The sequence below is a fragment of the Anarrhichthys ocellatus genome, unplaced genomic scaffold (genome assembly GCF_004355925.1).
Source record: "Anarrhichthys ocellatus isolate YVR2014 unplaced genomic scaffold, GSC_Weel_1.0 scaffold137, whole genome shotgun sequence".
In the NCBI taxonomy this organism is placed as follows: Eukaryota; Metazoa; Chordata; class Actinopteri; order Perciformes; family Anarhichadidae; genus Anarrhichthys; species Anarrhichthys ocellatus.
The window spans coordinates 391,855-463,943 of NW_022280167.1; the positions used below are offsets into that span (position 1 = coordinate 391,855).

At 40.1% G+C, this 72,089-nt stretch overlaps 2 protein-coding genes across 3 annotated transcripts in view; one reads left to right on the plus strand and one right to left on the minus strand.

Moving 5' to 3' along the window:
- The window catches only part of rab2a (RAB2A, member RAS oncogene family), a 22,737-nt gene extending 15,519 nt beyond the window's left edge, over positions 1-7,218 (minus strand). The window contains exon 1 of the mRNA XM_031877457.1: positions 6,984-7,218. Coding sequence (XP_031733317.1) covers positions 6,984-7,029 — 46 coding nt within the window. The 5' untranslated portion in view covers positions 7,030-7,218. The remainder of the gene's footprint in view (positions 1-6,983) is intronic.
- A 13,927-nt stretch (positions 7,219-21,145) lies between these two features.
- On the plus strand, positions 21,146-44,513 carry ca8 (carbonic anhydrase VIII). 2 transcript variants are annotated; one of them, XM_031877452.1, is made up of 9 exons: positions 21,146-21,460; positions 27,886-28,077; positions 28,598-28,722; positions 31,563-31,658; positions 34,082-34,144; positions 34,263-34,311; positions 35,212-35,324; positions 38,898-39,087; positions 42,842-44,513. In XM_031877452.1, the coding sequence occupies exons 1-8, from the start codon at positions 21,388-21,390 to the stop codon at positions 39,030-39,032; spliced, it is 846 nt and encodes a 281-aa protein (XP_031733312.1). In that variant the 5' UTR covers positions 21,146-21,387; the 3' UTR covers positions 39,033-39,087; positions 42,842-44,513. The 2 variants fall into 2 exon arrangements, with proteins under 2 accessions (XP_031733312.1, XP_031733313.1); XM_031877453.1 differs by having other exon boundaries at positions 27,892-28,077.
- The last annotated feature ends 27,576 nt before the right edge of the window (positions 44,514-72,089 follow it).

Genomic DNA, 72,089 nt, shown 5'->3' on the forward strand with positions numbered 1-72,089 from the left:
CATTGTGTACAACCAATCCTTGTTTGAATTGACAGAGGAGCTAGTTAACGTTAGCAGCACCGCTAACGGTCAACGAGCGAAGGCTCTGTTCAGTGAACATGAGTATTGGAAGAAGATCAATTATAACGTTATCAGGATGCATTCACATGTAATCTCGTAAAATGTAGCTTTTGGTGAAAAACTTGTTGTTTGAGGGAGATGTTTTCACAACAACATCAATAGATATTATAGATGAATTATGAGCTGTTTACATCAGCTCTAATAATACATCATTAAAACAAGATTTGTTTTAATCCACAAAATTACAATCTTTTATTTCCTTATCATTTGAATTGTAAGTTTTTATAAAGAAAGAGCAGCTGCTATAATCAAACAACAAAGGGATATGGATCTGACAATATGGATCATCAATTAGTATCGTGATCAGGGATCTCTAAAAGTTAGATTGTCCCTTTTTTCTTTTCTGCTGATCCAATCCGATCTGCGAGTGTTATGATCCGTTGCACTGTTAGCACCGTTTCTAGCTAAGCGGTAACAACATGACACCTGCAGCACGGAGCAGGAGAAAACCATCTGAGGCAGCAATCACAACCTGCTGCGCCTTCAAACGGGGAGAGTGGCTACAGTCACAATGAGTGGAGAACTATTATGTCACAGCTTCTCAAATGAGGGAATAAACACCTCGCCGTGCTAGAAGCTCTTATCACGCGTGGGTAATTGTGACTGTGGGAAGGCCCTCCAGGTGAGTGAGCGGCTAGTTAGAGAGAACAGGTTACTGGATATTTGACTGGATGAATGGGAGGTGGATTCATTTCTCCGGGTGAGCAAACACAGGTCTGATTCAGCACAAGAGGGCAGATGAGATAAGCACATTCTGCTTCTTTCCACTACACTGTAAGTGGAAGGCCTACAGTAGATAACAAAACATGTATGCCAACCATGAGAAAGCTTTGACAAGCACACGAGTTTAAGAGCAAACACAACCCAGAGCAATATTCTGCATGAACAGGACGAACGTAAAGAGGAGATGGACGTGGCAACGCTGGACTGAACAGAAACAACAGCTCTGTTCTTCATACGAGGAAACCTGGACAGACAGTCGATATTTTAACTGCAGCCCGTCAGTCCTAGAGAGCTGGCTTTAGCTGTTGTCACGGCAACAAGTGTTTCAGTTTGACCAGGTAGAAGGCATCCATTCAACATTTCTGTTGTACTTGCTGTATTCAGGGGACAACGTGTTGGCTGATGAAAGATTAATATTATTTTTATGTTTGAAAGATGGTGAAGTTAAATTATTAGTAGCTATACTTGGTAACAAGACTGCAAGCTTTTCTACACAGGTGGTGTTTCAGATATGATTTACACGCGTGACCACGACCACAGTGTGTTTTTATGTCTCTTTGTGAGTAACTACATTACCTGTGGGCCTAAACTCGGTGCTTTGCCTGAACTCATTTATTCAGGCACAGTAGAGCTTTGAGCTAACACCAGCATGCTAACAGTCACAATATTACAATGCTGATGTTCAGCAGGTCCCCAGCTTAGGTTAGCGCGTTAGCATGCATATTAGCGAGTAACACGAGTACTGATGGACACGACGCCTTGGGGACCTCTACCAAATTTCACGGCAATCCATCCAACATGTATTGAGATACTTCACTCTGGCTAAAAATAAATAAAAATGAATATAACAACTAATACAATCAACAGTAGAATCAAAGCAGATTTGGGTTGAGCTTCTCTATGGGGTGTCTTAGTGGTGATTTCAGAGGCAGAACAATAGATTTTTCCACGTACTGTACTTTTAAGACGAGGCTGTCAGCCAGGAAAGTCAATGGAGCCTTTCCTATTAATAGAATGAGGCATCAATAAGAGGCTCATTTTGGCCGGGTGCTCCAGGTGGTTTTGCCTCATTTGCTTCATTCATCAGTGGCTCGTGCTGAAGACTGATGGAGTTTTGAGATACTGCTCTGCTCACTTATAGCAGTAACCTGAGGCTGAGCAAGGTCAGCCGATTGCACTGAATCCCGGCTGAGGAATGTGATAGGTCTGTCCTCCTACAGGAGCTCCTACTGAGGTGGCTTCATAAGGGATGTCACGAGAACAGACACTTCTGTACCAAGTACTGAGAGTACTCGTTTTTAAACAGTATCGCACATACCTTACAGACGCCTTAACATCCAAAAGGATCCAGTAAAGCACTATAACACAGCCTGTTTGTTCCTCTGATAATGGTACATTGTGAACAACAAATCCATGTTGAGATCTCTAGGACAGCCAGTTAACGTTAGCTGTTAGCAGCCGGTGGGCAGCACAGTCCTGTGAGAGTCCATTGAGTTAGATTATGAAGAGTATTGGGCGAAGGTATATTATAACGTCATCGTTATATGTTCAAATGTAATCTTGTAAAATGTAGTTTTTGGTGAGAAAGTTGAATAAACAGTTGTTTGACAGAGATGTTTTAACAGCGATATAAAATGGATATTATAAGAGGCACTAGCTCTAACTGCTTATTGTTTGTTTTTTACTGTGGTATCAAATTGGGTTTTGACAATCATGGAATTTCACTGGTACTGGTATCGACTACTACATGTCTGGTATTTTGACATGGTTTATACTGTACTACTATACTGGATCTGCCTGATGAGTCGTCCCTGTGGTAGCTGAACCTCCAGTCTTAAAATGATTAAAATGGTCCAAGGGTCTACGACGTTGGCCACGTAATCACAATGTTCCCGGTCCAAGTCCGTCAGGGGACTCTTGTTGCATTTCTTCCCCTCTCTCTCACTGACCACACCATTCAAAACGCACAGTAACACAATCTTCAATCTCAGAATACCACCTTGTCTGTGATACTGTGAGCAGAGTTAGGTCATATGACAGCCATTGAACCACACAAGACTCTCCGTTAGGATTCCTGATGCTGTTTACTAGTGCAGTGCGCTCAGCTAGCTATAGCTAGACCCTCAATGTGCCAAGGACAGAAGCCAAGAGGGGCTTCCAAGACACTCTCGTTTGGTAGATGTACATAAAATGAATTATCAAAATAAACCAGGCTTTCAAACAAATCTACTTTAAATGTACTTTTCAAGTTACTGTAACAGTTTGGGTTTTCATTTTAAGGACAAGGTCTAGTTTTAATTGTAGTTTTATTTGAATTGACATACACATTACTACGGTGACACTACAAAGGCACTCAAAATATATGTTGCAAGTACAGAATACGTGAGCATGTGTACATAGTCAAGTAGATATTAGGCAGAGATTTTAAACAGATTTTAGCAACAGTGTGATTTTCATCACACCACCACTGGATTGTAGATTCCTGAGGGTCCCGACTGTAAATGTTACGTCATGGCCGACACAGACACAGTCCACTGACCCAGGATCATCTTCATAAAGGCTCCAGTTCGCTCATGTTTTGTGGCGCAGTAGCTTTAGGGTTGAGTATTCAAATGAAGGAAGTTTTTGTTTTGTAATTGCATTGACATTTACATGTTAAAATGAATGCTCAATGATCTAGTTCCCTCAGAGTAATGTCTGTCCTTCTGCTAGTTTCCAGTAATCCTGAATGCACCTCAAAACTCTGAAAACGGGGTCAGACCTCTTTAAGAAAGTAGTGTCTGGAAATTTGCAGATCTACAACGGGCAGTGTTCCAGAGTCTAATTTTGGAGGTTTTAATATGTACAGAGACTAGAATTTTCTTTCAGTCAGTCCGTCTTTCTGCCAACCAGATCTGTGGACAGGCTGGCTGGAGGCCACTGGCCAAGAGAAAGAAAACCCGACCTAAAACAAACACAATTCACATCTTCACTTTCTATTGACCAGGACAGCTCAATCAATGATGACTTACTTCTTATAGCTGCAGGCCACTGCCTCATCCTGTCATCAAAGAGGAAAGTCTTGCTCTTATGGCTGCAAAGCACCACTAATGAACGGGTTGGATTTTCTTTAAGTATTATTTGGGGAATTTCTGCCTGTTTTATTAGACAGCCTACAGTAGAGAGCTGCCAGGAGAAGGGGAGGGGAGAGAGACTGTGTCACACTCACAGACTCTTTAAAGTCAAAGGACTTCCTAAAATACCCGAGGTATCCCTCAAAATGTAAAGAGCTACAAGAACTAGATAAGGATCGGCAACTAGGAACAAAACTGTGTGCAACTAATGACTTAGAAAAAGAAAGTCTGAATACACGTCAGACATTTAGGGTGCAAAGCTACACTGAAAACAAAGAAAGTGCTGTCTTAGGGTGTTAGCCAACAAGTTGTTTTTTTCTTCCGCCCCAAAATGTTGTCCGTGCAAACCTTTAAAAGGTTCATCTACTTTAACTGACTGATGTCTTCCTCATTCTCGGAGGGCAGTGGTAAAGCTTATCACAGATCTACCACCTGGATCAGTCAAATGGTGGAATTTTCCTCTTCATTTCCAACTCTCTGCTGCCCTGCACACACTGATTTCGGGTAGGATCCACGACTAGCCTCGGATACTGACGGTCAGATAACACCTGGCTGTACTGAGCAACAACCAGTAAATCTCCATCAACCTGCAGGAAGACGCGATGAGGACCTGACAGGTATTATTAAAATGTAGAGCCGCATTATGGGTAATTACGATAAAAATAAAAACTGATATGGATTTAAAATAATTGATAATCCTCCTAACATTTCTGCAGTCACACCTCTAAAAAGGTAAGAGGCTATTAGGTTAACAAAAGAATCACTTCCGTCTATCAATGACAATCATGCTGAAACAATTGCTTCTAAGTGAATCATTGGTAAACTATGAGTACTACTATCGTGAATAAAATGACCTATTCTAATGTTTTTAATCTTTTTAGTCAATTATAAAGTAAATTGTTGGTTACAGCTTCAAAGATGCTAAGCAAAAATAACCTAAAAAGAGATTATTACATAAAAAAAACAATTACTCTAGCATATATTTTCCAACTGATCTTTTTTTGGGGTTGGTGTCAACTTAGCTTTAACCTTCGTAAAAACAACCTCCAAATCTCCATCTCCATCTTACTGACTACAATGTGTGGCTTGTGTCAGGTTGTATTTGGAATAATCAACTCACTTAACTCTGATTAAATGAAACAATCAGGTCAATGTTTAACAGAACCGGACTGACTTAATATGCTGAGACGCGGACTGTTCATTGCTCGTGAAAAATAAATGTTATTTCAGAAATGTGATTGGAAAGATTGTTACTGCTTTGAAAAAAAGTGTTTCTCTTCGCTGTTATGAGGAGACTGAATCTTTTTTCCAGGACATTTAGCTTTGCTGTTCCGCAACTCATTTATGTCAAATATGTTTGTGAAAGCAAACAGCTGAAGGTCCACGAAATATTCTGTCTTCCCTTCCAATCAAAAGAGACAACAGGACCTATGATGTTAGAGCTAAACGTGGACGTACACAATGTCTGCACTGTTTAAAGAACTTGTGTTGTTTTGTGGAAGGGCTTCAGTACAGGAGAGAAGTATTTGGGATTTTCTGGCAACCCACAATGACATTTAGGAGCAGGTGTAATGTTTCAGTGTGTATCTATTGGAGGTGCACAAAATAACACGCACACCTGTACAATCAAATGCAATTGAAGACATCAGCTCTGCAGTAAAAACTATCTCAAAGCGTAAACACACACACACCTACACCAGATACTTACACGTTAGGGTGGCTCTGAACTACCAAAACAGACATTTCATATTATTTTCCCCCAGGTTACAATATCAAACGATGTTTAAAGCGAATACCTGTGAAACGGAAACCTGTTGTCACAATGATCATTTGTACCCTCTCATGTTGGATTTTGAAATCCCTTAAAAGAGCCTGGACCACACTCGACCAAATTAGAAAAACACACACTGCTTTAGATGCGTGCACTGCACACGGGACTGCAGAGTATTTCTGGTGTAGACGTGCATGTAATCAAGCTAAGCTGCTCACTATGAGATAAACAACAACAGCAGGCAAAAACAGGTTTCACAACATCACTGTAGTAAACTTCCAGCCCACCACAGTGATCTAAAATAAGTTAACAGGTGTGCGCATTATGAATCTTTCCCAACTGTGTTTAAATAACTTCCACTAGAATAACTGTCTTGGTATGAACGTCTATACTAACAATGTAAGTAAGTGCATGAATAACAATACACCATAAAAACTTAATTACCTTGAGTGGAAAAACCTGTTTGGATCTTGACTGTATATTCAGCTCATGTCTTCGGTTCGGTTTCCTGTATTGAATAATCCTCATACATGTCTCCCTCTACCTGAGAGCTGCAGTTAACCCTGACTGTTGTGTTTAAACACAGGGCAGCATCATTATAATGCAGCAGTATCACCAATGCACCTGCTGCCATTCTGCGTGCTAACTGTGCAGGCCGTTCATCAGGACAGACAGCTAACGATAACATTTGGTCAGAAATAACGAAAGTGCTCTACGCCATTTTAAGGAATATTATAGGCTTTAGCTTGACGTATTGGCCTTCTGTGACAAGAAGCTAAGCTAATGTGAAATGTGTCATTTAATGATGCGTCCACGATAAAAAGAAACGATCATCATTATTATCTTGTCCATGAAACAAGATGAATGACCCGTTAAATGCCACTGGGACAGCTGTTTGCTAAATATTTAGTGAAACCGCTAATGCTAGCTAGGCAGTGAGCTAGGCTAGCTGTGTGGCTAACACCCCCACCCTCGACGCAAACGGACAATAGGCCCAACTCTGTCAACAACTGCTACGCGAAAGTAGTTTAGGAAAATATTGTGTTAGAGTGTCTGTGTCTTATTTCCTGTCACTGTCAGGGTGTTTATTACATTATATACGTATGTCAACGTTGAAGAATTGGAGCTGTCATCCCACCCTTTGCCTCTCTGCTTTTACCACGTCATTGGACTATCCAACACTGCGGAAATACACCAATAGCTAAGAGCTAGCTGGATGCTAACTGGCAGTCTAGCTGGCATTTGCTGCGGCTTACCCGTGTCTCCGATGATGATGTATTTGAAGAGGTACGCATACGCCATGGTCCCTGGTTTGTGCAGTCAGCTGTCTCGCGCGTTACACCTTCGTTAAACCAAGTGTGAACCGTGTGAAGAAGGTGGCTGACAGCTTGTTAGCCTGTTTTTCTCTGTCGGTGTTGAGGAAGGAACAATAAACAGCCAGAGCCTCAGCTCTACGTCACACAGTCCGCCCTCGCCACGCTACAGTATGATGTCTTCAGGGTGTGCTCGGAAAACTCACGATGTGTTTTTGATGGTGTGGTTACTCCGTTTTTGAGTTAAATAATTGAATGGAATTCAGTTGGCGCGACACTTTTCGCACGTAAGCCAATGGCTAATTCAACATTTGTAAGTATTTTATTGTAAGAGACAGAACTCTTCTCACAAATTGTAATAAAACTGTTAAAAACAAGACAAGTCTAGCCCCTAGTGGCTACATTGCTCACACAAATGCAGCCATCAACTTGAATTTGATGGACAGAGCTGACATTTACAAAAGTCATCACTCTTTTCATGATTTAAAAAAACAACAACAACTCTTTATGTGTTGTGTCACAGGCTACTATTTGGCCCCCCCCCCCCCCCCATAACATTATAGCTCATGCAAATAGTTTAATTAAATACAAAAAACTCTTCTGTCTACATAGATAACAAAAAGCCTGAGAAAAACGAGTATGAGGAAAAAATATACAAAATATGCATTTCTCCCTTTTGGGTACAGATTTATTTTTCAAACATATGTAATTTAGTGAGCAGCTGTTTCCTGAAGCAGGGACTCCAGCAATGCTAAATGAAGAACAATTCTTGACACCTAATTACATTAATTAGCTAGCAGAGCTGTGTGTGATGTCTGCAGAGATACATGCACATACACACCTTCCTGTCATTTCATGTATTGAGCCTGTATCTAAACTGCCTAAATAATGAAGACAACTCTTTCTTGTATTAGGCCTACATAGAATTTAAACCACTTACGTCCTTTGTAGCATAAATGTGAGAGTTGTACACAGTCAATGTTTATTGCAAAATAAGAAATGTACGTATTCTCTCCAATCTGACTAAAAACCAATAAATACCACAGGATCATACGTCATACGGTTCAGTAGGATGTGTTGTAGGTGGTCGAGGTAGAGACAGTTTCATGTGGAGATTATTTTCTTGATTAATTGATTGATTGTTTTGGTTTTTATAAAAATAAAGATAATATTGAAAAATTCTGCCACAATTACCCAGGATCCCAAGGGACACCTTCACAGTGCTTGTCTGACTAAACGAAAACAATCAAAATAACTAAAAGGAGAAGCAGCAAATCCTCACATTTGAGAAGCTGGAACCATGAAATCTTTGGCAATTTGCAAGAAAAATTACTTGAATAATTATCATAACAGCTAACGATTCATTTGTCTGTAAGATTAATTGACTAATCGTTTCAGCTTTACTTGTATGCGTGGTCTAATACTTAACAAAGGCTCTTTATGCAAACGATTAGTCAAACGATTAGTTTGTATGCAAAAATCTTTGTAAAGTAACTTTGTATACTAAGCTGTCAAATCAATGTAGTATTCAGTGCAATGCAGTTCTTGAGTAAATGTACTTAGTTACTTTCTACTACTATGTATATCCCAGTAAGTGATGATAAGTCACAATAGTAACCTACAATACGCACCTGTAACTACATTAATTATCGTTAAAAACGAATGATGAACAGTAATTTCAATAAAACGTGGATTAAAGATAAATCATGCAAATTAATCTTTATCTTGTGAATGTGTTAAGGCAGTGATTTTCAAATATAATTAATAAATTAATAAATATTATTTAGTTGTTGCAAATACTTTGCCATTGTTGAGCGTCTGAGCTGCAATATAGTGGCTGGCTAAGTAATAAATACTCTTCCATGCCAGTGGGTGGTAGTAGGTAGCCCAGTAATGACCTGTTAATTTAGGACAGTAGAATGAAATGACGCGGGCCAACGTACAACGGCCCGCCAGAAAATATATGTTTATCATAACCGGCCCGCCACACCACAGAGCTCCGGGACGAAAAGTGACGATGTGAGCTGGCTTTTTGTGCAACATAACGAAGCATCTCACTGCGCTAAAGCTGCAGCTTCAGGGACGGGGACGTATGATCACAGACATGTGTGAGGCAGTAAAAGTCTCCACTGCTGTGTTCCCGACTGCGCATTTTGATCATAAACTGCGTGCACTTGGCACGGAGATCATTGGGCAATTTGCCGACTTTGCAGCTCAGAAATTTAAATTTGAACTGCTCAGCAATCCGTTTGCAGTTGACGTGGAAAGACCACCTGTGGAGCTGATAGACCAGTGTAATTAATGACAATCAAGGCAAAGTATGACTCTGAGGGCGCTGCACAGTTTCAAAGCTTCACCCCCGAAACGATGCCTTAACTCCGCCTCCATGCTGCTCAAATGCTCTGCATGTTTGGAAGCACATACATGTGTGAGCAGCTGTTCTCTGTGATGAAGATGAACAAAAACCCACACAGGAGTCTCACTGATGCACCTTCACTCCATCGTGAGGGTTTCCACAGAACCTAACCCCAGACATTAATGAAGTGGCAGCCAAGAAAAGATGCCAGACATCTGGCTCTGGTACATATGCATAAAAGAATGTAGCCTAAACATGTATTCTTTTTGCTCTTTGTCCAATATCCCTTCTATCCTGTTTATTAAATGGCGACTCTATTTGGCCCTCAACGTATAGTCCCAATTTTTCATTTTGTCCCTCCCTGGGATTGAGTTTGACACCCCTATATGCTGTATTATGCTAAAAGGTGTCATTTTGTAACGTTTTTGGTTGTTGGTGTGCCGCGGGATCTTTTTAATGTAAAAAATGTTCCGCGGCTCAGAAAAGGTTGAAAAACACTGTGTTAAGGAAACAATAAGGATAAAAGGTATACAAATGACTGCAAAAATACAAAGAAAATAACTGTATGTTACTGTTCCTGTAATGTTCATGTTTAAAAGAAGAAACAACTGCTGTTGACTGTTGAAGCCAGTGTGAAGATGATCCATATTACTGTTGTAACCTATAAAACAGCCAATTAATGGCAGCAAGTATACAGTGTTAAGTTATTGCAACTTAGGTAGTTCACAGTTAAAAAAACAACAAACAAACAACAACAACAAACTACACAACCACAGTGAAATGAGTCAATTATGGCAACTGACAACAGTTTGAACCGTCTAAAAGCAGCTGAGCTGTAGTGGCTCAATATGTCCTGCAGGAGGAAGCAAAGTGCTGTATCTTAAAGGTAACGTTTTTGTCCGTGTGTTCTTCTTCGTGTGTGTTTATTCTTTTTATTGAGTGGTTCATCTTACAAAGAATGTTACCGCCATCCTAAGAAAAAAAAACAACAACATTATAATGACAAAAGTTATTGAAATCAACTATAAGCATTAAGAGCAATAGTAAAAAAAATAATGTTATTATTGTTAGTAGATATTGTCATACAGGACACCATTACACAAATAAAACATGCAACACAAAAGCATATAATAAAGAACATGCAAAACAATGAATCAGGAAATATCAATATCTGTTAATAGAAATATGCACTAAAATATAAAATACTTTTCTGGTTCATTTTTATTAACGTCTGATCTATGTTTTTTTTTCTCTCCTATGACTTAAGAAAAGGTGAAAAAAAGGTTTTATAGGAGAATCTTTCTAGACTCCTTAAAATAAAACTTGACTACAGGCCAGTTGTTGCCATTCATTGTATCCACACAGGACGTATAATCATTCGCAATGATAAAAAACTGAAAATAAAATAGAACTAAACAGTGAGGTCCGACTGCATGCTGCCATCTTACTTGCTGAGTTTATGAAATAACTGATTTAAAGAATAGGGGAAATATGGATCACAACAATAGAAAGAAATGACAGTAAAGTGAGGCCCAATGGGTGAACAGCACAAACTATCCTCTACGTTTTACGTTTATCAGCCAAAAAACATTTGCATTTCCTGCATTACATTATCTGTTTGCTAGCTTGCTAAATTATTAGCCTCTGCGTCTTCTAGATACCGACAATAGCTTCTATGTTGCTGTTGCCTAGCAGCGGTGTTCATGTGACCTAACCACGTTGAATGCCAATCAAATCATGTCCACAGATGAACGTGTTGTAACCACGAGCTCACGCGTTCCATTTGAGTGCAGCCTTCTGGGAGTAAGGTGAATTCTATGATTACAGTTCAGGTGGATTTGTTGGCGATCGGGATCACGAAAGGCCAGCAGACCATTAACCCACACAGAATATCAACCGAATCATCCAAGGTAAGGTCCTTATAAGAGCATTCAAGAAGTTAAGTATGGAAAGCAGAGACAAAGCCCCTGGAGGTCCGTCTATCAGAGATGAGTTTGTAAAATGGATGTTGTTTTATTGGCTGATTCCACGGGACCCCATAAGCCCAAACGAGTGGCCCAAATTAGATAAGGTTTTACATTGCTTAAGATAACTTTGAATTTATTATGATACCAATCTAAATTGAATAACTCAGCCTCATTTTAACTTCAGCTGAACTTGAAAACGCTTTTTGACACAGAATGAGGACTGTGGATTTATTCCTTTTATCTCTTGCATTGGAATATCGTTAGTAAGGGATCTCCTCATGACCAGGAAGGACAGGAGGAACAACTAAAGCAACCAGTGACTCTTTCAAATGTACAGATGGGCATGTGAACTGATTAGGGAATTACTTTAAAGGGTGCCTTTGATATAGAAAAAACACTGGGGTCCTCTTTGAGTGGAGAAAACATGATGAAGTACCTCCTAGGTGGATGTTTGACCTCAGCTGTCGACCAGAATCTGCTGGCAGAGGTTGAAGGTGGAGATTTGACCTCAGCTGTCGACCAGAGTCTGCAGGCGGAGGCGGCATATGCAGGTTGCTGGCAGAGGATGTAGGTGGAAGTGGGTTAGTGTTTTCGGAGGCAGCAGGTTAAGAAGGTTTGTTTTTCCGGATGATGGTGGAGGTAGGTTGAGGGTGGAGGAAGGTGCTTTAGCTGGTTTTCAGAGGCTGTTTGTGTTCTGGAAGATTATTTCAGGAACTTTTGAGGCTGAAGCTGAATAAAAACATTGTTGACAAAGGCTGCATTCACCGACTCAAACAAAAAGAGGATTCTTCAGCTTTGAAGAAGATTACTTAAACTTAACTTAACATTACTTAACTTAACTTAAACTATTACATTTAAACATTTACTACAATAATATTTACAGTTATGATCTTATTTGATCATTATTTGGTCTTAGTTCTTTGGTTCTTCCGAAGTGTCCACAAAATAATGTGGAGGATGAACACCGACCCCGTATGAGATGTCCACGTGCACCCGTCCATCTTTGTCTACTGTCTCTTTCAACGTGGGACGGTCCAGTCTCTCCCAGAGCTTCTGCTTGATGAGACGTCCCAGATTTAAGGTGTGCGGATGCAGACGGCCGTTCTTGAACCTGTGAGGAGAGGAAGACATGAGATTAAAAAGTTTATACATGGAATAAATTGAGTGAAAAACTAAAGTGATTAGAAAATGTGATAATCATCAGATAGATTTTTGACACAACACACCGCAGCATATTGTCCACAACTTGGTGGTGGAGTTGCTGGTACTCTTCGTCAGAGCGGTTGTGGATCAGAAGGCCGTCGTGGTGCAGTGGAGTCGAGGGGGGCCGGGGGCCATGCTGGAGGCAACCGGCAGGTGTACAAGCAGGATGGTGGCCTGAGGCTTTGTAAGAAAAGACAAAGAGACAGGAGAGTCTGTGGTGCAGGGAGAGAGGACCCGGTTCAACACCTCTGCAGTCTCAGCAGGTTTAGGACGGGCCACGGAGCTCCTCCTCCTCTTCTGGGGACGGTCTGCAGTAGCAGCAGAGTGCCGGCGCTTGCGGGTCAAAATCTGCACCTGGTGAGCAACACATGAGAGGATGTCAAACTAAAAGCTGTCTAATACTCTCTGGAGGGTTTACACTGTGACTTCTTTAATAATAATAATAATAACAATACATTTTATTTATTGAGCACTTTTCATGATTCTCAAAGACACTTTACATTAAAATCATCATATAAAAGAAAGCTATACACTAAAATTTTAAAACACATAGTATCGGTCACACAATATTGAATATGAGGATCTAAATGTGTCACCTGGTCGTCCCTGCAGCATGGACAGTGTCTGTGAGCGGAGACTCTCCTTCCTCTGGTTGTCCTGCAGGTGGACGGGAACATCACACTGCAACGACACACACTCATGTTAGAATGAGGCTTCACTAGTACAGTCAAAGAAACATCTGGCAATAGATAAAGTGAATAATAACATTTATTGTCACAAACATAATGAGCCTATCAGTCCACTGAAAGAGTTCATGGAGGCCAGATTAAGTTAGCAGGAGGCCCCAGGGCTACAATGAGCTACTCCCCCTATTGACCCCTGATCCTCACACTCTGACACAGTGTGGATTTCTGTGCTTTATTAGAGCTGGTTTCAGATTTGCTGGTAGCCTGATTAAAAACATGATTACAGGAATATTTAGTTAAAACCTCGTCAAGACAGAACCTCGAGGTCTGATAACAAAGCAGGACCCTCCTTATATATATATAGTATTTCCATACTGTAGGAAAATATAATTATAATATATAAAAAATATAAAAGTTCAAGCACTTTATAGTTGAGAGCCTACTTTTAATAGGCTATATTTAAACATCCAATATCAATGTGTTAGCTTGGAGCTGGTTGATATGAATTTGTGATAAGAATTATTTGATAAAAGGGTTAGGGTTATACCGTCTGTAGAAGCAAAATTTTGCAACAAATCTTAGAGAGAAAGTTAATTCAAGATAATTAATTGTTGTATATTTACATATTATGTATGCATATTTGTGTTTTTATTAGTCTTTTATTATTGCTTTCGTCTTGGTCATATCGAGAACTTCTTCATGCAAAGAGCCAAACTGATGACTTTTACATACATAAAAAATTGAACTCCGAATCAGTTTATGAAGTTTTGATAATTATTAATAACTTCATCATCACTGTCATACATTTTAAATATTTGGGAACACAATATGGTTAAAAATAAAAGGCATATTTGCAGGTTTCTGTGTAAATGACTTCACCAACAGATTATTTTCATCAGAACAATAATTCAAATCACAACCTTTCAATAAAAGCCTTACGATTTGTAAAGACAAGTACAAACGTTACTTTACCAAACCTCATTAAATAATATGTAGACAAGTTAAATAAAAAAATCAAGTCAGCTTTAATGTAAGTCTAAAATGAGTTTTAGGTGGATTTCTTTTCTTTACTAAAGACAAATACAGAATTTAGTTTATTAGAATAATAATAACAGCAGGTGTAGCCTACATCTATTAAATACGTTCTCACCAAAAAGCTACATTTAAATTAGAAAGTTTCTCCACTAAATTAAAACGATGTTGTGATAAGTCAAAAGTCAGTGTTCATTATGTGAGTTCATATCAGAGTCTGAGTGAAAATCAGCAGAATGTCACATGGAAGTTACAACAAGCTCCTTAAAATCTGCCTCTTCTTTTATCTCTTTTCTTATAAGTTGTTAAACCAATTTCAGCCTGTATTTAATAATTATTATATTCATTTGACATCAGAGACTTTCATTTCTTTTCTTCATATTGTGGCAAACAGACCAAAGCTTTGCCTTGAATACACACAGAGCTGCTCCCCATAAACTGAACACATTGTATGAAGACAATACTGTATTTCACAGACAGTGTGAAGGCTATTTGGTCCTGTTTGTTTGTTTGTTTGTCTGTTGTTTACCAGGATATCTCAAAAACAACATAACACACTTCAATGACATTTAGTGCAAAGTTGGGCCATGAACAAGAGAACAAATGGTTTTTGATGGGAGAGCGCCACCATGAGGACTTTTATAAAACACTTCCTGTTTTGGCTGAGAACTCCTGAAACATGAGGTCTCAAATCACACCTAGTTTCTCATGGATTCCTTCATTAATAATGAATCTGACCAAAACAGAGTTTTTGCAATATGAAATGGTTAATATTCCATCAGCTGTGTCTTTACTTCACCAGAGAGATGAATGTTGAATCAATTTATACACAGCTTATTCATATTTACAACTATTGGAAAATAAAGACTTGACATGTCTCTGATCATCATTGTGAATTTGTATTTGGTCTCACACTTCACTCACAGCCATCAAATACTGTTCATAAGTCCTTATAAGAGTGTTATAGTAGCTTTCATACAATAGCTAATAACTTACAGTGCTGTCACGTCACTTAAAACTCATAAAGTTATGCTATGCAGCAGCATAAGTTTGATGAGATTGAGTTGTTTCTTTGTTTGAAATTCATAAGGCTTCATAAAACTCTTCTTAAGGGTTATAAAGAATAAAACATTGTGGAAATAGTGTTTATAAGTTCAGCGTTCATGATGCTTTATACCTCCATGTCAAAGTGACAACGGCGTTTGTGTGTGTGCGTGTGTGTGTGTGTGTTTCTTTCCTTCTGCTTATCTTTCTCTCTGCCTTGTTGTCAACAAATTATGAATATAATGGTTTATGGGCAGATGGGAGTTTGTCAGTGTTGGGGAAGTTGTGGATGATTGTTTACAAGTTTTTGATAATGACGATAATCACAATAATACTGTTAATATTCGTAGTAATAATGAGAACACATCATAAAGATGAATATGAGTCCTGTGTTACACAGCACATTATAACTACCATAACTTTATTCAGTTATTCAGACACAGAGAGAACTGCTCCAACGTGTCACAGATTATAATTTCTACGTTTCTGAAATGAAATAATGTGTTACAAACATCAATAACACGCTGGAACTCTTCTCTGGCTGAAGGAGGACAGCACACACAGACCTGTTCACTTCATCAATCTCTATTTATTTACGTTTCCACATGTGTCTTCTTCAGGGGGAGCAAGAACACTTCTTCTTCTTCGTCTTTGGGGTTTTACGGCATCAATTACGTGGCATTGCTGCTACCTCCTGGATCTAGATCAATACTGTGCTATCTGCATACTACAACCTTTTTTATTAAATCAGTATTATCTTCACACTAATGTGTATGTTCACGCAGTTTGTTTGTATTTAGTATTCTTTCCTTTTAGTTTATTAAATACTTGTAGTCATCACACAGCAGCAGGACCGATGTGTCTCCACGTTGAAAGAGGCGTTCTGCGCATTTTACGCATGTGGCACAGCCACAAACTTCATTAATTAGGCCTTCATTAATTATTAAATCTCTCATCAGTGATGATCTAACGGTAGTGACCTGACCGTAAAAACATCTGGAAGACAGCAGCCGTCCTCAGGATGAGTCCAATATCTAGCAGAGGAAAATAACTGTCATGGCATGTTTGCATTGAATAGCGTCAAGTTCACCGACCAATCAAAGTTCCAAAAATAAAAGTTCAGTAAGGAGCAAAATTCTACTGTTTATCTTTGAAACAATGATAATGCTTTCAAAGCTTTCCTATTTCTGACTCTGACCCTCCAAGGAAGAACAACAACAAACAAACACATTTTTTACATAACAAGGGAAATGGATTCAAAGCTTGTTTTCTCCATATTGTAAACGGAGGCCAAGAGAAGTCTAAATGCAGACTGCAGGTATAGATGTGAATATGAGACAGAGAACAAGGCTGTAAGATTCATGGACGGGGAAAAAAACAGTAAAAAAAATAGAAGTGAAAGAAACATTTTGAACACAAATGATCAGCTGAATGGTACTGACTGTGCACAGGCCGGAGCTCCGTTGATCTCAATGAGCCACACTTTGAAGCTCTCGTCCACCATGAAATCAAATCCGAAGAGTTGGAAGCTCTGGTAGGACGGGTGCTTGGTGCCGATTGTGGCTCAATACATGTCAGACAGCTCTTGTGAAACCAGACCGCAAAATCATTTCCAACACCTCAACAACGCCCCGCCGCGTGCAAACACTCGAGACGATTCATCAGGAACGCTTCTTTACAGACCTCGACTGCCGTTTGGCAGTAAAATGCTAACTGCCAAGGTCTCACAGCACATATTACAGCTCTGTGACTAGCTTTGTGGTCTCGATAATAAAGTCGGATGTCAGACGTAAATAGCTTTATTCTCACTCATATTGCAGGTATCAAGACAAAGGGTCAGACCTGGGCATTGTACGGCCCGCGAGCTTTTGCCGTTCGGCCCGCGGGAGGTCATTGGGAATTAGGAATAAAACGTAAATAAGTGTACATCATGCACAGAATAGAGCAGCATTGCTTTTATTTTGAAGGCGATTTTTGTTGTTTTTTTTTCTTCTCAATTTAAGTACGTTAGCGAACGTGTGTGAGCAGCAGCGTCACTGCAATGTGTTGGCGAACTGAGTTTATGGGAGATGTGAGTTAGCGGTTAGCCCTCAAAAATGCCAGCCTGTGTTAAAAAAGAAAGATTGACACAGAGTGTAGAGTTTTTAACAAAACATTGACTTTAAAGTATTTCTTTACTGAAGTCAAAGGTAAAGCCGTGTGCTTAGTTTGGTGAGAACAAGTCGCAGTGTTGAAGGATTACAATTTGAATCGTCATTACGAGAGGAAACACATGGAGAAATACGAAAAATTGATGGATGCAGAGCGGGAACGGACGTCTGAGGCGTTGTTAGCTGAACTGCAAAAGCAACAAGGCCTTTTTACCAAGCTTCACACATCCAGGGATGCAGCCGCCAAGACCAGCATTGTGATATCCGACAAAATTGACTCCAGGCGCACCGTCACGAGGAGGATCGAGGACATCGCGGGAAATCTGGAGCTTCCGCTGCAAAAAAAAGCAGACCAGTTACTCATCTTTGTACGTGGGATAACGAAAGACTTCGAGATTACAGAGGAGCTGGCAGCAATGCAGTCAATGAAAGGGACGACGACGGGGAGTGATTTGTTCACGGAGGTAAATACATGCTTCCACAAGCTGGGACTGAAATGGGACAAACTGGCATGTGTTCAACCGATGGTTGTCCAAATCTGACGGGGAGAAATGTTGGACTTTTAAAGCAAGATTTGCAAGATAAAGTGACTGAAGTAAACCCAGAACTGAAATGTGTATTTTTGTATTGCATTATACATCAGAATGTGCTCAAACCTAACCATGTTATTGATGTTGTAACTAAAATAGTTAACGTCATCAGGGCAAGAGCATTGAATCACAGACAGTTTGTTGCACTCTTGGAGGAGCATGAGACTGAACACAGCTGTCAGTGGCTCAGCCTGGGCAAAGTGCTTAGAAGAGTTCGGGACCTGAGAGCAGAGATTCAAGAGCTTTGTGAGAAGAAATGCAAGGACATCCCAGAGCTCTCTGATGTAAACTGGATGACAGATTTTGCATTTGCTGTTGATGTGACTGCACTAATGAATGATCTGAATACCAAACTGCAAGGCAAGGGCCTCTCTGCACATCACATGTACAGCCTGGTGAAGGCTTTCATGACAAAGTTGCAGTTTCTTTCAAGCCAGATGCAGGTATCACTCTCACCCAGCTGCACACCCTGAAAGAAGCCACACCATCAGTTGAACACCTCCACAGGTATCATCCATGTTAGGGGCACTGCATGGTGAGTTTTCAAGGCCATTTCAAGACTTTAAAACAGTTGAGAGTGAAATGCACATGATTTCTTCTCCCTTCACGTGCAGTGTGGATAATGCTCCCAAAATTTTGCAAAAACATGATCCCCGTCAGTGTTATATATGGATATTACAAATGTATATGTTGTTTGGATTATTCCTGCTGCAGATGTTTAAAGTGGAGCTCATTTGAAGTCATTTTATACCCTGTTCAGTTTGGGTAGTTGGGAAAGGTTTGAAAAATTATAATGTGCAAAGTAACTAGTAACTAAAGCTGGCAGACAAATGTAGTGGAGTAAAAAGTACAATATTTCTCTCTGAGATGTAGTGGAGTGGAAGTACAAAGTTGAATAAAATAGAAATACTCAAGTAAAGTACCTTGAATTTGTATATAAGTACAGTACTTAAGCAAATATACTAGTTACATTCCACCACTGATCATCCAATTTACTCTTACCACTCACAGCTCATCAAAACCATTTACTTGCTTTTTATAAAGAGGTAGAATAATATAGAGCAGGATTGAGTTCAGTCTATTGGTCCGGCCCTCCACAACAGTCCTTGTTTCTTATGTGGCCCCTTGGGAAAAAGAATTGCCCACCCCTGCTAGGGTGTACTTCCAATAGAGAAAACATGATGAAGTGCCTCCTAGGGTGTACTTCCAATAGAGAAAACTTGATAAAGTGCCTTCTTGGATAATTGTACGGTAGATAAAACATGAGGAAGCGCCATCTAGGGTGCCCTTCTGATGGAAAAAACACTGGGGTCCCCTTCCAGTGGATAAAACATGAAATGCATTTTTAGATGTCCCTACGGTAGATAAAACATGGAAAAGTATCCTCTTGGGGGACCTTCCAGTGGAGGAAACATGATAAAAGGCCCCCTATGATGGTCTTCCATTGGAGAAAACACGATGAGGGATGTCCCTACAGATAAAACATGATAAAGGGCCCTCTGGGGTGCCCTTCCAGTGGAGGAAACAAGATGTAGTGCCATATAGGCTGAACATTTTCTGCACAGCTGGTGCCTTTTTTATTTGTTTTGTTGGCCCTGCCACACCGACAGCCTGAGTCTACCTCTTCTGACCGGCCCCTAAATTTCTTCCAAGTGCAGATCCTTGAGCAAAATATAAGTAGAGCTCTGGTTCATAATGTAAACATGGGAAGTGTGTGGACATTTTGCATTTACACACGAACACATCTACACCTCAGTCTATTTTTTGAATTGTTTGACTTGATGAGACCTGTTATTGGTCGCTGGTGCCCTCTGAGCTTTCGCCTGCACTTTATTTTTAAATTTTATAAATTCATGCATCTTTGGGTGGCACAAATTAGGCAACACGGGCCCACCCATCAACTGTGGGCGACTGTGGCTCAGTGGTAGAGCGGGTCGTTCAATCAGAAGATCAGCTGAGGCGCCTCTAGTCATGTCGATGTGTCCTTGGGCAAAACACTTAACCCCAAAATGCTCCCGTAGGCTGTGCCTGTGGTGTATGAATGGGTCAGAATGATTAGATAAGTGTTTGTAAGACCATTTACCATTTACTCGTGAAGTGCAGTCGAGGTTCTGCTTTGAGTTCCACAGAATGGAAACAGGGGAGCTCGGCTACATTTAGATGGTGCTGAGGACAATTTCCTGATAAGGAATGTAGGGCAATTAACAGCAGCAGCCTGGAGGACATGGATTAAGAAAAAAAGAAATGAAGCAGGGAAGAACAAAAAAGGGAACATGAACTATTTATCCCTCTTGACTTTTCGCACACGCTTTTGTACAAAGAACCCAAATAACAGATTACATCTTGTCCAGCCATGTTTTTTTAATTCAACCTGGTGTGAATTCAAGAACTTTAAAGTGTAACAGTGTCCACATACAGCCCCCCTTTGAAAAGCTTCAGGCTCTGACCACCGAGGTTCACGAGAACACGTGACAAAAAGTGAGCGTTGGTGTGTTTCATGGTTTCAGTATCCAGTGTGGAAGAGTTTCTCAGTCCATCTTGAAGTCATCAAGGTTGGAGAACAGTTTGGCCTTTCACTCCCCCCCTCCACTGTTTTCTGCCTGTTTTCTGAACCACTGCTGTTTCCTACACCCAAGGGTGGGTCTGTGCATGGCCTCCAACCGAAACACCAGCATGACCTTCCTGACAGCATGCCAACACACACACACACACACACACATACACACACACACCACCAGGCTACCCAAAACAGCAGAAAGGTCAACAGACAATATCATACAAGTCAAGCTATAACTGAGAAACATTCATAATATGATAGAAAGGAGAATAACGAAAGTGAATACACTAAGAGCAAAGAGGCACGGTGGTGATTATTTCGGCAAGCACACCTGCAGTCTGCAGAGCAAGAGAGAGAGAGAAAGGAAGTAAGACAGAGAGAGGGGGAGAGATAACAGCAGAGCAAAGTGGAGAGAGAGAGAGAGAGAGAGAGAAAGAGGAGGAGCAACAGAATAAAGAAACACAGAGGCAGAGAGCTCCACACACATCAGTGAGTAGCTGTGAGAGAGAGAGGACATACAGGGATAAGAAGACGCAAAGAATAGAAGAAAGAAAATAATCTAAAGAACAGAAAAAGACTTAAAGAAGAAAGTGAAAGGCCGAGGGAGTCGTTGCTCAGTTGGGAACCCATCCAGCAGGCTGCAGTTCAGTCAGTTCAGAGACTTCAGTTTGTGTCCAAGTGAACGGACCAAACCAGTGTGACTGCGCGTCTACTGGGAGGACGGACTGGTTTCTACCCGCAGTGAGCAGACTGCCAAACACCATGGCTGACAGTGTGAACGAGGAGTCGGATTATAACCCGGGGAAAGATGAGCTGGACTGGGGCTACGAGGAAGGTAGGCCGGTGCTGGTCTTCATCAGCATGTGGAGGGATGCTGGGAAATATGGGGTGTTGTTAAAAAAGTTCAGGGTCCAGATGGGTTTAAAAGGGGTCTTAACCAAAAGCATTATTTTCTTAATGTGTCGGCCTGTTCATTCTATAGGTGGAGTTTTGTCTGTTTTGCTGGCCTTTCTTAAAGTTTACTCTAATACATGTAACCTTTTGCTGTTTTAAACAGTTGTGTGGGTGTTCCTCTGCTGTACAGATTTACATGAAAGCAGCTGGAATAGTTTGTTTGGAATAAATATAAAAAGGTCGAAGAAATACAAAATTGATACCATATTTTTAATAATTTCCATAGTTCCTCAGAATTATTGTTTTTGTTCTGTAAGTTTGCCATGGGGACGGCTTTATGTACTCCAGTTCCCACAAGCCTTGTTGATCGTTGCTGATTTGCGCATTTCGTCATTGCAGTGAACAAAACGCTGCGCCATAGTTACGGAATTCATCCAAAATTGAATCCATAAGAGACAAATGTATGCTTCCTTATATGCTTCCTTATGCAGGGTCTTGTCTAGATGGTAAATCTGAAAAGTCCTGCAAGACTTGCTGTCGAGGACCTGTCCTAACCTTAACCATTGGAAGGTCAATGCCAGACCTCAACCATCTCGCGAGAGTTTAGCAAATGGAGGTTTACCATCTCTGACATGACCAATAGCTTCCCTCCGCCATCAGTGGCAAACATAACAGAAAAAGCCAGTCACTGAAGTTGGACTGAAGCAGCATTCTGGAGCTTTCTGGGTATAATTGACTGCATCTCAGCACAATCAGGGAGAGCACAGAGTCTCAGGGTAAGCCTGCTTCTGCTTACTCTCCAGCCGTTTAGCCTGGTTTACAGTCAAGGAAGTGTGCCAGACAGACCTCATCCTGCAGCACTGGACACGCATAAAGCCTGTTGAGATACAGGCCAGTTCAGGGTCTCCAACACCAAATAAATTCAGGCGACGCAGAGCAAAAAGCTTCCTGAAGTCAGCATGCGGTCCTCTTGACTGACCCAACATAAGTGAATGTGGACGGTAACCCCCAGCACTCCGATGGTATCACAGACTGCCAGTAGATTCTGGTTGAGGATAGTGTCAAAGTTTAAGCTCCGTGATTGGGAGTTTCTTGCCGGAGTGCATACTGGGAGTGGTAGTTACCTTCTCACTTTACATTTAGCCAGGCTTGTACCCTTTTCCGTCCAAGAGCCAGATATTTTTTAACACATCTCTTGTGCTGATTATTCAGCCAGGAGAGCTTCATCCCCATCCAAGCCGTGGCAATGCTCCCCATCAGTCACGTAACATTGTGGGACCAAGGCTTTCTGAAACAGCTCCTCTCACTTTGTGACTCTGTAAGGGCCTCGCTGTCATGTCGTTCAAACGCCACGCTCTTTCTTAGATAAAACAATGCTCCTCCAGAACCACAGAAGACATTTTTCAACTGTTTTCACAGGCTGAGTAATACTCCACATGACACGTAAGCTTATCTTTACGAGATACAAGATCGGAGTGAAAGGAGACACGTCCAGCCTTACCTGGAGCTGATTTATGTTAGTCCAATTCAACTTTTCCACATAGGGAAAGATAATCTGGGTTCCAAGATGTTCACTGACACATAAGTACATGTGAAAGTTCAAAGTGATGAGTAAATATAAATTGTGTTGGTTTGTTCTGTCATCTTTCTGCTGCTGCATTTACTGAGCATCGAGGGATGCACTGTGATATTGAGCTGTGAAATTCTCACTGTGAGTATACTTTGTAGGCATAAGATAGACATTAATGTATGGCTTGCAAATATCACATCCGTGTCCTGAGGAAACCTTTTGTACTAAAAGTAATCTACATTCTAACTACAGGGAAAAGTAATGGGATGTTCCATTGACACAGATAATATGTTTAAAGCTTTGAAATGATTTGAATTGGTTACTTCTTACATGCTATCGTGTAGAGAGCCATATTGTGCATGGGAGGTTAAAAGCTTTCTGCAGGACACTTGATATTACAAGGTCTTCATTAGAATGTTGGAAGAACTGACTTACAAACAATGAGTTGCCATTGAAGATAAAAGCAAATAATGACAGAATACAACAAATAATTTATGATTTTTTGAAAAGACCATACATACTATTTATGGAAATACATTTGGAATACATTTTAAAGTTGTGCTTTTAAATTCCTAATAAAAAACAATTCCTGTGGCAATAGTTAAGTTATCGTAAAAAAACTCCACACAATGATATGATATGAATTATCAACTAAAGTTCAGTGAGAGGACACAGCTCCACCAAGACTAGACAATGTTTCTTTTTCTTTTTATAAAAAAGTATTTGGAAGCTTTTGCAGTAATCTGCATGTGAATCTGGATCTGTAACAAAATACTGTTAGTGATGGAAAAGTCATGTTGATTTTTTGGAGAATGTCTAAATCCTGTAAGTATCCGAGTTTCACGGTGAAACTTCAAGCGAATCTGACCAGTGACTGACTGGAAACAGAATTTTGCTTCTGCCCCCTGGCCCCTAAATTATTGATTTGTGATAATGGAATATATAAATAGAATTGACTCGTGCCCGTCAAGTGCTGTCCTCTTGAGGTATACTGCTAACCAACAGACAAACGAACATGACAAAGGTAACTCAGTCAGCTGCGTTGGTTTGTTGTGGCCACAGAGCATGAGTCAGTGTTATCCAAAGTTAGTCTGGCATTTCACTGGTTTAAGTCCCCACTTTACTCATTGCATTGGTACCATTTCGAAAACGTATTTTTTATTTTTTTTAAAGATGTATGGATGAATAATATGGCTATTAACTGAATGAAATAGCCGTGACTGCAACTCAGTTCATTGTTTTGGTTCTCTGGACCAACCAACAAAGCTGGAACAAAGCCACTTCTACAAAACTGTGTGGACCAGAACTAGCACAAGCTAACCGAAAACCTCCAACATGTCTGTAATAACAGCAGGGCAGAGGAGTACATTTAGTTCAGTGTTTTGCATATTGGACACTATGCAATCCTGTCTCCTACAAAATGACTTTATGTTCCCATACAACTATACTACATTCTCAGTTTTGAGAAACATATTTTCTTCCGGATTACAGCCGCAGTTTTAAACACATAATTAATGTGTAGATTAAAACGAAACAAAGCAAAAAAGTTACTTGGCTAGGTTTCGACACCAAAAGTACTTGGTTAGGTTTAGTAAAATATCAGGGTTTGGCTTAAAATAAGCACATTTGTTACGTTGTTTAAGTTACAGACGTAAGTTAAATAAGTCAATGTTGTCTTTTGGTTCCACATGGAATACAAAGAGTGGTCTCCTGGGTGAGAGTCTTCCTCCCTATGCAGACTTTAAAAGATTATAATAAGAAATATATCTAAAATTGGACAAAAATACTTTTATCTCGAAAAATAATTGACAATATCGTTTTAGTTTTATGGGAACGTCATTTTTAGAAGACCGGGTATTGTAGTCATAGGATAAAGGTCAAAAACACACAGTTTATTTATTTTTCAATTGCAGGTCAGTCGTCCTTTGCTGGTTGGTTTGTCTCGCAGCCATCTCAGGGTGATGGCTTTCTTGCTAGGAGGCAAACTAAATATATTCTTCATGTGCCAATAAGGTTATCTAGGATTTTGGCAATTTGTGCTAATATGAATGAAAAATATAAAGGAAAGGTCTATAAAACCTGACATCCAATGAGGTTTTGTCTGCACTCCTATGGCGAAGACTTGTAGATGCACGAATACATGAAGAACCAAAAGCTACAGAACAGAAACATACCTGAAGTAGGTTGTGGCTACGTCTCAACAACCTGACTTCATTTGCTAAATGCAGTATTAAATCATGTTTTTTGCGATACAGTTATGTCATAACATCATGCTGGCAAGTACATTAACTGACTGACAATCAGTCAACCAGGTAGTCAGTAGTTGTATATGGTTTAGCAATGTGATCTAGCACCTTCCCAAATAAAACTCATTTCTATGTCCCTACAAGCACATACACACACAGCACAGTTGTGTGTACTGTAGCTGCACTGAACCCCTCACTGCTTTTAGTCAAGTGTTGTCATGGCTCTAGTTGCTGAGGAAAGAGGGAATGTGACGGGTCCCCTCACCCCTCTCTGCTATGGAGAGACTAGTCAGCCTGTCTGCAGTAGAGAGGCCTCCCGGGAGGAGTTGAGTACATTTTCGGGTTTACCGGTGTACTGGGCTTTCTTGAACGCGACACTCTCCACCAAAAGTGTTCGCTTCCTCTTTTTAAAGACACATTGGGTTCCACACACCTCACAATGTTCTCATTGTGCTGTTAGAGTGATTGTGGTCAGCAAAAAGCTGAAGGGAATCTAGACCAGTGGGCACCTTAGGCGTCACGTAGTATCACTTTCTCTACTCTGCTGTGCTTCCTCACTCTGCCAGCACAACAGACTTTAAGTTGATAGCAACCATTCTAGACTCATAAACTAAGACGGTGTTCACACATTATTTAAAAAGATATTGCAATATCTCAATCTCTCATACAAATATACATGCAACTAACTGTCCCAGTTAGACAGGCTGACCCTCTTTCTGCAACCACAACCTGCTTACATTTGTTTTCAAGCACTTTCAACTTGCTTCCCTTCCTTCTCGGTCTTTTCCATTATGTCACAAATAATTTCTCAAAGGTCACGAATAAACCGCTTTCACCTTTACTTCACAGGAAACTTAAATGCACAACAATAATTCAACTCCGTTGTTGTCAAGTACTCACATATAACATTTATTTATTCATTATCCAGGTCATGTAACAGGACAGATAATGATGTACTTCTTATTTTCAAGAGTAAATAGAGGAGGAACCTCTGCAGCACTACACAACATAGTTAAACAAAGAAACCTTGTGTTTGCAGAAACTCAACACTTGACTAACTTTACTGTTTTTCTGAGTAAAATCATAGAAACAATATCAATCTAATCTGTGTGTTTAATGCAGCAGCATGGCTCTGTGATATGTTTAGACTAGCTTAACACACAGACTTGAGGCAGGTGGAAATAGCCAGCTAGCTTGTGAGCGACTACAAAACGTCACTGAATGTAGACATTGTGTGAATTTAACATTTATGTAGAAATACAAAATGAGACATAGTGCTTTAACAAGCGGTAAACTGTTATTAAGCTAGCAATAACTGGGCCTTGTGTACTTTCGTGACCCAGGTGACTGTTGTCGTTGTAGCCTGACAAGCGTTCTTGCTAACATGATGCAACATAATTGAGGCAGTTTTAGAGCGGTTAGCTAGTTGGTTAGCTTTCCTTAGAACATCCTCTTTCTCACTTTTGACAGAAGCAAGCTGTTTCCACCTGCATGTCTTTCTGGTAAGCTACAGACCTAAAACACAACAAACTCACAGAGCTATTTCTCTATTAAACACACAGAAACTACATTATTCATTTTAATTGTATGTATTTTTGCTCTTGTTTAAGGTTCATCTTTTGCCACAACAAATTTGAGTCGATCTACAAATGAAGCTTTGACACTTGACTTCAATAATATGATGCATAAAGGAATAAACAGTATCTACAATTTGTCCTTATCCATTTGTCAATTATCTAAAAAGTGATCAGCGACTGTTTTGATTACTGATAAATTGTTTAAGTCACTCTTCATGTAATAATGCTAATTACCATGTTTAGCCCAAAACAAAATGAAACTCACCAAGCTGTCTGCCCGTGTGGCAGTGGCTGAGTAGCGACAAACAGCTAACAGAACTACCAGTGTCTGTACTGGTAGTTCCGTTAGCTGTTAGCCAAACCCTCTGTACAAAACACTAAAAGTGAGCCAAACAGCTCAGACAAACAGTGTTCTCACTTGCAGGCAGTCAGGCAGGCAGTCAATGGCAGTATAAAACAGGCAATAAAGTTGTTTTCAGAAAGTGTGAGTCACCGCAACTACGAGAGGTCCTTGAGCATGGAGCCATAACCGGCCAGCCAAAATATTATGCAGTCTGCTGCAGCAGAATGCAAGATCAGCCAAAGACGGACACAGAGGTACACACTTACTCTGGGACACACGTGAGCAATCGCATGATCCTCCTGACAGAAATATTAATCATAAATTACAGCCCAAAATTAAACAGTTAAATATTTGCTTCACTTCAACCAACTACAAGAGTGAAATGCTACTTTAACGTCAGAGTAATAATCTAATGATATACTTCTAGTATAACATAATATATACAGTATATGTATATAGATAATATATGTAGTATATAAACACTCACAGGTAGACTTGCTCTGGATTGAGTACATTTACTTTTGATACTGTAAAGATATTTTTCTGATAATACTCACATACTTTCACTAATGAACTAGATAGATATGGTCCATGTAATGTGTTTGTTCGTGTGCCTGTTTTCACTTATAGGTGTAGAATGGGGACTCCATTTCCCATCAGCCAACGGCGAGTACCAGTCTCCCATTAACTTGAACTCCAGGGAGGCTCAGTATGACCCGTCTCTCCTGGACGTGGGCTTATCACCAAACTACGTGGTGTGTCGAGACTGTGAGGTCATCAATGACGGACACACCGTCCGCATCATTCTCAAGTCCAAGTCAGGTAACTCCCAGGAGACAACCTGTCAAAACTCTACTTATTGTTTAAAAAGTGATGAGAAACCAGTGGGTTATTGGTTGGAGACACATTCATGCACGTTTATGTAATGTGTGAAAACAAGAATGAATTTAGCCCACTGTAAACAACCCTCTTTAAAATGTTGATTATACTTGTTAAGTTTTAATGTCTTCTCGATGCAGTCTGATGAGGTACAGTATGATATGAGTATTTATGGCTACTTCTATGTACATCACATCTACAAGCATAAATGTGTGAGACATACATGAACACACATTATAGACCATTTCCAACTGTGTCCAATCATTAACATTCTGAATTAAACACATTGTTTTTCCCGGAGCTGATGATGGAAGTAGCTGACGAGTGAGCCATCTCGCTTCCTTCTCATCTCTGTTAAGAGTTGCACATTAGCATTAGTGACAACTTCTGATCGCTTTGATTTGTCTTCTACTTCCTGTGTATGCTTGCCCACAATGCCCTGGGTTTTCTGTGCCGTTGTCAGTGGTTACCGGCGGTCCGTTGCCTAGTGATCATGAATACGAGCTTCACGAGGTTCGGTTCCACTGGGGCAAGGAGAACCAGAGAGGATCAGAGCACACTGTCAACTTCAAGGCTTTCCCTATGGAGGTAGAGCAAAGACACACACACATACACACACACACACACAATTAAGGCCATGCCCATTGAGTGGGCCTCACGTACATTCAAAGCAGACCAACAGCCTCTTAGAGACTAAAGAAATAGTGTTCACATGTTTGGCCTTGTGGCATTGACATTTGTCCTTCAGATAACATCGTAGCTTGTTGAGTCCTTGTACACAGAACCTGTTTAATCTTCTCTAACAAGTAACACTTTTGATTCTGCTGTTTTTCACAGGCTAAAATCAATGTCTTTATATGTGTCTAGGTAACATTTAGATTGGGGTTGTGCCCATCTATATGTCTGAAAACTTTACACCTATAGCCTCGAAAAAAAGCTCAAATAAATTAGGTAAAATTACATTACGTTAAAATTTGATGAAAGACATTTTTGAAGGCTAACTCTTTAGGTCCCACTAACACATAACTTGATATGCAAAGCCAGCTGTCCTTAAATCCTTAAATACGTTGCTCAACATTTGAGGGAGATACACTTGTTAACTTTCTGACCGAGAGTTAAATGAAAAAATCAATACCACTCTCATGTCTGTGCAGCTAGTATGGAGCTGGGAGGCGATTAGCCTAGCTTAGCATAAACACTGGGAGCAGGCGGAAAAAGCTAGCCTGCTCTCTCAAAAATGTAAAACTATACATAGTATCTACTGAAGTTGAAGTCTCTGAAGTTCACAAAAATGAACAGTGTATCTAGTTAGTTTTTAATACACAAACAGAAATGTTAAAGTTACATTTTGTGGTTTACGTAACTATTTCTTGAGGAACCACAGTTCAGTGCACTCAGACGCACTGAGTTTAGTATACCAAGTACCAAACCTGGCAACAACACAGTGAGGAGAAGTTCTTATAGTACTAAAATGAGCACGGTATCGATATTCTCATCTCACTCTTTCTCAGAGGGAAAGTGAACAAGCCTTTCTTTAAAAGTAAAAATGATTAACTTAGCTGCCATCTGTCAGACCGCATATCCTGGCACTAACCTCTGGCATTTAGTTAGAAATTTAAGGTCCAAAGTGAAACTGTGGAAATGCCAACAGTGCTCGACTCAGTTTGATGATACCTGATGCATATCCTCATTGCTTCAGTCATGCGGTCAGCTTAACATGTCAACCATACAGTTCTTAAGCCTAGAGCGAGATTATGTAACTTTTGAAAGAATAATTAACACAATCGGAAAAATATAAATTACCCTTACTCAATTAACTAAACTTAAAATAAGTGATTTTACTGAGTCAGCTTGCTGACTTTATGACTCTTCTCTGTGTTATTTTGTGCTTACTTTGTCTCTACTGTTGCGGCTGTAAAAGGAGGATAAATTGTTCTGAGCATCACAACCGCCACAATTCTTTCAGTGATTAATCAGTTTGATAACATTTTGAAATTGTAGAAAAGCCACACAATTGAATTACTTTTTCCCCATTTAAGTCAGCGTAGGGCTAAACTGGAGCTGGAATTAACGCTCACTAAGGAATTACATTCATATTGGACTATGCTGCACCTCACAATCTACGTCCAGTGCCAACATTTAGTGCCAAAGCAGGTAGTGTGCCGTTTCTGTGTAGTAAAAGGGTGGAGGTTAAAGTGGTGGATGGGTGTGCATGTTACAGGTAGTTCAGTTGACAAACCTTAACAAGATCCATAACCATGATCTTTCCCTGGTATTAACCATTTTGTAGATGTTATGTGCAGATTGTGCATTGGACATAAAAAACAACCATATTATCATTGAATGTATTTTGGTTCATTAAACGTATTTCGGGATTATGCAAAAATCCCTGTTCGGGATGAGGTCAGGGTGGATGGTTGGACATACGAAGCGTCAGACTGTTAGGGCAATGACAAACAATACATTTTGTCGTTTAGGTTGGAGTACTGTTTAAGACATCTAGATCAAAGGAGAAGTCTGGCGACATTTTAATCAAAAAATGAATCTATCATCTTAACAAGTACAGTCAAAACACATCAATGACCGCATTATTGCACTGGGTGTCATGGTCCATTATTACCTTGAACACAGACACTAGTTTATTTTGACTCAATCCCAACTTCACCATTCTGCTGGCCCAAAGACTCACAAGAGCACCAACATTTATTAATACGCAGCTGAAAATAGTCCCCAACAAATTCAATTTCCTGCTGTATGAGTTACTTTTATTTTGTAAAATGACAGTGTCCAACTGTTTCAGAAAATGATTTAGTCTTTTTTTTTAAAGAAAAATGAAACAATGTATTCGCGAACCATCTTCAGTGGAAAACATTTTTGAGTGATTTGGAGCCGAGAGCCACAGACACTAGTTCTAGTCCTTTTAAAATATCACCAGCCTTATTATTTAAAACTGGGTTGAATTTGCTTGAAATTTCAAGGATACAATTTTCATAGTATTGCAATCATGATATATTTAAAGAGCAAGACAGCTTTTGACCTCTTTCGCAAACCACAAAACCAGAGTTCAACGGGAAGTGAAATCTGTGCTTAAACTACTGACAAAGAGCCTGACAGCTCAGAGATTGCTGAGATTTTATATATATACTGTATATATATATATATATATTTTAAGATAAGTCCCAAGGCAGCTTTCAGTCTTATGAAGTATAGCTCTGTGGTCTGGTCTGATAATGTGTTTCAGGGTAGAGGTTTTCCAATCGATTCTCCACAGTCACATTAACTTGACATAAGAGTCCATATAGAAAGCCATCATTCACCCCCAGCTGATGGTCTCTCACTCTCTCACTTACCACTGTTCTATACACCTGTTAATAACAATGGCCTCTCAAACACAGGTTGTGTTCTGTTGTCTCTGTGTCCATCTTTAGCTACATCTGATTCACTGGAACAGCACTCTGTTCAACACTTTGGAGGACGCTCTTGGGAAGAAGAACGGAGTCCTCATCATAGCTCTTTTCGTGCAGGTAAAACATCCACATCAAGAACCAGTAGGCTGGCATAGTAACCAGATAAGGGGTTGGTTTTAACACAGTTCAACACTGCCATATCAAAATTCACATTTGACAAAATATACACATGTAACCTGAATGTGCGCATATTGGGTCCTACATGTTTTTTCCCAATATATATATATACATATATATTTTTACCAATATACAGTAAATGTATGTAATAATGTAGCCTACACTTGTCTTACCATAGAAAAAAAGTAATATTGTTTCAATATAAATTTGTGCGAGAATGTACTGAGAATGTAGTGTCCCAGAACCACCCTCCTCTATAGCAAGCTATTCACTTCTTTCTATTGTATTTATAACATCACAAGCTACAGCATTTGCTCTTAATGTGTGACCGATATTGTGTATTTTATGTTTTTAGTGTATTGCTTTTATATATAATGATTTTAATGTAAAGTGTCTTTGAGTACTCTGAAAAGCGCTATATAAATAAAATGTATTATTATTATTATTATTATTATTACAGCATGCTGGTTAATGTCAACCTGCTAACGACATAAGCTAGCTAGCATGTTGCTACCACTAGGAGCACTCTGCTCAACCCACCAATCAACAAACCACACAATTATCCTTTGCTACTCCACCTTTGAAAGCTACAAAGCATCCTGTCTACACGTCAGCTAACAACATGCTAGCCAACAAAAGAAACAGCTAAGAACATTTCAGCTAACTAGCATGCTGCCTGAGCCAACAAATAGAGCTACCTCAACTTAGCAATTAACAAAGCACACACAGCTGTCTAATTTTACGAGCTAATAACAGCTAACAACATGTTAAGCTGACTAGCATGCTGCCTTTACTTGCTTTTTAGGAATTTAATTGTCGTTGGTATTATTTGAGTATGTCTAGTTTGTATTGAAGTGATGCAAGCATAAGCTTTTATTGGGTCTTACATTTTTCCTCTATCATTTTCATACCAGGTCATAAAAAAGTAAAAAAAAAAAATTCTGACAATGCCTGAAACACTTTAAATGTAAGCTACTTAATATTAAACATATGTTTATCTACCACATACGTGTGTGTCAAAATCCTTCAGTTTGACAGGGAAAAAAAGTTTAAAGAAATTGTCATGAGAATAAGAAAAGTGTTGAAACAACACCATGTTTCAATAAGGAGAGAGTTGGGATTAGATATTTATTTGCTTTTTAATTTCTTTTAATAATCCTTTATTAGTCCCGCAGCGGGGAAGTTCTCTGCATTCAACCCATCCCTAGTATAGTATATAGGGAGCAGTTGGGTGCTGAGAAGCGCCCGGGGAGCAGTTAGGGGTTCAGTGTCTTGCTCAGGGACACTTCAGCACAGGACATGTGGTAGCCAAGGATCGAACTGCCAACCTTGCGGTTACCGGACAACCCTCTCTACATAAGATAAATTTCAGTACAATTTATCATCAGAATACACTCGAGACAAACTGAGACAAGATCTGTGCGACAAATTTGAAGAAAATAACTAATGCTACATTTATTCAATGTCAGTGTAATGTAGCCTCCAATTGTGATTGTGGTTTCATTAGGTACAACTAACTGTAACTAAAGCAGTTCAATACAACAGTCCAGCAATTAATCATTATGAATATTACCATATATTGTATTACATATATAACATATAATATAATGAAAATTTCAATTTCCTACCCTGTTTTTATCAAGGAGGGTAGAATCATTGTAAATACAACTGCCACTGAGTGGAATATATTTGAGAAGAACCACCCATCTGTGCTTGACACAATATTTTTGTAAAAAGATTTTGAACTTTTTGAAAGTAGGCCTATCTGCAGGCTTTTCCCCCTCTATGTCCCTCAGTTTTAAAAACATTGACTCTTTCAACACGTCAGTGTGGCCTTTAAGTGTTTTTCCTTCCTGGGATTGTAAGAGTTGTTTTGCTAAATGAACAAACAGGTTCATTCCAGATGAGCTTGAACCATCCAGTGTAATAATATAAGTCGGTCTGTGAAAGGAGTTGGAAAACACCTCCTGTAATATTCCGATGAAATGAGGACTTTACTGTTGAAATGATCCTTAGTTTCTTTAAACAAAACTTCTTTAAACAAGGTGGGAACTTTAACTCCATCAAACCTCAGAGAATAACATCACTTTGAAAGAGATCTGAGGCACCAGTCCAGTGAGAAGACACCTTGCAGAAGTCACCTTCTGGTTTCACCCCAGACGGCCCTGACCTCCTGAGGCCACAGTCAACCGCACACGTCCTGTTTTTGACAGCTCCTTTAGCTTCCTGCTTACTTCCTGTAAGGATACGGCAGATACAAACTAAGATCTTCTTAAAACTCTGTTGACGTCTTTTAGGCTGTTACTGATAAGATACGTCGATAAGTCCACCAACTGAAACCCGTAACGCTTTGTTTTTATCAGATCGGTAAGGAGCACCTGGGTCTGAAGGCCATCACTGAAGTTCTACAGGACCTGCAGTACAAGGTGAGATTAAACCTGAAAAAACAAGGACAAGTTTTTACATCAGATGAATAACCCCACTGTTAAACATGCATGATACATTAATACAATCATTTCTGTTGTGTTGCTGTCACACCATCAGGGAAAGAGCAAGATAATCCCCTGCTTCAACCCCAACACTCTGTTGCCTGGTGAGCAGAAAACCTTTTTTTATTTCAAATGCACAATGAATATATAAACATAAGTTTTAGATTATACCGCCATAGTTGACCCAAGCTGGCAGCCTGCTGGGTCTCAATCATCCTCTCATCAATTCATTCATTCTTCATGCCAGTTTTTACAACATGACTCAGACGTGTCAGAGAACAAGGAGTAGAACCGTGAGACAGCACAAACGTCCTAATCAAGTAATGAAAACTCACCTCCGTCCATCATGTTAAACGGTTATTACTTTAAAATAATGAACGGTAGATAGATATTTAAGCAGGGACTTGTTGTTCCTCCCTTTGTCGTGAGAACCCTCCTGCAAATATTGCATTTGGCAGTTGTTTGGCGAAGTGCATCCACACATACCGCAGTCCTGCACCAGGTAAACAGTGTTAGCTCTGTCAGTACTGTTGCCATTGTTTGCACTGTTAGCACAGTTAGCTGCTAGCCGCTGACTCAGCCGTGGAGGCAATCCCTTAATCACAGATATCCTCTGAGTTTCTAAATTAGACCCATTAATGAATCTAGGTATTTTACCGAATTTAAAACATAACCCGCGAGTGGAGTCCATCCCTAGTCAGTGACATGCATCACATTTTGAAGGACGGTGGCTAATTTCAAGACAAGGGGTTCCCGAATCGCCAGAATCCCCAAGCATAGTATAACAAAATGATGCATTTCTGGACATTTGATCATTTCTGTACATTGTGCTAAGTGGAGCACCTACTCTACCCACCTTTTAATTTCCAATTGTATCAGTGCTAACATGTAAGCTAGTCTCACCATTTCAGAAAATTGGATTGTTTATTAAAATGCACAGCTGGAGAATAAAATCAGATTTTTGAAGCATTTTATTTGACATAAATTGTTTAATCTGCCTCCAGACCCTTTACTGAGAGACTACTGGGTGTATGAAGGATCTCTGACCACACCACCTTGTAGTGAAACTGTGACCTGGATCCTCTACCGCTACCCTCTCACCATCTCACAGTTACAGGTAAAACATAACTACAAAACAAAGTACCGCTGTATATATTTTTTTTAAAGTTGTATGTATTAAGCATTTTGTGGCGTCAGAAGGAGCTGTGTGAAATCTGATAAATGTCTTGAGTCAGAGAGAAGTGAGCTAGTTACCAGACCTCTGTATTAGCCAGCTGCTCATCTCTGCCTGAGGCTAGATGTAGCTGCTGCTAGCATGCTGCATGACACACATGAAAAAAGCCATATCTCTGGTTTGACGGCATCAATACTGATATTACTACCAGCTATGATAAAGTTCAAAAGTACTCTTTTAGGTTCCTTTTCCCATATTAGGAGTGTTATAATCAGCTTGTAAAGGGGTTACTCATGACTGCATCCTGTCTTTCATTCCTACCTAATTAATATATATTTTATTAACAATGGGTTTAAATGACCCATTGTTGCAACAGACTCTGTTCACCTCAGCCTTTGAGTATTTGAGCGTCTCTAAACTCATTGTGTTGGTTCTCTGCGTTCAGTGATGAAACTCTGATAGAACCACTGTGCTCCACCTGCTCAGCAGCAAACAGACAGACAGACCCGGTTAGAGACCAGCTGGTGAACAAAGTGCAGCATTTAGCAGCAGAAAGGAGACATTCATCAGGTGGACAGACACTTGCACAGTACTCAGATCTTTTACTTAATTAGAAGTAGTAATGTGACACTGTAGAAATACTCTGTTACACGTAAAAGTCCTGCCTTAAAAATCTTACTCTAATGAAAAATAGCATTTGCACAAGATATACTCAAAGTACATAAAGTAAATTATTATTGATCCATTAATGTGTTCAGCACTTTACTGTTGCAGCTGGTTAAAGTGGAGCTAATTTGAATGAACTAACATATTTTATATATTACTTTACATACTGCTGGGTAGCTTACCAATCCCCCACTTAAGACCAATAAAGCCTTATTGATATAATTTAGAATAGTTTATGATATAGTTTTGATCGAAGATCTGTAAAGTAACTAAAGATGTTAGTGCAGTAAAAAGTACAATATTTGCCTCTGAGATTTGGAGTAGGAATAGAAAGTAACAGAAAATAGAAACAAGTATAAATACTTCAAATTTGTACATAAGTACAGTACATGCCAACATGTACTATATCAACTGTGTACAGTGAGATGAAGATATAGTTGTCTTTTCCAATATCCCTGAGGGAAAAAGAAGCGAGCAGTAAAAGTGATGTAATTAAGGATCATAACTGCTCACCATAGCAACAGTAAGGTCGTCACTCACGTGACTATTTTATACAAGAATGCAGCAGTCAGCCTGGCTTGAGCGCTGCTCTCTCTTTTTCCTCAGTTCAGGCTGTACATGTGATCAATGCCGGGCCCTTTAGTGGCTTTCTTACAACACAGGAGCGCTGACCTGAAGCCCTCTAGCATTCAACACAGAACATGAAGCCTCTACACCCACCGACAATCAATGAGCCTGTCACACTGCCTTGGATTCAGCCTCTGCCTGACTCATGGTTCTCTTCGAGGATGATGATGGTTAATCTGACATTTATTTCAGTCTTTCATCCGTGCTGCCTTCTGGCACGCTGACCCTTTGAAATGCTAACAGGGACAATGACTCCCGGCTGTCCTCCTGCCTCAGGCTGTGTCCATTCAAATGTGGAGGACTTTACAACATTCCACAAGGTTTTGTACGGAGATGATGCACATTAATCATCGGCAAGCTTTAGGCACGAGGATTCTTTTTGATTAAAACGGTTCAGATGCTAATTGTCATAGTCACATGTGAGCCGCTCAATTATTTAAAAAATAATTTCAATAACATAATTGTTGAATTGAAACCACTTGAGAGGCCCAAAGAGGAAAAACTACTTCAGCAAGAAGAAACCAAAAAATTTGACAAAGTTTTTTGCATTTTTCTACGTCAAAGGCTGACACCCCTCGACAAAACTGAGACAACTGCAACCCCCAGACACCCACCATCTACTCCCTCTTAACCTGAGGACTTTAGGGGATGTAAACAGGAAGCAGCATGTGGCCATGCAGGCAGTGAGTTCCACTGCTGGCTACAACTTGAGCCCGTTTCTTAGCCTTTATTTTGTCAAACTGGCACCATTTAGTATGTAGAATTAGCTATTGGCAGTTCACCGAAGTACAGACAACTATCACTGGATTACTTCAATACAGAATGATTCTCAGGCAAATTCTGGCTTTATGGACTTTTATTTGTGATGAATCAGATATAATCAGGAAGCGCAAGTCAGAATTAAACTTAAAGTATGTGCATCATGTCTGTATGTTCAGAGTTATTCATTAATAGCCTCTTTGAGCTATGTCACTGCAGCAGCAGGTCAAATTATAATATATATCATTTGTTTAATCTGAGCACCAGCTGCTGAATGAACACAAACAGCAGAAGAGTTGTAAAACAGCAGGTCCTGCTTACCTAGAATACACGTCTCCAAACATCCGGCTATCATTGGCTGCTAAAAGAGAGTGTGTGTGTGTGTGTGTGCACAGTGCATGCAGGTATTCAAGTGTTTCTATGCCTACAGGCTTTTGCACTTTGACAGCGGGCTATAAATCTGGTTTCTGTTAGCCAACAGCCTGACAGCACAGGAACTGTCCTTTGTCTTGGCCAGCCACTTTACAGTACATGCGTGTAAAAGCGATAGTATCAGTGGTGGTTTACACGTGAACGGGAAGTCAGATAGTGAATCCTTTCCATCACAGTTCTGATCGCAACATTCTGGTGTGAATAAGAAAACAAGAGATGTTTCTTGTAGCGCTGGGTAAATATAGGTTGCTTGCTCAGCCATCTGCCATGCTTTCTTTAGGCAAACATCAGGAGCTGAAATCACCAGAAATAATAGACTGACAACACATTCACTGAGCTTTCACAGCTCTGAAAGCTGTCACATTCTCACATTTCTTTCCCACACTATCATTATGTCATTAAAGGGTCTTTATCCACCATTAGAGACTCCACATGGGTCCCAGTCTGCTAATTCTCACCCATGCAGGTTCCTTTTGACAGCCTGAGGAAACCCTGAGTATAGAGCAAATGTTTGATGTCATACAGAGGACTTGAATAATCCTGTGTATCTATATGCGACCACGGGCCACGGCAAGGCCCGGATTTGGTTTACAATTTTTAGGGTACACCGATCCTTTACTACTGGCTCAAACCAACTAAAAGCCCACAGATCCTCTATTGGTACATGTGGCGGTAAATGATGGACTGAGACAGGATTCCCCCAAGATTACAAAGTTTATTACAGCAAAGATTTTAAACAGGGTATTAAAAACACAAGGAGTCCATTCAATCCAATAGATCCAAGACAGTAAAAGGTATATGTCCAACATACTTCGTGTCACAAATTACAGTAAAAGAGGAGAGTGCTACAGGATGAATGGTCGTAGCCGCAGACAGAGAGGGGAAAGTAATACTGGGACAGAGTACTCACCACGCTCCGGTGCCCCCCCCCACACACACACATCAATCCTGATACTGTATGTGTGGAGCCTTGATATATGGAGCTGCCACCTATAGTTCGGCCTCTCAAATTAAATCTTTCCTCCTCTGCAGATCGAGGAGTTTCGGAGGCTGCGGTCCCATTTCAAAGGGGCGGAGCTACTAGAAGGGAACGATGGGATGTTGGGGGACAACTTCCGTCCCACCCAGCCGCTCAGTGACCGGACGGTTCGCGCTGCCTTCCAGTGATCTTCGCTTCCCACTGCCGACTCAGAAGAACTGTGGCACCTACAAATACAAGAAGGTAACAGTGTCACAATGAGTTCTGCTCCGTGCTGTTTTTAACATGCAGTGCATCAGCTGGAGTAGCTTCAGCCCACTTTAACAAAAAAGTATTGTCCTGAGGAGAAGGTCCAACGCACATATCTACCCTGTTCTCCATCAATAAATCATCAGATTACGTGACATTGCAGTAAACCCTTGATATATAAATGCAAGTAAGGAGCTTTAAAGTAGCAGCACTTGTTTTGGTTGTTGTTAGCGAACACTTGCCTATCTACACATCCAGCAGACACAGAGCAACATTAGCATTCATTTGAAGTTATTTTGCTTCCACCCGATGAATGTAAGTTCAATATTCACTCTGCTGCTTAACGCTCCATGATGCTCACCAGCTCAAGTTGTTCGCATTCACTGTTTGTAATCGTACCTAAGAAAAGTAATGCACTATATTCTGTATATAACGGACTTAATCAAGAGGCAAGATCTGCAGGGCTGCCTCTGAGGAAGTCAGGTGAGGTAGTATAAAGAGTGTAGAAGTCTGCTTAAGGGCAAGGTTGGGTGGATGGACAGGTCAAACCAACACAGAACTGTCATCAAGGAGATTGCTGTTCGAGTCCCGCACAAAACCAAGTCAATGTTGATTCATTTCAACTCACTTTTCTTACGTAACGTACGTATGTGGTGTTAGCTAAGAAACAAACATCCTTTTTTTAACCCAACCATCTTTTTCTTAACTTAACCAAGTAGGTTTGTTGCCTAAACAGATCCTGCGCACTGATTGCTCGTGTTGCTGGACATTATAGGAGAACGCATGGAAAAAAACTTTTCGTAAGATGTCTAAATTTGCGTCCGTTAGACCGAAACAGTAAGCTGAAAATTCTACAATGCTCCGTAAAGTGATCATTTGTTCGTATTACTTTACATGTAGTCACTTAGTCCATTGTTAATATAAAACACGTATTAGTGCAGCTTTAATTCACCACCTACATGAGACTAAATCTTAAGATACGAGTCAAATAAATGTATAATGAATAAAAAACACTGTTCTCTGTGATTTTAGTTAGTTCAGCACATTTCCTCTCAAGGGACAGTCTTTTAATGGAACTAGGCATTCTGTCCCTGAGGTATCTGGGTCCTCTGAAACTACAGTGGAGTGGGTCAAGCCCTGGAAGAACTAACCCGGTTCAGTTACTAATCTGGGACAAGCCTATATGCAGTGTGTAGTGTACGGACGGGTCCCAGATTCAGCTCAGCAGCACTGTGGCAGGAAGACAGAGCAGAATGTTTGGAGCTCAGAGACAGAAAAGACTTTCTGAACTTTTGCAGATAGTAAAACTTTGTGGTTATTTCTACATGTCAGCATGGTAAGATGTATAAAAACAGATGAGCCTGCAAAGAAATGCTGGTGTTGTTTTTATCGCTTATTCTTCTTCACAGTGTGACGCTTTCACATTACTATCAGTTGGCCTCGGTACACAACATAGAGTCAGCGACAGGAGGAACACAGTATTTTTCATGCAGTAAATCATCTCATTTGACCCTGCTGTAGCAACTGACTTCAACAAACCATGTCCTCTTTCTTTAAAAGGTGATCTAAATTTAGTATTGCACTTCCTAAATGTTGGGAGGCTTGCAAGAGACAGACGGAAAAAAAAGGAGTCCAAAAATCAAATTAGCAGGAGCGGAGATATTTTAAATAATCCTTACTATGGGTCAAGCTCCAAAAAAACTCTATTTACCGTAATTTAACTCAGTGGCATCTTCTGTTGTTGAGGACATTAAAGGTGCAATATGTAAAGCGAGAACTTTATTAAAAAATATTTTTTGTGTCAACAGAACATGATTACAGTGCAGGCGTTATGTCAAAGACGTCTGTGTATTGTGTTGCAGAGATTTGTACTGAAATGAGCATGCTAACCAGCTAGCCCCGGCCCGTCCTGCCTCGTAATACCACGAGAGGTAGACCTGTAGAGGTCACGTTGAAGGAACAGGACGGGCGAAGTAGTCGTATGCTGCCAGGGAGGATTAAACGGAAATACGAGTCAGGAGTAAACTTCATGCTTCTTTAAACAAATGACCCCTTCACTTAGAGGTTCGCTAACCTCATTGCAAACATTATGATGTCCACTATACTAACTAACTATATCCATGAAGAGCAGGCCGACATAGTTTTTAAGACGTGATGTGAGTAAATATCTGAGCTGACCTCAACGCAGCTCATAGTAAAGGGCCAGAGTAACAGGAAGCTTTTGGGGAAAGAGGGAAAAGTGAGGGAAGAAGTGTGTTGAGGGGAGGGAGGAATAGGGGCGCTGTGGTGAAGGAGAGGTGAGAATGCCAGAGGGATGAAAGAGGAGGAGACAGAGGACTATTGTATATAGTGTAAACGGATACCGATCTGGTCCCACCAGCACAAACCCACCTGAGACAAGACCTGTGAAGGAGAGAGAGGACGAAGACAAGCAGAGAGGAGAGGAAGCTGGAGGTCGGACAGAAAACTAGCATTAAAAAAGGAGTAAAAAACGACTATCACCAGCTGAAAAGAGCAAATGTTGTTGTGGAAATAAAAGAACCTGTCTTGCAACTGTGTTTGTCCATCTGGCTGCCCTTAATGTGGTTTAAGATAAATGCTAATAGTAGAATGCTGACAATAGCAAGGTTAAATGCTAATGCTAAGTAGGTATACTGTTTCCATGTTCACAGGTGTGTTAGCATGCTAACATTAGCCAATTATCAATAAATACACATTACAGCTGAGGCATTAGTCATTAGTTTTTATGGAATAGTGTGATGCAGGAATGAGTCCTGAACCCTAGAAATGACTCAGCATTTTCACACGTCCGGTTCCCTTGTCTCGAAGTCAATGTTTTTTTTAAATTTGTTTTTGGTCTTCAAATAAGGTGTGGGGTTAACACAAGCTTAAGAAACTTTAATGTTTTGTTCCGTGACATAAAATGTTTCAGTGCTTTACTCATGAACTTTGAAGCTTTTAGGCGTCTTTAAAAAGGCGTTTGCTAAATGAGACGACTAAACGTCATCATAGCGAACCCTTGTTCGCCTTTAGCTTAGTGGTCTATCAGCAGACATCTTCTAAGAGAGCTGGCCCAGCTCAGCATATGACACCCCAGAAAACATGTTGGCATTGTACATTTTTAAAAACCACGGGATACGTTGAATGTTGACGTTTCTCAACCAAAAATACATTCCATAAATACTTTTTGAAATGTATTATTTCCCGACATACTGTGATTTCTGTGTGAAGCTTTCACTGCAAGGTTGTACAACTTTATAGAACATTATTTCCGTCCGTTTTAGGGCTAATTCAGGCTTTTTGAGGGACAACCATTCATTGTTTTGTCAACCATCCAGTCCCATAGAATAATTCCTGTAAGTGGTCTCAATTCATAGGCACCAGGCTAATATGCAATATTACAGTAATTTTACTGAGTCTGAGAAGGTAGTGGAACCTTAGTTAGGATGTATATACGTATACAGTATATCACACTTCATTTGACTGATGACTGGTGGTCGAGTGACTTCATATATAGCGCTGCAGATGGAAATATCATCAACTTTCATAGAGAAGTTTTGAACATGTTTCTCTTGAGGAGCTTTGAACTCTTTTCTTTCCCACCAGTCTGAAGTAAGTGTGAAAGTTGGAAAACTACATATTTAACAAAACCCAAGAGCAATAAAAGAGGTTTCACTCAGCTGTGGAGCACATCTGGTTTCTCTCCCTATTTTCTTTTGATCTGATCCATATTTCCCTTTCACTACAGGGGAGCAGGAAGACGAGGTGTGAGGAGAGGAATGGAACTAGAGGGAGACTGAAGGTGGACAAAGAAACTATTGATTGACTTTTGTGTGTGTGTGTGTGTCCTTTTCTGCATCACCTCTCTCCCCCTCTTATTCTTACTGTATATGTGTAACATCCTCCCTGTGTCTCTGTGTGTCCTGATTAGATGATAGGAGGCTTTACAGCCATCTCTGCTGTCAAAACAAGAGCAAGCATGAGCCACAGATGTATCTGAACACACACACACACACACATTCAAAAACTCAATGTACCGTGAGACAGACTAACACACCTGCATAGCTGCATCCACGTTACGTGGATCCACCAGGCCGTCGCTATGTGCTCCAGACTAAATGTGTTGTAGTAAAGCTGCTACAACACACAGTTTACACACTGTTTTTCTAACCTGAATATTTTGTTTTGATGAAAGGGAAACGTGTTTATATTAAAATACATTTACGAATCATAGTTGTAGTCGACAAAATTGCCATTAATGTGCCGGCAAATTCCGTCCGTCTTAGTTCAATCAGCACTCAAACATTGTCCCAAATTAGTTTGAAAGAGAGACTGAATAAGTAACAAACTAACATTTTCACTATTTACTAACCCTGTTTTGTGTCATTGAACGTCACACCAGAAAAAGAATAGAAAGGAGTCTGTCGCCAATTTTTGCTGGTTTTCCCGCGTAAAAAAACAAACTGCATATAAGCGCTGACTTTGGTTTGAAAAGTTATATAACATACAGTATGTTATACTTTTTTCCCTTTTTAAGCCCTTTTGCCAACCTCACCACTAGTTACCACTAAATCCTACACACTGCTCCTTTAACGTGTCCCATAAGGTGTAATCGATACCTCTTAATTAGCTTGATAAGACTGCTCGGTTAGGTTGTATTCTGGTGTTGAGGTGAATACCGGTGTGTGAGATCTAACTCCAGCTCCTCCACATCTTCATCTCACCGCAGACAACAGCTTTATTCAGACAAACTCACATTACATTACGTGTCCTCGGGGTAATGAAGTCCTTCAAACTCTCAAATTTCACACTTACCTCACCCGCTTACCTCGTGCTGTTCTCATCGTTAGCGATAAGTATGTAAAGACTAGTCCACCGGACAACAAACTGGTGTCTTTGTAGTGGCTTTATCCTCTAGGCTCCCCCTCCAGATTCTCCATGACAGTGTTGATAGTCCCTGAGCCAGTTTATTGTCTTAAGAATGTAGTGTTGAACACTTTTCTCCTTTTTTAAATAAAAACAGTTCTTCACAAACTTTGGACTATTAGCAGCTTTAAATGGCATTGACATCAGTCGAACACTACTCTCGTCACCCCCTTCGTATTGTTTCAGTAGCGGGGAGGGTTACAAGCACTGCTTTTGTGTGTGCGTGTGTGTGTGTAGGTCGTATTACCCCATTCCCACCTGGCATTATAATGTGATCTGATTCTGGACAACGTTTTCTGGATAAGGAAAAACCAAGCAGTACCCTCTGGTGCTGATAAATGAAGCCAAAAAGTGTGAATCCCTCAAATGGCCACTCGAGGCTCCAAAAGAAAGTCAATCCCTGCAGACCTCCATGTTAATAACAGGCGGCAACCTCCGGTTCAGCTGAGTGAAACCAATGCGGAAGTGTCTTGCATTCTCTCTGCTGACCAGCAGGGGGCGACTCCAACTGTTGCAAAAATGATGATTGTATAGAAGTCTATGAGAAAAAGACTACTTCTCTCTTGATTTATTACCTCAGTAAACATTGTAAACATAAGTTTATGGTCTCAATCTCTAGGTTCAAGTCTTCTTCAATACAGCATGATGTTCATTTAGTACATTATGGTCCATTTAGAGTCAAATATACCATAAAGCAGGGTATGCTTTAGGGCGGGCTCACTGTTATTGACAGGTCGCTGCCGCTACCAGAGACGTGGCCAGCGTCTCTACATCACTCAGGCACTACCAGGCTGTAAACACGTTTACAGTAAACGTGTTTACAGCCTGGTACAAAAAACGGTTTTGTTCTCTATAGATAACTTTCATGTTCATGACATGGGAGTGAATTTTTATAAAACTCATCTGTTTAATTTATACAAAGGTTTAAAGTTGGACATAATTGAGGGCGTGGCCGCTTTGAGTGACAGGGTGGTGCCGTTTCAGGCTGCTAGCCGTGACACTAGGGCCACCTCAGCTCCACCGACGATCCACCCGTTTGTCCATTTTTAGAGCCATACTGTGTCGTCAGTGACATCCGCTTTGAGCTTCACAACGGCTCCTCAGAAATCTGTGGGTGACGTCATGGAGACCAAGTCCACATGTTATACAGTTTATGGGAAAAAAGCCCAGTAGAAGCTACAAGTAGCAGTAGCTAGTAAAAGTGATTCAGACATAAACTACATCCATTTGATCACAATGCGGCCACAAACAAGATAAAAAGAACACATTTTAATACCAGGTGTGAATTGGCCTCTGTGTGTGCAATATTTAAAAGGTACATACTGAGCTGAAATAAACTGTGAGAACTGATGCCTGTTACTGTAAACAATAAACTACAACACTGACTTACTAAAAACAATGAATGGAGTTTTTTTTCTACTTGTGAACCAAAATAAACAGAATCAATCATTATTTCTGATCATATTCTATGTTTTTGTTGATGTATCCTTCTACCAAGTATTGTATTCATTAAGAAAGAAACATTCCTTTATTAGTCCCACAGTGGGGAAATCATTCTCTGCATTTGACCCATCCCTGTATATGTAGGGAGCAGTGGGCTGCCCATGCAGGCACCCGGGGTTCAGTGTCACTTCGACACAGGACACATTGCAGCCGAGGATTGAACCGGTGACCTTACAGTTAGCGAACAACCCTCTCTACCCAGTAAGCCACGGTCACCCCCATTACCATGAACCAGCACCAAATGCGGATTAATCCGTCGCTGAAAATAGTCCCCAACAAACGCACTAATTCCTCCGGTTTGAATAATTTGAAGAATACACATTGTGGCCAGACTTTCTAACCAAATGACGCCTAGGTGCTACTTCAGGCTCCCAGCTGTGTCGGCCCCTTGAATGACCAAATGCCAACTGTGTCTCCTTCCTGCAGGTCTGAATGTGAATGCCCCCCTTCCTGCCCTTTGTCATCGTCTCCCCTTACCTTTGTTTTTCAGTCTTTACATAAACACACTACTCTCGCTCCCTGCATAAAATGCTTCTTTCTTCATTTGTTCTGGGTCAACTCACCGGCTCAGATCTGCTCTGGGTCTGTGAGGTCACCAGTTTGCCGGCATGCTTTCAAAAACTCACAACACCACAGCAGCTTCTGAACTGGACTTGAAACAACAATAATAACAATAACAATTGATAAAAACTACAGTGCCCCTGTTCTTCTTTAAAAATGAAATGATCCATTTGTGAGCTGTATTTAAAGATGTATGTCTTCAGTAAGAACCAATGTGCTTGTGGCTCAGGGTCACAGAGAGCAAAGGGAAGTCAGAAAGTATTGAGAGACGCACTAAGTCTTTGTTGGTTTGGTCTGTTCGTGGGATTACTGGACACAAAAAGAAGAATATGGAGTAACGCCTGCCTTATCCTTTGAGCTGATTTGAAGACAGGTTGTGTTCAGTCAGTTGAGTCTGGCTGAGGGAGTCTAACACACCTTGTTCAAATATTTGAAGCCAAATTCTGGTAGCTCTATGGAGGTGTGGTTGTTTGGTGGTGTTTACTCTGCTAAATCCACCAGGACAAACTTGGTGTTTATTTCAGTCATCTGTTAGCATTATTTGTCCTCAGCTCTGCTCAGCTGTCCACAGAGAGCATGAACAGAGGAGTGATGCAGATATTTTGACAGTATATTGTGCACATTCTCATGTACAGTATGTTCATGTAGAGTGAGATCTATTTATTTATCCATTTATTAAAACATGGACGGACTATTCATTCTCCCAAAACTTATTTGGAAAAGAGTATGGTCCAATATTCCTTTTAACTTTCTTTAACAGTTGCACTCACCAGCTATTACAATGAAACTATTCATCGATATCTCTTTAAACTCGGAGCGGCTGTCAGTTAACGATGATTCCAAAAATGTTCCATTCTAATCTGAAATCTATTGACACTTATAACCACGTGTTTTGTGTCTTGATGTGAATGATTTTTTGGGCGTCAAGTGACCAATATATATAAATATATACACTTGCATTAAATCTAATGAAGTAATACCAAATGTATTTATACAGATTTATAAGATATGAGCATGATTTACATCTTTAAAATCAGCTGTAGTGAGATGTATGAGGGGACACAGCCCTCATCCAACAGAATAACAACAATACACTAACGCACTGCTAGTGCATCGGTTCTGGTCTGGGGTCAGCCCAGTATGAGGAGCTGGGGGATGACCTGCAGCGGACCAGCTCCCTCCTGACGACACACAAAGATAAGACACTTGAATGCAAGGAGACAGAAAGGGGACACTTATGAATACTAAGGCTGCAGTCGAATAATCTTTTTTGCTTAGGATTTTTTGGTGGGTCATCGTGACTGCTGACCTCTCTCACCCGCAGTTCACAAAGGCCATGCACAATCGTGCAGTGTCACATGCAGAAGGGGCTTCATAGGACTCGCTCCCTACAACAGCGCAAGTACCGAACACATTCAAGAAGGCCCGTCAGTTGGTCGCTGGCACTGGACAGGATGTGACACGGTGTTTGGTTGCTGGCTTCCAGGAGCTGAAACTCCGGTACTGCCCCGCCATACATTTCAGAGATGTGAGGGTTAGTTGGAACTTTAAAGACTATGTGGAGCTACATGTCCAGAGCCAGGAACCATCTCCACAGGCCAGGGCTGCAGCCATGACGGGGGACATCTGTATCGAGAGGCGTTCCCTTATGTATCCCCGCAACCTAGAATAGAATAGAATAGTACTTTATTCATCCCCAAGGGGAAATTTGTCTGTGGCAGAAAACCTGGAGCGCTACAGGGAGCATGGGATACCGTGGCTGGGGACTGTCATGTCGAGACTCTCTCCACAAATGGGAAAGGCAAAGGTCTTCAAAGCCCTGACTTTCACCAGCTGTGTTAGAATAATCATGAATCAGCTACAAGGAGTTGATTCTCCTGGCCAACATGGGTGTGTCTAAGGTTCAGGTCCAGTCGCGCTTCATGCTCCCAAACGTCTTCTCCCTCTGTCGCCTCCATGAAACTATTCCATAAAGGATGGCGCCGCAGCCAAAGGAGCTGCTCCCACCACTCAGGCAAAAGAGGGAGATGTTGCAGAGCAGTAATGGGATTCATGTTGATGAATATGAATAGACAGTGAGAATCCTTTCCTTTCATTTTATACATATTCATTTACTTTGAACATGTAACAAATAAGTTAAAAAAAAATGTAATAAACTGAAACAAATAGCAAACTGTCAATGAACAAATTCTCGCTCTCAATAACAAGAAGCTCGACCTATGATAGATTATGAATCTGTTGAAAAGCACAATATAACCGAAACGTTGAATCAACATTTTTGCCCAAAGGAAATATTGATATTGAACAGTTTCATTGATGTTGCAGGACTTGTTTGACTTGTTTCTACTGAAGCAGTGTTGACTGTCAAGTGTGACAGCAGCAGGACGGAGGGAGCTTAGGTTTCTCTCCTTCACTCAAGGCAAATTTTTCATGGGTGCAAACCACATACTCAGCTGTACTGCTCATCCCAGAAATGCATGTTCCTTACAATTGAGGCACCGTTTGAAAGGTAAATAAACAGGCTTTCCAACGGTATAAAATTTATTGCCAAGAAGCATTGTTACAACAGAGAAATAATCTACCAAACACTAATTTCCGAAGTTTTTGTTTTTGTGTTCACAGAAATGTTGCTGTTCGCACTGATGTTTCTTGTTCCACTGTGTTGTGCTGTTGATTTAGTGAACGCAGAGTGTAGCCTGTAAGTACACGCAAAGTAAGTGTTCACCTTTCTACTACTAGATGGCAGTATAAGTGTATTTAAACCACATAATTATACATATTTACTTGTGCCTTTGTTAATTATCTAGGTTATTAATATTAATATTTATTTTTTTGGACTGATTATGTCACGATCAGGCTTTGCCTTGTGTGTTCTGTGTGTCTTTGTGTTGCTTCAGATACGGGCGATGGACATCACTCTGGACAATATCGTTAGAATATTTAGGGTTAGTAAAAAATGTATAATGTCGCACCACAAAGTAGGTATTTTGATATTTGTATTTTAGTTTCAAAGTCTGTGCCAGAAATTCAAAAAGGCTTAGTTTCACCTTCACCGACGAATACATGTGTTGAAAGGGACTGTAATTGGGGCTCCGCAATTATGTAAGGTTATAAAATATTAATAAGTTCCTTTAATACCTGTTATTCTTAGAGTATAAGTGTTTTATGTAAGTGAAGTTATCCTACTCTGTTGAGATAACCTCAGTTTCCACTGCAAATGCTGATGATATGATTGGAATTTTAGTGACTAATTTATTGAGCACGTGCTGTGACTTTGCAAACTCAAACTAAGCATAGGACCATTCGATTTTAGCTTTCGTCTTTACTAGAGCTTTACCGCCAAATTTCCTGTAAATGGGGGAAGGGAGCCTAATTGCAGGGGCCCAGCAGAGGGCGCTAATGTGACACATAAAACACTCATCTCCGTGGGAAACTAATGATAATAAGTTGTAAATGATATTGACAGAAATAATATGAAAATTAAATGGATAAGTAATAACTTAAATTCACAGTAATATTAGCAAATAATGGCAAGAGGAATCATTAACTCTGTTAACGTTCACGTTTCGTTGCACATTGACACTATATCATTAAATCAACATTGTTCAGTCTTACTTGTATCAATGCATCTTAATTGCTTAGTAACAGAACATCACAGGATACCACACGACATGATAAGACGCGTTGACACACCACGCTGACACGGTCAAAAACTGTTTGCTTCCCGTCTACACACACCTGATTCTCAACACCAGGCACATTACCTATATGCACTTTTACGTCAATGCGCCACCCTGTGTTCAATTTCAGACCTGCATGTCTAAATTCACCTTGTGTTTCCCTGAAAGATTTTGTCATCTCTGTATTTGCAGCTGACACCAGCAACTGTCTATTTAATATCCCAAACTGGTGTTGTCCTGGTGCCTGGCGGGTCGGGCTATTTTGATGCCATAATTGTACAAGAGAGATACGAGGTGTGTGGAGAGGAGACACCGGCTTCAACGGCACCAGCAAGCCTGCCTGTCGAACCTAACATGTGTCACAACCTTAAATTAAATCACACAGATGTTCAAAAGTATCTATGTCCAGAGCAGTTAACCATCGCTTAAAGTGCGTTGACAGGTCTCTTACCAGCTCTACATATGTCTGACCACTTTTCCTCTCCGAGGACCTAAAATGCTGGCGATACGCCTCTGGTACCAGCTCATACACCTTAAGCACCGCAGACTTTACTTTAGAATAGCTAAAGCTATCCTCCAGACTCAAAGAGGAATACGCTTCCTGTGCTTTCCCTGAGAGGACACACTGAAGCATAAGCGCACAGTCCGCATCGGGCCAATTTCTAGCTTTAGCTACCCGTTCAAACAGCAAGAAGAAAGTGTCTGGATCCCTTTCATTAAACGGTGGCAACCAGCGCAAATTACTAACAAAGCGATTCACAGCAGACCTGGGCACCTGTGCGCCCTGATCCTCACCGGACAACATGCCATCTCTGACCAGTGACAAACAATATCTCTCTAGATCTATATTTGTCGTCTCTGATTCCTGGCGGATTTTCACAACTTCTGTTTTCTAATTTCCAATTCATGTTTAATTTTGTCATGTTCCATCTGCAACAGCAAAATCTCCTTCTGTTGTTCAAAGGTTAGTCCATGAGTCTGAAATGATACCGCAGTAGGAATTGAAGACTACTTGTTTATTCCCAGGTATAATTCCTAATTCGGTCAATTTAGCTTTTATAGCATATTTAATGTTCTCCTTGATGCATTTATCTCCTACAACCGCCACTAAATAATGATCTGCAATCAAGAGCAACTGCTCTCTTGTGCATGTATCCAGGAACTCCTGAGATGGAGCGGCGATGAACGCCTCAACCTCAGACATTTCAACTATTTACAACGACTATCCACTGAGCAAAACCACGTTTACGCACGCAGCTGAACCAGACAGACACAGTTTACCCTTGTGCGCAATGAGGAATAATCCTCACCTCGGTTTGGAGTCTCCCTGCTATCTAAACACCAACACCGCTAACTAAGCTCATCCCTAGTCTTCATGCAGCTACTTGTGGTGGGTACACTGAAGACCGCTGGTTTAGCAGAGCGACTAGCGAGCTAGCAACTCTCCTGAAACCACGAACATGCTCCCAAGCAAGCTTCAACCACGTTCACCACAGCACTACAGAAAACCAGCTCAACGAACCCAAAGGGAAACGTCGCTACAGTCTACAAGGGAAAACTCCGCACCACTTTGATAGAGAACGCACAGAGCAACCTGCAGGAGTCATTTGGGCCCGCTGCAGCATAAAGACAACCACGAACCTCCTCCCTCCATAGAGTCCGGGTAAGAAAAGATCACAAAATAAATATCATGCAGAAATCACGTAACTTATCCCGTAGATACAGCCCCGAACCGTTGTCCTTTCCTTCAAATCAATCCTCACCCGAGCAGCTAAGTTTACCAGCGGTACCAGTAACCACAGGAACAAAGAAGCACACTGGACAGCGCTCAAAACTAACTTTTACTCACCCGAGTAGCAAATCTCAATCCGACCCAACAAACGTAGGTTCCGATGAAAATCAATCTTCAGACAGTTTTTTACCGTTTAACTGACCCAAACGCTGCGATCAAACAAATTCAAAACCGCACGACTAAGTACCAATTGCCAAAAAGCACAAAACTACAGATTCCCAAATCTTACCTAGAAGTCACAGCACAAAACGGGAAAAAAGACGGACGAGCCCCCAATTTGTCACAACCTGGCTCCTAGGCTATGACAAATACGGCAAAGACACAACAGATGATGGTTACGTAAAGTATTTATTTTAACCAAATAAAGAAATAGTTAACTTTATGAAATGTGTCAGTCAGTAACATCAGTAATGTCAATGTGGATGCGTGTGTGATAGTGTGTGTGTTGTCAGCAAAACCAAACATAACCGGCAGCAAATGGCAGAGATCACTCCACGTATACCAGAGAGACAACCAGCGTGCCCAGAGCAACACTGGAGCAGGGCTCAAGGACCAGGTGCTCTGCACCTCAAGGACCAGGTGCTCTGCATCAGTCAATCAGCCACGACTGCTGTTAGAGGCAGGGCCGTCACACATGTCTAACCTCTTTCGCTTTGGAGCCAGGCCTGTGGCATCTGCTAGCCATCCAGGACCTGCGACGGCTCAAGTTGGAAGAAGTTTTTCCAGGTTTGTTTAGACCTAAACCAAATACAGAGCTGAACATGGATAACTACAATGCACTGAGGGTAACCTTCTAGGATTATTTTTGAAAACATAAAACCATTGTATGTTAACAGTCTGAATGAGAAAAGAAACTTGCTTAAACTTCTCCCTCTCTCTGTACATTTGTTTTCTCTGTCAAAAGGAGCATATCAATAGGTACAATTAACGAAGGTGTACTTCGGGCCAATGGGGGAACGCTCTATATAGAGTTTACAGAGCGTGAGGCCAATCTAGACTCCATTGCCCAGAAGGTAAAAAATTACCTGGGGAGCCAAGAGGAGATAATCCTCTGCGACGGCCAGGGAAACCGCCTGCTGGAAGGCACCGGGACAACTGGTATGTATTTGTAAAAACTTAATTTCTACTTAATATAACATATATCACACATACATCTTGTATATCAATTATTGTTCCAATCTTGTCTAATTGGCTAATTCCTTGGATTTGTTTTCTCCATTCTTTTTTTTTACTCCATTATCTTGTCTTTAGGGCTGGGGTTTTGGAAGCAAAATGCCCGGCGTATTGTGGCCCTGGCTGACAGCTCCTGCAACGAGCTGATGCGAAAAAAGAGGCGAAGGACAGGGTAACAAGCAGCGTTTAGCCAAGCCTCCGCCTATTTTTGAATGCAAGACTCAGTTATTGTGCCACAATAGGCTCTTAAGAGTGAAATTTAAATACACAGATCATCGTCTCCAAATGTAGAATTAACTATTTTCAAGTCACCAAGTCCTTTTGAACACCACCTGACTAAGTGCCAACGCAAGCAAATTGAGAAAGACCTCCCTAAATTTAAAGTCACCAAAAATCTAGTAAGACTAGCGCTTCACAAAAGTCATAAATAAGTCTGATAAAGTAATGACAACTCATGCTGAATACACATTAATGGGATACATCATGAAAAATATATTTTTGTGAAGCGGGGATGAGTTTGTTAAACTAAAATGCTTTCCTTTGTTTTTAAGGTGGAGTCATTTAAATATGTAAAATGATGTTACTTAGGTCGTGACTACCTGAAACATAGATATGAACAGTCAATATACAGCTACATATTAATGGTTGACTTGCTTGAATTTTGTATTGTCTAAACTTGTCTAAGTTTTTATATATCTCCCCCATCCCCCCACTCCCCAGACACAATGATGAAACGGTGGAGAGGGTGGAGGAGCTGGTGCTGGCAGCAGTCCTTGCGGGAGCTCGGGGACTATGTACGGGCAAATAAGATTAACACGGTGGCCCTGACTGTCGACCAGGTGACCACCGTCAGGGCAACGTTCTAGTGCCTTATATGCCAAGGTTAGTAACTTAGATATTCTTTCTGTACAAACAAGTCATTCTGCAGCATTAAATGAAAGTCATTGCTTTGCCCTCTTCAAACTGCCCAGTCCCATTAGTGGGTTTGTTACAAACACTGCACTGTCGAGCTTTGTTCAGATTTCTTTTACATTTTAGATTATAGTGCAGATTCCAGGATTTCAGAAGATAACACATATGTCCTGCTTGATTACAATAAGTGTATCAAAGACATTTAGATGGTTTCTAAGCAATGTAATGCTGCAGCCATAACATGTTGGCATTTTGGCTTTGAATATTTTACTCAATACAAGTGTGATATGGCTTCAATACGGCTGCAACCATTATACACAATATGGATGATGAAGTCCTACAAAATGGAAGTATTAAAGTGGAAGTAATTCAGATAATATCATACAAACAAAAAGAATAAGGAAAATAAATGGTTAAAATAACACGTCTGCATTTTTGAAAACTGACTACCTAAGATTTTAGCATATTCCCAGTTAAAACAGTAGATGGGAAAACATAAATATTTTACATAGTAGCATTAAGAGATATAGATATCTTATATGAAAAGTGCTTGCGACTTGCATTACATAATATATCTAAAATTGTTAATCTTGCAGATGTCCCGTGGTGGCACAGTGTTGCTGCAGTGTCATTGGGTGCCGGGTCTGCGTGGACCAGTGGACAGCCACCACACCACACTGCCCCAAATGTAGGGATGAGGCTTTTAGGGACACAAGTTTTACACTTACAGGGATGGGGGTTGTCATAAATGCATTAAGGGACACAATCCGCAATTAGCTGTTTTATTTTCAGTTTGGGGTTTGTTTAGAGGATAGATTTTGTTTTAGGGGCTGTGGGGCAGCCAAGATTTTAGGTTGATGGTTCTTTTTTTTGTTCTTGTTAATATTGTAAATAATCTGTGTGAGTTCTTTGTATATTGTTTGTTATTATTTGTTAATGTCAATAAATATTTTTTTACTTTTTATTATTGTTTAATCTTATTGTTCAAAACAAGATCAACTACATCAGATGTGGTTAATATTTGTGGTTACACTTATCAAAATGTGTTTTCTGTGCATGCATTACACCAACAAACTTAGTTTGTCCTTTACTATTTTATTGACTTGGAAGCTAAAAAGTACCACATCAAATTCCAAACTTTTTATTTAAAGGAGACGCGTCATACTGCCTGTATAGAATCACAAGCACCTGCTACCTGGAAGGGGATCTGATCATTTATTAAACCAGTATAAAGGCCAACACAGTGTACTCAGACAAAATGTGACCTTTGACTTTCGTGATGATAGAGCAAATTTACCCCCTGCAGTACCTCCGCGGACCCCCTGTTGAAGACCTCTGACCTAGATAATTAACAAAGGCACAGGTAAATATGTATAATTATATGGTGTAAATACACTAATACTGCCATCTAGTAGTAGAAAGGTGAACACTTACTTTGCGTGTCCTTACAGGCTACACTCTGCGTTCACTAAATTAACAGAAATATCAGTGCGAACAGCAACAAACGAATATCAGTGCCAACAGCAACATATCTGTGAACACAAAAATGACTGATTAAACTGTATCACGAACTGTATTGCATCAAACAATGCACAGATTAATCGAAAAGTTGATTATTGCTGTGTACATTGATAAATGAATATTAAACAGCATGTAGTCAACTACTGATGCTAACACACTCCCATCGGCCGAGATTTATTTATTTATTTCTTGCATACGGTCATTATATTGCCTTCACTTTTATTTTGAAATATTGTTTCCGGGTTACCTGTTGTGCTCTATGGTCATTATATTGTCTTCACTTTTATTTTGAAATATTCTTGTTTCCGGGTTACCTGTTCTCTGCGTCTCGTTTTAAAGAAAAAACAAAAAGGGTTTGCAAAAACGAAATACGGCTCGTTATTTGACTTTGGTTCTTTGGTTTTTCCGTTTTTGAATTCAGAACCAAAAACGGAAATACGACCGCACATTTCAGTTTTTGGTTTGAAGCGAAAAATGAGGATACCATGGTATTTCCGTATTTAGTTTTTTCCGAATTAACGGTAAAACAGATGACTAAAACGTACACAGGCCGTGAATGCTAGAATCTGAAGCCCTTGGCATTAACGGAAGCTTCTGCTCACCATACAATTGACAAACAAATGGTTTGGTTGAGAAGCGTAATGGCACCATACAGAGGCAAGTTGCATATTCTGAAATTGACACACACCATGACTGTAATAGAATAAATTGTTGACATTAAATGGCGGCTGTTATGTGAAATCTTTCGGGTCTCTCAGCAAAAAACAACAACCCAAAAATGGGATGAATACCTTCAGGCTACAATATTTGGACTTGGAACAAAAAGCAATTATCAACCCAGCCCATATTATTTAATGTTTGGAAGAGAGGCAAGATATCTATCGGAGGTGCCAAAGGAGTATGAGGTAAGTGGCTCCATTTCTTTTTGAGTGAAGGGGTTGTGGTTGTGATTACTTGGATAAATGGCTTGGAATATAACACCACATGTCTTTTTTTTTTTCTTCACTTCAGGTGACAGACGAAGTGGAGACTTTAGTTATGAGGGAAGACATCTTTGAAGGACTGATGCACCAACAAAAAGTTTACACAACAGTGCAACAAAATGTGCAGAAAAGTCAAGAGAAGATCCGTAAATGCAAGCTGGAACGAGGATGTGAGGACAATTTTAATGTTGGAGATAAAAAAACATCTGGGAACAGCAGAGAAAAGGGGGAAAAATTAAGAGTGACATGATGTGATTTCACTATCACTGCCATAACAGGGAAAGTTGTTCATTTGACTAACAATACTACCAAAACAGCAGTAGCGAAATGTCAGGTATTCAGAGAAGGCCCTAGAATCCTCAGATAAAAAATGTATCTGATAAAATAAAATAAAAATTTCTATAAAATAAAAAAAATTACGCCGACTTGTTTGTGTTTACTGTCCATGCTTTCTACATTCGAGAGGTTTTGTGTTGGAAAAAAAATGCAACCAATCAGATAGTCCTTGATAGAATGCCCTTACAGTTGAACGTAATGAGAGCGTACGTTTGGATTGACAATTTGATCAATCAAGGCAAGGCAAGTTTATTTGTATAGCACATTTCAACAACAAGGTAATTCAAAGTGCTTCACATAAAACCATTAAAAGCATCAAAACATAAGGCAAAAGAAAATGAGATTTAAAAACAATTAAGAACAATCACATTCTTTCAGAATCTTCACGGCTCCAGGGTAGTTTAGATCAGAGGCCCCCAACCTTTTTTGCACTACGGACCGGTTTCATGTTAGACAATATTTTCACGGACCGGCAAGGTGTGGTGGAAAAACACGACACAATAAAATGATACGATCGGCATGAAAACAAATATAAAATGCATAAATAAATACAACTCACAATAACGCTGAATCAGTGGAGCCCTGAGCTTGTTTCTCTGCAACGAGACGGTCCCATCTGGGGGTAATGGGAGACAATGACACCCGAAGTCTGTTCCTTATGGCCAGTCTACTTCGTTTTGTTTTGATTGCCGTCACTGCAGAACATCCCGCTTCACAAAGAGGATGTGTGAAATGGAAGCAGGGTTTTCGGTGCTTTAGTGGCGATCTCAGGATATCCAGCCTTGATTTTAATCCAAATACCAGCAGAGTTGTTGTCTCAAACATACTTTTAGGGCCACCGTCATTTACAATCTCCAGCAGCTGATCTTCCTCTGACGCCACATATTCTGCAGAGCGGGCTTGGTGCGTCAGAATTACTCCTGATATTTAATTAGACTCCTGATATTGTCTGTTAAATGAAGCTTTCATTTTCTTGGAAGTTGTAGGCTATTTTTCTGTCTCATCAGTGGGACTTTCCCCCTTTGCAAAGAAGCTCTCCAAAAGTTATTTACTCATTTTCGCTAGTTTGCGGGCTTCATTTTTGAGGTAACTTATCACTTAACCGAGACAAGCTTCTTGACATGTCAAGAGGCACAGACGGATGAAATTGCGAGAGAATCCGGTCATTTTTCAAAATAAAACTTCTTTCAGACTCTGATAATCAATAAAACGGAAATAATATAATATTTATTCTTTCTGTGCGGCCCGGTACCAAATGATCCACGGCCCGGTACCGGTCCGCGGCCCGGTGGTTGGGGACCACTGGTTTAGATGACCCGCTCATGAAACCTAGCTTAGTGCTAATTAGCGATTGATAGCATACGGCGAAAATGGCAACAGGTGGAGATAAAAATTGACAGAGCCGGTGGAGATAATATTGTCGCAGGTGGAAATTATATTTTCGTGGATTTATTACCAGTGCCCTTTTCAAGACGACCATGCGAGGAAAAGATTAACATTGTTAACTAGGGCCGCCCAACGCCCGAACACCTTGAGCTCAATCAACCTGCTGAAGCCGGCTATATTCGCCATTTTTAGGTTAGCAACTGGGAACGATACACATAGCTTACGGGCTCAGTTCGACACAAGAGGCTGTACTGACTGGCTTGTGATTAGGCAACTAAGAAACAAATGTTCCTCTTATCAAGAAAGCAAAATCTGATTATTATTTGTCTGTTATTGCTGAAAATTTAAATGATCCGAGGTGACTTTGGAAAATGTGAAGGATTTCAGTATTAAAAACATTATTAGTAGGATTAAATAACACTCCTAGTGGTGAGTAGAAGTGTCACAATAATGTTAAAAAGTCACAATATGTTTACTTATGGAATGTATTATATGTTTATAATATTCTTACTCATAGAGGATATTATATGTTACAGTATTTTACTCATTGAATTTATTAAACCATAGTCGCTAAAGGTATTAAAACACTGTATGAATAGTTTTGAGGGTCAGAAAGGGATCATTTTGAGTGAGGCTTTACAGAGGTGCAGCAGAGGGAGGGACAACTGACCAGCAGGTCACAGAGAGGAGGAGTTCAGGATGTTTGCCACAAAGGATCGATAGTGGGAGGGGACAGGATTCAAATGGAGCCAATCACTGATCAACGGAGGATCATTCACACGTTTTAGGACAGTTTCCGACTGTCAGGGGATATAAAAGACAATGTTTTAGGGAGCATTCCTCAGACCACTTCCGCCCCTCTTTTTCAGCACCTGGAATGGCCAGACCTGTGAGGAGGATGCGTGCATGTGGTCTCTGTTCTCGAGAACATTACTATTGATAGTTAATTCAGTTTGTAAGTGAACTTTGTGTAGTACATTAAATATTGTTTGATTTTGAACCGGATCCAGCCCATTTTTCTGGTGCGCGTGCGCAGTAAGAAGCTCGCAGCAGAAAAGTTCCTGCGGCCTATAGGCTCTCATCCTTTGTTTTAAGCCTCAACAAATTCTATAAAATTCCTCTCTGTGAGCAAGAACTCACCTGCTTTTATTATGAAGGATTCTGTCGCTGTTCATGACAAAATTGAGATACTGAATTGTTTTAACAAACACTTCATATCTTCTGGCTCTCTGTTTGACTCTTGTTGTCCAAGGTCTGTGAAACCCTGTACTGGTGTTCCAGTTTACACTGGTCAGCCTTTTAATTTTACCCCATTTCCTGTGCAGGAAGTTCATAAAGCCCTAAAAAGCTTAGATCATAGGAAACCTTCAGGGCCTGACTGTATAGACCCTTACTTTTTGAAATTGGCTGCAGACTTTGTTGCAGAGCCACTTGCATATCTTTTTAATCTGACAATGATAAATAAGGAAATACCAAGGAAATGGAAATCTGCCTTCGTTCTCCCACTGTTTAAAGGTGGTGACCCAGCTATTTTAAATAACTATAGGCCAATATCTAATTTATCTGTACTTGCTAAAATTCTTGAAGCTCTTGTGAGCAACCAATTTAAGGAGTTCTTATACACCAATGCCATTTCATCAACCTATCAGTCAGGCTTTAAGAAAAAACAGCACTATTACAGCTGCACTGAAGGTGGTAAATGACATTTCTGTTGCTCTTGACAAGAAGCAACATTGTGCGTCACTGTTTATTGATCTGTCTAAAGCATTTGACACAGGTGACCATGATATTTTAAGGCTAAGGCTCCTCAACTCAGGGCTCTCGGAGCACGAGCTACCTTGAGAATAGTTCTCAGTGCATCAGATATGAGGGTTTATCCTCTGATGTTGCAACCGCCTGTAAAGGTGTGCCACAAGGCTCTGTATTAGGTCCACTTTTATTTACTGTTTATATAAATAATCTGGGCCAAAATGTGTTGGACGCCAACCTTCACTTTTATGCTGATGACACTGATATATTGCTGTGCGTCAACTCTTGTGCAGGCAATTGATCTCTTGCAAAATGCTTTTAATGTTGTTCAAAATACCCTTTTTCAACTGAAACTTGTTCTAAATACAGATAAGACAAATTTTATGTTGTTTTCAAACTCTCGGATTAGGCCACAGAATATCCCTTCGGTGGTCACTCTTGAAGGAAGTGAAATAGAGGTTGTTGACTCTTATAAATATCTGGGTATTTTGATTGATGACTCCATCACTTTTCAGCCACATGTGCAGTATCTGGTGAAAAAGTTGAGGTTAAAACTGGGTTTTTATTTTTGAAATAAGCTGTGCTTTTCAACTAATGTAAAAAAGCGATTAGTTGCTGCTACTTTCTTACCTGTGTTGGACTATGGTGATCTTATTTAGATGCATGCCTCTGCTAACTATCTTCGTATGGTGGACACAGTTTACCATGCTTCACTGCGGTTCATTACGAATTGTAAAGCTCTGACTCACCATTGTGAGTTATACTGTCGGGTAGGATGGCTTGCTTTGGCCACCCGTAGGCTCTGTCATTGGTACACCTTCATATATAAGGCAATCCTTGGTCTGCTCCCAAGCTACCTGTGTGAGAAATGTGTCAGACAACACTCCTTGCGTTCTCGGGACTTCTTTATGCTCACTGTCCCAAATGCCAGAACGGAAATGGGAAAAAGGGCTTTTGTGTACTCTGCACCCTCATCATGGAATATGTTGCAGAATGATTTAAAACTCAAAGAACTGATACCACTTACTGCTTTTAAATCTACAATGAAAGAAATAGAGGCAGGTTCCCAAAAATGTCAATGTTTTTTAAATTAACTCGGTTACGTATGTCACAGCCCGGCTCAGAGACTGAGACAAAACAAGGGAGACAACGAGCTGGCTGCTAAAAAGAAGCAATTTTATTTTTAACAACAGCAGTAAACCAAGTTAAATGGTAGTCAAACATAAACAGATGTAATCGTGTTAGGCCGGTGCCACCAAGGTTTTTCCTCCCAGAGAGACCGGCTGCCAACTGGAGAGGGTATTTTAAGGCAGAGCCACTCAGGCACAGGTGTGGCTCATCCAGCAGACGAGCCTCCGATCAGCACCTGTAACAAATGAAACACAACAGGGCACCTAGTGTATGATAGGAGGAGGGTCGTCACACGTCACTGTCTCTTAACTTTTAGTTTCTTTTAACTTTTCTTGTTCTGTGTTTTCTGTGTGTAACTATGTGTTTCTTATGTTGCTGCCTGTCTTGGCTAGGTCTCCCTTGAAAAAGAGATTTTTTATGTCAATGGGACTCACCTGGTTAAATAAAGGTTTAAATAAATAAATAAATAAATAAAGGGACAGAACAGCAGCAATATACTGACCGTGTATACAGGGCCACCCAAACTCTGTTCCACAAAAATCACCAATATTTAACAGCTCAATGACACAACTGGGACACAAACACACTCCACAGGAAGACTAATCATTACAGTTGCTCACAATAACCAAAAACAGCCTTCTCGGTCCGTGTACATTTTGATTGTCCGTTTTACCGTTTAGTCGAAAAAACAAAAATACGGAAATACCATGGTTTTCTCGTTTTTCGTTTCAAACCAAAAACGAAAAAATGGAAATGGGCCTTCGTATTTCCGTTTTTGGTTTCTGAATTCAAAAACGGAAAAACCAAAGAACCAAAGTCAAAAACGAGCCGAATTTCGTTTTTGCAAATCCCTTTTTTGTTTTTTCCTTTAAAACGAGACGCAGAGCACAACATGTAACCCGGAAAGAAGAATATTTCAAAATAAAAATGAAGGCAATATAATGACCGTATGAAAGAAATGCTTAACATTATATAGTCTGTGATGCAAGCACATACCAGGGTAACATTAGAAGAAAATACATTAATGAATATAAATAAATAATCCTGGGCCGATGGGAGTGTGTTAGCAGCAGTAGTAGCAATTTAATTTCATTTATCCATGTACACACACTCTCAAAACAGATGTGTTGAAAATAACACATCATGTGTTCATTTTTAACACAGAAGAGTAGTTACAGTTTCAACCAGCCCTTTGAGGGCGACCGTGATGCTGATGTGGCCCAGAGTGAAAATGAGTTTGAGACCCCTGACCTAGAGGGAAAGAATTGATTCTTATCTCCCACTATTTCACAGCTTCCAAAAATCAAATTTTACTACAAAAGAATAGATACATATTGCATTTAAATATGAAATTTCATAATTGATTGTGAAAAAAACACAGTCTGCTGTAATGAGAGAGAACTCAGCCACAGAGAGTGACACCATGCACCTATCAGCTGTGAGCTCCAGATCAGACTCGAGACGTAACCACTTAACAGATGGGTGAGTTGTTCGATGTCTTCCAATGTTTGTACTTTTTAAACAGAAAAGTAATTTCTAAATCACACAAAATACCAGTGTTAGTGTTATTTTGTGTACAATTCATTTTTGGAAATGAGCATATTTTTGAGGGATACAAGCCTTCCAATTGTATTTCACTAACAAGGACCACGGCAATAACAATATGAGTTTCGAGAGGTTTATTGCGCGATGGAATGATTGTTAGATTTAGGAAGCGGAAGGGGTCGAGGGAGAGGGATGAAGGATAGGGGTAGAGGGATGAAGGGATGTAAGAGTGTAGGGGAGAATAAACAATGAGGGTAGAGAACGTCGTAGAACGAAGGTTGGGCGAGCGATGGGGGACCGTCGGTGTCCGATGGCTGGCGGGAACTGGGGGAATGGAGACTGTAGAGTGGGGGCTGTCTCTTTAGAAGCTCTGGTGGTGCAGAGTCCCCCGTTGTTCCTTTAGACCTGCAAGAGAGAGAGAGAGACGCAGAAAATAGACAAAAACGGGGTTGGGGGGGAGGGATGTGAAAGCAGAGTCAAAGAGGAAGTGAACAGGTTCGTTGAAGAGAAGGGAGAGACGCCACACAAACACAGCTGTTCACTGCTCGCTGCCCGGTTCTTGTGTTAAAAATGTCCGCTTATTAATAAAATTAAAAGTGCGTTAACGCGCGACAATATAATTATCGGCGTTAATTAATTAATGCGTTAACTTGCCCAGCACTAGTTAGAATGTCTAGCTTTTTGTAGTTTTAGCGTTAGTCCCTCGCAATAGTTGCCTACATATGTGATGACTGTGAAGATGAAGAAGCAACATCCGTTCCATTCATGTCTTCCTCATCTTCAGTATCTGATGCATTACTGTCAACAGCCACCATCTGGGAAACAGAAAGCATATGGATAACACTATTAGATAGCACATAAGCCGTTTTCAGAAAGTAACATTGCATAAAAGGGCAGAGGAAGAAGAGAAGGGCCAGAGATGGTGCTGCACAACTAATATGAACGCATCCCTATACAATGCCAGATGGTAGACTGTCTAAGCTACTATCCACCAATGCCAGCATCCATCATGCAGCATCATGCATGGTCATAATACCAAATTGGAGAACACAATCTACTGGAATGTTTTTAATTTTAGCAACTGAAAAAATCTCTATAAAAAGGAAACCCATGTGTGTAAAAATTAAAATATTGAAACAGGCCTGTCTTACCTTGTGGATCAATGTTAATCTGATCAAGATCCATTCCTTTAAATTTAGACAGCAGTCCTCGTTCCAGGGCCATGAGAACTTTACTTATCTTTGCCAGCTGAAGTGTGCCTTCAGGCAGTCTGTAATACTGGCGATGCACTCTGATGTCGTGGCCAAGGAACTCAAAGTGTAATTTTTGCAAGTTCTGCCCAGTGCTTCTGATTTGGGTCTTCAATTTGCCATTTTTCTTTCCCTGGAGAATCAGTCGCCCTGTCTCACGCATCTTCTGTCTGATATATTCATGTTTTGTGACATCATGCCCGTGCTTATTGAAGAGGTGTTCCCCTAATTTCAGTATGATTTTCTCTTTCCAGACAACATTTGTAACCTCATCTCGATGCATGTCAAGCACCAGCTTCCAAAATTGTGCATTTACGCTGTCTGGAACTGGCAGAGCATATGAACAAAGGGCCTGCACTCTAGTTTTTCCTTTGACTTTCTTGTGTAGGTGAGATCTCTGCATGTGCCTCCATCGTGATCTCCTTTTGAGGTAAGCATCAGAGTTTATACAGTGCATCTAATCACTGGCTTTTTTACAGGTCCACTTGATTGTTCACGGGGTATCACCATTCCTTTTCCTTCTTTAATAACCTGATTATTATAAAAAAAACGGTTCCCTCTATTTCTCAATAAACTGAACTGTATTCTTCGTTCTTTAGACCCCTTTGGAAATGTTATTGCTCTTGCCACTTCAGGTTTGTCATTGTGTTTTCATTCCAAATGGCGTGCCATTTTGTTGAAATGCTTAGAGCAAAACACACAGTAAAACTTTTAGTTGTACAGTCTGCCGCCATCGTCTTTCTTCTTTAAGGTCATGACCGTCACGTCACAACTATCAGGTGAGAAGGATTTGTTGGTGTCATGTGCAGCCAGGGAAGTAAAACAATCCTTACGCGTTTTCTTACGTGGTTGGACATCTCCTTCCTGCGAGTTGGTTGAAGTTGTTCTCTGTACCTTTCTCTTCTTACCCCTGTGCTGTTTGACATCTTCTGCTGAACTGTCACCTTCTGTTTCTTCAGCAGATTGAGGAACATCCTCATCCTCATCGTTGTCCTCAGAACTTGGTAGAGGTCCTCTTGTGTCTCTAAGCATTTGTCTGTTGAGCTTAAAAAAAGTAAGAAAAGGAGAAAGGCTCAGACTTGGATTTTCTTCATTATAAAATCACAAGGATTTAACGATAATAAATGTCAAGACAAAAGAATAGACTAAAACTAGAAAAACAAACTTTTTAGAAGAAAATTTGAGTGCTTGCCTGAAGAACAATATTCACAGTGTGTATATACAGTATATATATATATTAGGGCTGGGCAAGTTAACGCCTTATTATCGCGTTAACGCATTCATTAATTAACGCCGACAATTATTTTATCGTGCGTTAACGCAGTTTTTATTATTATTATTAACCCTTTATAGGGCACTCATTGAAATACTTTGAAATTCAAAATGTCAACCCTAGAGTGCTATTGCTATACAATAGAGTGCTATACAATACTTTTTTACTGTTGTGACATTTAAAAAATATATATAATTTCAGGTAGAAAATCAACATCAACGAAGTTATGGTATTTGGTTCCTTGCCCGTTTGTGGTAAAAAGTAATCCAAGAAGTGTACATAAAAAAATACAAGAAATACACATACAAGGTGAAAGGAACATGTATTTCATAACATTATAACATCACTTTTAGAAGATTAAAAGATTAAAACACGTGCTGTACTGGAACAGTCAACATACACATCAACAACATTAGGCCACTTCTTCATGGTAACTGATGGAGCAGTTACGCTCACTGTTTATGCAGAGGTGGACCTTGCAGACCCTGCAAACCACATTAGATCTTATTATGTTGCCTTTCCGGCTGCAGTACTTGCAGGTCTGGCATTTGGCATAGACAGGGGCATGGAAGAGGGACAGATTGAACCGCTCAGCGTCATTTGGGGTGTGGCTGCGGTGTCCCCGGACAGGCATAGGGATTTCAGTAATGCGGGTCAGGCTGTCAACAGAGGCCAATGAGCTCCTTCTGGAGCTAGATGTGGCTGGTCTCTGGCTGCTGGCAGCCCTAAACACCTTGATTCTGAAATCCTTCAGAGACAGGCCTTTGACACCAAGGGCCTTGCAGTCCCGCATGTACATAAGCCAGGCATTTGTGAGGCTGACATCAATGGAGTAAGCAAACAGTCGCATGGACCACCTCTTGGACTTCATGGGGGTGCGGTAGAGGTGGACCAACATGTCACTCTTGTCAATGCCCCCCATGTTGGCATTGTAACTCCTGATGACAGCTGGACAGCTCACAGGCTCATTTGTCTTGGTCTCTGCAGTACCTCATGACTGAGGACATCGGCTCCACCCCCACGTCTGTTGACAGCAGAGTGACCGTTTTGTTGTCCTTCTACCTGACGGCCAGTATCCCATCATCACTAGTGACGTAGTCACATGTACCACGAGGGACAGTCTTTTTCTCCATCTCCTTGACGGCCTTGAGTGTCGGCTTTCTGATCCTATTGTCCCTGGCTGTCCCAGTGTACCTGCAGTTATGGTCTCGGAGGTACCGCACCAGCTCCAGGCTGCTGAAAAAGTTATCAGCAGAGATGCCTGTGGTAGTGAGGGAGGACATGGAACTGTCCAGGACAGTGACAATCTGGCTGGTGACAAACATATTGTAGCGAATGGATAAATGGAGGCAGAAGATTTTATCTTTGGCCAAATCCCAATGTCCCCCCTTACGGACTCACGGATTTTGAGGCTCGCTCCCGCGAAGTCCGTGAGGGTTTAGGGCTGGCCCACTGTCAAATCGTCACATGTTTGAGGCTCTCTCGCAGACATTTTGAGCCTTTTATGAACCCTTTCCGTAAGTCAGCATGGTATGCTGACTTAGCCTAAGGGAATTACCCACAAATCATTGCAATGTGACGTTAAACGCAGAGTAACCAGTGGACGCATGGAGACGTAAAAAAAAAAAAGGTAAACAAAGAGGATGGTGTGTCCAGCCTGTCATATTCAATTTACTCAGAAACATTAAGGGTTAAAGATGGAACAAAATATAAACATGAAATCAGAAGATATTTATTTATTTATTCATCAAATATTTGATTTTGTCATTGAAGCCGTTTTGACAAAAACGAGTAAATAGATTATATAAAATTACCTCTCATCTTGTGAGGAAAGAGCCAGGAAGACATTCAAATCAGGGAGTACAAAGTATAAAATAAATACCTACAATTATACATCATACTTTTTGTCGTTTTCATGGTAACGTGATATGTTGCAGCAAAGTGCTGTCCCATTCCCATTTCCACCATCTCAAGCCTTCACAGTCTCTCACACTCACCCACTTACCAGGTGACGTCAATTAAGTCCTTGAGGGTTCAGGGTTTAGGGTTTAGAGGGGACATTGGGATTTGGCCTTTCAGTCAGAAATGCACACATTCAGCGACACACAGGAGCTCTCTCAAGCTGGTCACCGGTTCGCTCACAGTGCGAGACTAGCCTGTACCTGTCCCTCCAAGCCTCCTGCACACAAAGAGGAGGACCCGCCCCTTTCGCTGCTGTGCCAATCACGAGGCCGCATGTTACATGCTGGCTCTGTCAGGTTCCCAGTGATTGACCGAGAGCCTATTCAGTCCCCAGCAGACTAAGATCCCAGACACAAGGGCGCACCCTGCAATATTATTTGAAAAGAAGATACCGTTGTAAAAAAATAAATAATAATTCCTGGCTAAAACACTGCAGCTCCTATCCACAACAGCCAACTACTGAGGCCAGTATATTATTATGCAAAGTGTATGGACATTGTTATGAGCAAAAATGGATCGTTTTGTAACTCGACCAAAAAACATGAATCTGTCCATTATTTTAATAGTTCAGTATTGTATGCAAGATAACAGGTGAGTCAATATAAGGTGCCTTTGAGACTTCCCCATTTCCAAAAGAAAAAACTGAGATTCTCCATAGAACTTCATATTCATTGTATTAAGTAGATGTCATGCTGTTAGAAATGCATGTTGGTCAAGCTCCAACAATTAACTGCAAGCAGACAATGTACATGCAAACAGCTAAATATGTCCATCCTGTCATAGACAAATTCAAAGTAGAGTAAATACATTGTAATTACATAGTGATTATAAAATGTACATTTTCAGAAAGCTATTTAGTTCCTTTCTCAACAATATATTTAGGAAAAGTATTTGGATAATAATGAAATTATGGCAAACTTTGTTTCGGTATAAAATCTGCGAGAGTTGCACTTTCTTTTCTAAATAAAATCTAACAACAAAGATATCTGGTCAAACTACTATTTGGCCCTCATTTGTTTATAAAGGAATCACACAAAAGGTTTTCCTAACTTGTGAAAATAATTTGTTTATTTTCATAAAACATGAAAATGACAGGGTGGACACATTGTGAAATGTCATTGAATGGCCTTATAAATGCAATAAATCTAAATGAAATTATGTACAAAAACATGTCAGAGGTCCATTTCCCATGTAGGGGGAAATTACCAGTTGAACAGACTGAACAAACACACTGAATAAAGATGCCCAAAATGAGCCATTAATGTGGCCTTCTAGTGTTAAACTCTACATACTTCTGCACAGTAAAAGTCAAACATTCAACTGTAGAACAAGAAGAAAAACATTTTAAAGTGGAGAACGGTTGATGTAAAAAAAACAGCATGTTACAGAGAGATCACTTAGACGCATCTCCAAACAGTCTCCCTTTCTGCAGAGAGATGGCTCAATTCTGCAGTTGCTGTTCCACATACGTCCAAGCAGACGCTTCAATCTGTACAGAGACCTTGTTCAGAGCCTGTGGTTCTGGTATTCGGCAAAGTATCTTGAGGGCCCCACCCACACTGTCTGGTGCCCCCTTCCCATTACTATCCTCAAAGAAATTCCACGTTATTTCTTTGAAGCCATACTTGTAGGGTTCCGTTGAGAGGTAGAAGAAATTTCCCTTTTGTCGATACTGCATTGCAGGCCCACCGCTGAAAAAATGAAATATGCTGACTTGAGGGTGTCGTTCTCTCACTACCTTCAGAACTGGATCAAGGTGGGCCCAGATGGCCACAGGGTCATGTCTTCTGGAGGGTGATATGGAGCAGAAGGTGTGCGGTGCTTGTTCACCAGCGGTGTAGAGCACTCGAGTGTGCAGACTGCCCTGCTGGTGTGAGCCTCCAAAATGCACAGATTGTATTTCTTCGCTGTACTTGCATGAGTAATTTTCGCTAAAACCTATATGCAAGACGGACTCATGCTCCTCCTGAGCTCCATGTAGACATCAAACTGCCATTTAATGTTGAAGACATGGGGCCTGGTGTTGATTCCAGGCTGAAAGCATCCTACAGTAAAATATGTTTTAGAGTGATACTATAGGCTACAAATAACACAGGAAAGCACTTTAGGTATTAAAACTATGGGTAAATATACAAGCACCCCACCTTAACCCTATACTATTTCAGTTGAAGTATTATTGGGGTACTATAGACCTACTATAGAAGATGCATAGCATTTAAATAGTATAGAAGAATCAAATCACGACTGACAGAACGCTATAACATGCTTCAAGATATAATAAATAAATAATTCAAATTACATTTATTTTGTACACACCAAAATCACAAAACATAAATAGCAATAAGGAGCAAGAGATTGCTGACACCGGCCCATACACAGGCCAACAAGTGAATGAATAATGGGAGTAATGGGACTTTTTCTTCGACTCCAAGAACTGCATCTGGCTATATCAATGTGCTTACCCATGCTGTGACAAGAGTGTGTGGATGAAGCATTAAGTTGTGGCTCTTTATGCTTTGTAATGTTACTACTCCCCTTGTCTTTTTGGTCATTACCGCAAAACCTCTCCTCAGTGAGTCCGCAACTTGCCATATGTAGTTTACACAGAGATTGGCCTAATATATCGATTGCAATAGTAAGTGTACACATGAAAATGCCCCTCTAACCATCCTGCTATATTGATTTAAAGGAAAGTGTTTTTTCTACTCCTATTTCATGTCTATGGATACAACTCTATACCTGCATTTGTCTGTTATCATCAATATCATTGTCATTGAACAGTAAGCACTGTTTAATATGACAAGTTAGCTAAAAGAAGCAGTACAACAAAAAAAGACCTTATTGATCTCCGTATTAATTCATGTTACACCATTGACATGGCAAAATAAATTAAATATACACTATTATTATTGTTGTTACTATTATTGTTAATAATATCAATGAGATAATGAATAATGATAAAATATCATTAAAATAGTATAAAAGAAACTTAAAACAGGCAAGAGTTTACATAAAGGCTAGTCTAACATTTAACATTTTAACAGACTACATCATGGGTTGAAAACAAGACAGCCTTAAAATACATGATAAATATAAAAACAATACACATTATAGTTATTGTTTTAACGCACATTTTTAAATAATATTAATAACAACTATAGCAATATCAATAATATTAATATTATTTATTTGTGTATTTATTTATTCATATATACATTTTTAATCAAATACAGCATTTCATTCATGCCTATCTTTGGTCAAAAAAGACAACATTTAAATTGTATTCCCAAACTGTAATACTACGTTTGACCAATAGGGGGCGGTAGAGAGTGGACAAATAGCGATGCACACTTCAAGAACAGCCGACCTCATGGGGACTGCAGTACTCTGTGTAGACAGTAGGGTAACATTCATACACACACACACACACACACACACACACACAGATTTAAAAGTCTTAAAAATGCTCCTTCAGGGGACTTCAGAGAAAACTGCATGGGGCGTGTCTAGACACTGTTTTGAAGCTCGTGGGAGGGGTCTGCCGGTGGGGACCTCATTTTTTGTCCCCATGCTGACACAAGTCCCCATGGGTCTGTGTGCATTCAGGTCAAAGTCCTCACCAGGATACAAGAACAAGAATACACACACACTCTCTCACCACAGATTGCTTGTTGATTTTAGATAGTAGGCTCATAAATGTATTGTTAGTTTTAGATATTATTTGACTAGATCATTATCATTATTATTGGAATTTAATAAACTCTGTTATACTTTAAAAAGCAGCTTTCTGTAATTACTTTGTGCATGTGTATTGTGATTATAGCTGGATATGTGGCCTGTGCTCGAATTCAAACCTTCACTGTTCACTCTGAATATGGAATAGTACTTTGACTATTGACATTGTGAGTGAATACTAATTATGAGACTTAATTTATAGTTTTGTTGTTGGTCCCTGTTCTGCAGTTGTCCCCGTTGTTATATTATTGTTTTAAAAATCTTATTGATAGTGATAATTGTATTAATGTCAATAATTGAGTTTTATACTTGCTGACAACCAAACACTTTCCTGCCAGATCCCAACAAACCTTATCAGAAAGTTCCCTATAACACCTTCTGTCATTTGTCCCGAGTATAAATCTGCATATCGATTTCAGAAGGTTTGGCCTGCCTTAAATATGTCAACAAATCAGGTTTTTTTTGCACTGATATACAACACATTTACTGGCTCAACTTCCATTCGAGTTCAGTTTGGACAATGTGTTAAATTGACCACCAGGGGGTGCAACATACAACGATTTGAAACTTTAAATATCCAAAGGTGGTTTAATCTTTCAGGATGAATCTTGAATCTCTCTGTTTTAGATGATGTAGTGAATGATTTAAGTGGATCATATGGAGAAGAAAAAAAGTAAAAGAAGTCACAATCCTCAGATATCCTGCAAGCGTTGTGCACCAAGACTGAAAATGATATATAACAGATACACATTACCATACAGAGCAATTCTACCATCTGTTTTATAAATCTGGGGAATGGATAGTTGGAGAGCGGTGGTTACTGTCATCACATGGTCCATATTTAAACTATTTTTTCTAATGTTTTTTTTTGTTGTTAGTTTATTCTAAACCACATTATAACTTTGTTCTGAAAGGTGCTATACAAATAAACAATATATTGCTATGAAAATGTTATGTTGTAGTAAAATGTTATTGCAGCTGTTATTGATTCTTTGTTTCCACAGAGACCGTATTATTGAAACAGACAGACACAAAGTGAGAGTGTTTTGTTTTACTATCTCAATATTATAGTATATTGAAATACTTCTCCATGGAAGTAAAATGCAACATGTTTTATTTCATTTTAATATTTTATTTCATTCTAATCTTTCATTTTTATTTAATTTGAATGGATCTTGAGGAGTTGGCAGAGACAGTGGCTGTGGTAAAATAGTCCTTTTTGCTTAGGCAGGTTCCTAACTAAGTGTCCTTCATGATAAGAGCTGTTTGAATTCTCTAAATGCTAAGTAAAGGTGCTTCAATGCTTCCTTTATTAGCTCCTTTAGCATAGGAAACACTGGACCTTCCTTTAAGAAAGGAAAGTAGATAATGCCGCCCCACAATTCCTTGCGGCGGCAACATTTAAAGTGATGCACCATTCGGCCTTCCATTAAAAAAACAATCGATATGCTTATCTTACACAGGTTTAACAATTATACTCATACAGTCATAAAGTAATGGGATTCAGGTTGATGAATATGAATAGACAGTGAGAATCCTTTTGTTTCATTTTATACGTATTAATTTACTTCGAACAAA

Excerpts from the sequence above, each read along its gene's own strand:
- ca8 (XM_031877452.1), top strand. The coding sequence starts at position 21,388 with ATGGCTGACAGTGTGAACGAGGAGTCGGATTATAACCCGGGGAAAGAT. Across the intron at positions 31,659-34,081 it reads TCATAGCTCTTTTCGTGCAG|ATCGGTAAGGAGCACCTGGG; the intron begins GTAAAACATCCA and ends TGTTTTTATCAG. Across the intron at positions 35,325-38,897 it reads TCACCATCTCACAGTTACAG|ATCGAGGAGTTTCGGAGGCT; the intron begins GTAAAACATAAC and ends CCTCCTCTGCAG.